The sequence below is a fragment of the Lagenorhynchus albirostris genome, chromosome 7 (genome assembly GCF_949774975.1).
Source record: "Lagenorhynchus albirostris chromosome 7, mLagAlb1.1, whole genome shotgun sequence".
NCBI classification, from domain to species: domain Eukaryota; kingdom Metazoa; phylum Chordata; class Mammalia; order Artiodactyla; family Delphinidae; genus Lagenorhynchus; species Lagenorhynchus albirostris.
The window spans coordinates 28715164-28787252 of record NC_083101.1 but is presented as its reverse complement, the minus strand read 5'-3'; the positions used below and the strand labels follow the sequence as shown (position 1 = coordinate 28787252).

The window sequence follows — 72089 nt, the reverse complement described above, 5'->3', positions numbered from 1 at the left end:
TACCATTCTTCCAAAATGACTCCCTTTAGTTGCTGTAGTTTCTCCTCTGAGATTTTATTGGCATTTGCAAAACTGGGTTTTGTAATGTTTTCCTAGAAATAATACTGTGTAAATATGGACTTTAGTCTCAATATTATACAGGTCCTCTGCATTCAGTATTCTACCCCCTGTCGAGTCTTACAGCCACAGAATTTCAAAGCAGGAAAGGATCTTCAAAAAGTTGGCTCAACACTATCAATTTCCAGATAAGACAAAGGTGAAAAATTAAATATAAAGAGGTTATTCGCCCAGTGTCATACTGCTAGCAAGTGGCACTACCACTATCATACTAACTTCTTCTAATTGTAACTGTAAAGGACAAAATAAAACTTAGCTACAAAATCCTATTAAACAGAGATAACTACTATTAAAATATCTTTGTTTCTCCAATCTTAGTACCCATCAGAAAAATTTATAAAAGAGAAATAAAGGGATGCCTTCTCCCCTGTATGAATTGTTTATATCTGAACCATAATACATTTTTAATTGAAGACAAAGACAAATCTTTGGGTGTCCAACTTAGGCTGACTTACATTACGGTATGTCACAAGTTAGGCCACGCCTCTGTGTTTTTACTTATCTGTGTTTTTGCTCCCACTGCCTGTATCCCCTTTTCTCCTTTCACCTCCAATACTCATCATCACCCTGAAGGAAAAAAACCTAACCATATTGCCAGACACAATTTGATTCTCCTCCTGAATTAAGATTTTATTAATTACTCAATAATAATTGACCTCTCCTATCTTTGTAACCCATTGTAGCTTGAACTTATACTTGTCATAAAATGAAGCAATTTTTTTTCATCTTTCCAAGTATATGTCTGTACCTTGGGATTACAGACTAATTCATCTTTCTTTCCTCAGTACTTAGCAGGATAGGTGTTCTGTGAATATTTGTTAAGGAAGGAGAAAAAGAGAGAAGGAAGGAAAGAAGGATGGACTCTGATAAACTGGAGCCAGACTGTGGTAAGGGACAATAGCCTTTCAGCAAGAGAATTGTTTTTATGAGTAGAAGGAATTGGTCTGAAAAGACATGGGCCCCTTTCAGTGTTTTTATTTGTATCCGTTCTAACCCAGGTAGGATTGTGTATACGTCCAGAGAGAATAAAGAGGGCTGTGTGTCAATTGAAAGGTCTGTTTCACTAGACTCAATAATGACTTGGGACCCAAATAACTCTGCTGTAGAACACTTCTTTTTACAAATGAACATAACATACTTCACAAGTGCAGAAGTACTTGCATATTGGCAGCAGTAATACTGGCTCATGCCATCATAGATCACTGGACATGATGCCATTAAAATAAGGGCAAAACAGTTTCGGAGCAGCTGCTGAGAAATCCCTATTATACTAGCAACCTTGGCTGTGACATTAGCAAATCTTGAGAGTGGCTGGTTTTCCATAAATTGTGGCGGTAAAAATGGTCTGATTCTAAGGCCAGTGAGAGGTATCTCTGCTTAGACCAGAGATGTGTCATCTTGGAGCAGCATTTCTGTAGAATTTTTGAGGCTGGTGGTTGTGGAATCCTGACTCAGTTAACAGAAATGAATTAGCTAATTAATTTCTTCACAAATTCATTCATCATATATTTGCCTAGTGCCTTACCTCTATGTAAGTCATAGTCCTAAGTTTTTGCAAGTGCTGGACACACACTAGGGGACAAAACATCTGAATTTTCTTACCTAGTGGAACTAAAATTCTAGGAGGAGGAGATAGGAAATAAACAAGTAGATGAGTAAATAAGTAATTGAATTTTAGGTATTCATACACAGCATGGGAAAGAAAGGAATCAAGAATGACTTCTAGGTTTTGGAGAATGGTTATGCCATTTACTGAAATGTAGTAATTTTGTGATTTTTTAGTGAGCAAAACCAAGTGTTTGGTTTTGAACATGTAAATTTGAGATGCTGACTTGAGATTAATGGAAATGTTGATTAAGCAGTGGAATATAGGAGTCTGGAGCTTGATGCCCAGCAATGAATCTCCACTGCAACAAGCATGGAATTAGGGATAGGAGCATTGGTAGTGCAGCCTGGAGCAATACATATAGGCTGACAGCAAGCGGCTGCCTGGACTGATTCATAATCCGTATGTCCCCATCTCTTGTGTGTTCCCATATGTGTTTGAGGATGGTTACTCTGAAAGGAAAGGACCTAGAATTGTTGAGGAGTATGTGGAAGCTTGAAGCAAGCAAGATTTGAGTGCTAATGTTGATGTGCTCACATTGATACCTACAAATTAGTAAGGTATGGCATATTCCCATAATAGATGTACATGCAGAGTGCTATGTAATTGTTTAACAGTGTCCCAATGTGATTATTTACTCTCACTATATAATTCACAATTAACATTTATTAATGTCAACAGACTAGTGGTGTTACATCAGTGGAGATGGGTGACAAAATGGGAGGGTACTGGATTTGGAACCAGTGTAAGTAATCTTCCTTCGATGAAGAACTTGTTGCCTCAGCTGCTGGGAGTCCTACTGGCAGACAATCCTCAGCTGTCACCACCTTCAGGGGTTGCTTCAGTTGCAGAGAACCATGTTTCCCCAGTTCACGCCCCTTCCCAGGGTGGCCCACACCCAATGTGGAGAGTCCATGTAGGCAGACCACGGAGAGAGCTATGGCTGAGAAGCCCAAATGGCTCTCACACTGGATGCTAGAGCCTTCCCAGCCCAGGCATCAAACATGTGAGTCAAGCCTTAGAGGTGACCTAGCCCCAGCCATCAGCTGATTGCAACTGCTTGAGAGACCCCAGGTGAGCATTGACTAGCTGATCCTAGTCAACCCTCGGGTGAGCAAAGAAATGAGCGCTATTATTTTAAGCCACTGTTTTAGGGTGGTTTGTTCACAGCTACAGATAACTGCAATTATGATTAAATTATTTTACTTCTTTCAGCCTCAATTCCTCTATCTATGGTATGGGAATAATTTTATTAAAACTTCCTGAACCTAACTCATGAGCATGTTGTGGAAATAACTTTAATAGTAATGTAAACTAGGCATTAGAGGAGCAACTTACTATAATTATCACCGTAAATCATCATTAACTTGGAAGGGACTGTGCAGAATACCAAAAAAGCAGGGCTCTTAATTTCAAGGAGCAATGATATCACCTTTCAGTTCACAATCATTTGTCCTAACCACACAAACATTTGTGGCATTATCTATGGAATTTTTTTTAATATAAATAAAGGATCTGGAATGGGAGGGGTGGAATGGAAATCAAGAAGTGGACTTAAAAACGATAATGTAACATTTACTTTTGTTTAGCCCCTCTGTATAGCTCAGATCAGCAGGCTATTTTCAAGCGTATTTGTAGAAGGCACAATTTTGTCCACTCCAGCTTCAAACCTGGAAACTCGGCACTTAACAGTTAGCCTCTTTTACACTCACTAAACACGGCCTGCCCCGCACCCCGTCTTCTCTTTGTTTTCTTCCCCTATTTAATTTGAATGCCTATATCTCCAACTAGATATGTCTTTAAAGAAACAGATCCAGAGATTTCTTTTTGTAGTTGTGCCCTAAGAGTAACTATCATAGCACTTCGTAAATAGCAGATACCTAACACATGTTTTCAAAATAGATAAATATAAAATCCAACAGTGCAAATATAATTTGAAAGATAATAAAGGATCCGTGAGTACTTACTACTAAGATGCTTTCCATTTAATTGAAAGTTGAAAATTCAACTATCAGTTTAACCTATTTCTTTTCTTTTTTGATTTTCTAGATTCCAAGGTTTTCCCCTAGTTGCTAGTACAGCCTGCCAAATAGTCCAGTTCTCCCCTTCTCCTTGTGCCTTTCCAGGCACATTTTGAGATTGCATTTCCTGAGCCCCTTGTCATAAATAGCTGTGGTGAATTGTGAGTGTAAGTGACGTGTGTCCCTTTGGATGGAGCATTTTAAATTCTGGTTCTAGGCACTTCCAGAGCTCTTGTTCCCTCTAGCAGGTATCTACAAGATTCTAGGTAATGGCTGCTCCATTAGGCTGGCTTCCTTACTGACTATGAAAAGAAGGAATGCCTCCTCCCTCTGCAATGGATATGTAGTATGAACAAGAAATAAGTCGTTGTTTTTAAGCCCTTGGTAATTTTTAGTTTTTTTCCCCTCAGCATAATTTCCTGATAGAGCCATTCTGATAGAGCACCTAACGCTTAGTGACCAGAACTGATTGATGGGTTTGGCAAAGCCTGAGAGCAGAAGAATCACAGCTCAGGTATTTCTTTCCTTTCCAGTTCTTTGTCAGTGGAATATAAATCGGTTTAGTAATTCAGCACTTAACTTGAGATGCCAACTTGTTACCGTAGAGACCACGAGTCAGCGCTTCTAATAACTGAATCATAGGCACACTTTAGGCTTTCCAAACTCTACATTAAATTCTGTTAAAATAGCCTATAGTATCCCAAATTTTATCTGGCATTATCTTAGGTGGATTCCCCAAAGAGTAGACTGAGACAGAGATATGTGTGCAGTAGGTTTATTTGGGAGTGCTGTGCAGAACACCTGTGACCTAGTGCAGAAAGCAGAATTGGCCAGATGGAGAAGCCGCACTGCGATGCAGTCACAAGGCTTCAACTGATGGCATGGGGAGCTCTTCAGATGGTCCTTTATAGTTGTCCTGGTTGAAGCAAAGGGGTTTTTGTGTCCCTGCATCAAGTCATTGGATATGGGCCAACACAGAAGAGGAGGTGTAACTTTCCGCTGGGCAACTTCCTTCTGTGGAGGACAATGCTGGGGAAGAGGCTCAGCTGTAAGCAATCTGCAGCCAACACTCCTGGCAACTGGAGGATCTCATACCTCTACCCGAAGGAGGATTCTGCGTGGTATGGCACAGACCCGCTATAAGAGTGGTATAAATTGCTAGTAAAATTATTGGAAGCCTGTACAGGGTTATCTCCTATCAAAGCCATTACCTCCTTGTATTGTCCCCAAATGATCTGTCCGCTTGGACTGTTGTTTCCCTACCTCTAACTGTCAAAGGCATATTTTTCCTTAAGGATTCAGCTCAAATACCATCTAGGAAAATCCTCTGAGGATGTATCTCTTGATGATGTCCACAGCCATGATTTTTTTCTTCTTTTGGGCTTCCCTGGGACTCTGCACCAATCCTGTGTTACAAGTTTGCCTTATATGAGGAAAAGGTCCTTTAAGTGAATGACTGTAGGGTTGCTTCTCAAGCAAGGCATAGAGAAACTAGGATGGAAGATGGTGGGGTCGGGGGGAATAACAGGAGGGATTCCGATGCGACACTCTAGTGCCATTTGTTTTTCTGGGGTCCCACACAGATGACACTATGCCTGTGAGTCCCAGACTATCTTGTTGACCCATTTTGTGTCTTGTAAGTCAGAGTCTTCTCTCTTTTCACCATATTCTATTGATTGTTTCCCCAATATTATTCTTAAAGTTCTAGTCAAGGATTGTTTAAATGTTCCATTCTTGACTTGGCCTTATTTCAGAGCCTTAAAGGGAGAACAGATCATTTCAATTCCTTCTCAGGCTTTCTGTCCCCACTCCCCACCCGACTCTATCCGCACCCACAGCTGAATCCTGCATGGTGGTTGTGCTACTACTTATTGAGGTATTTGTCGGAGGGAGAGGGAAATGTCAGAGAGTAAAAGTCTGGGCTGTTAGGTCTAACTGTTATTTTACAAGTAAAAATCCTACCTACAGAGTCAACCTCTGATAATCTGTTTTAATTTTTATTTTGCAGGAAAGCAATTTCTTTATACTTTGAATTAAAATCATTCATATACCTATTTTATTTCCTCATTAGACCTTAATTTATTTGAGATAAAGAATAAATTTAAGAAAATCATCAGAAGCCTTAATTTCCCCATTTGCAAAATGAGTGGCTATAATTCTTCCAGGGCCCTTCCCTCTGTAGAAGTTGCTGATTTGATGTGAGTCAGCCTAAAATGATAGGATGTCACAATTCTAGAAGAGTTGAGAATACCTTATTCTCCAGTTTCCATATTAGTTTGCTGGCAGATATGCTGCCTACATCTTTTTGTTACTGTCAAGTAAAATAACTGCTCTGGAATAGAGGGCGAGAATAACACAAAGAAAGTAAAACAAAGAAATTTCACAACAGCCATCATCAGGAATTCAGGGGCAATTTGACTTACAGCAGCTTGAAATTTTAAAAGAAAAACAGAAAATGCAGTCTGTTTTTTCATTTGCTTTCTGTTTCTTCTTTAAACAAGCATACTCTATCTCCCCAAAGATTTTCCCCTAGAAAGAAAACACATTGCACAGCTTGACCTCTAATTTAAATCATAATTAAGCTTCCAGTTAATCCCCCAGTGTTCCGTTAAATCCCCTTATCCTCTTAAACAGCATGACCCCAGTTTTATTTTCCCCAGACATAAAATGCTGAATTATAGCTTATTTATGAGTGTCATGAATAAGACTAATTTGATTGCCGTTTGCAGAGAAATTCTCACCAGGTTATTACATTTCTAGATCCCATTAACTAATAAAAATATACAAAATAAAAATTATTCTAAATTAGTCTTCCAAGCAGAATCGCTGGCAACATTTCTTTCTATACAAAGAAGGCGTGGGGCTTCCCTGGTGGCGCAGTGGTTGAGAATCTGCCTGCCAATGCAGGGGACACGGGTTTGAGCCCTGGTCTGGGAAGATCCCACATGCCATGGAGCAACTGGGCCCGTGAGCCACAATTACTGAGTCTGCGCATCTGGAGCCTGTGCTCCGCAACAAGAGAGGCCGCGATAGTGAGAGGCCCGCGCACCGCGATGAAGAGGGGCCCCCCGCTTGCCGCAACTGGAGAAAGCCCTCGCACAGAAACGAAGACCCAACACAGCCATAAATAATAAATAAGAAGACGCCACCAACCAGCCCAATTAGGAAACTTTCCTCCTGTTGTCCCTGCTCAGCACTACTACCTATGCTAAATCCAACCTATTTTTTATTTTACGGGTCAAAAGAGCAGGACTGAGGAAAGTATATGGCGCTGAGAGCTCCGTGAAACCAAAAGCTGTAATGTTCATATCATGATAGATTCCTCAGCCTTATGAATGTCACAGTGGACGCTGGTGGTATTACACAAAAAGAACACTGCAAGCTGAAAAAAATTTTCAGTGTTAGATCAATGAAATAATCACCACTCTTAACTTGCTGAATCTTATAATATTGACTAGTTTGTGGATTATGTCATATAATTCAATATTTTCCAAGTCTTTATTTTTTAAATCTATTCTTTCCCTTTACCTTGATCAGAAAGCAGCAAATGAATCTCCTAAATTTATTCATATTCAACCAATATTGTCTACTATGTGCTATGTCACAAAGATATGTCACAATAGCAATATAGGTCAGAAGAAAAGTCTGGATAAAGGGTTAAGGGATTACATTAGAGGTTGCAAATAAATCATCCAGAAATGGATAAGATTTGGGGTTAGTATCAGTAGAAATACACATGGGGGTAGATATGGAGAAGGGATAAGCATTTCAAGTTCAGCATGGGCAAAGATTCAAAGAAGATAACAAAGAAGAGAACATCAATATTTCAGGGATGACAAAAAGTTCTTTAAGATGGCACATAGGGGCTTCCCAGGTGGCGCAGTGGTTGAGAGTCCGTCTGCCGATGCGGGGGACACAGGTTCGTGCCCTGCTCCGGGAAGATCCCACATGCCGCGGAGCGGCTGGGCCCATGGGCCATGGCTGCTGAGCCTGTGCGTCCGGAGCCTGTGCTCCGCAACGGGAGAGGCCATAGCAGTGATAGGCCCGCGTACCGCAAAAAAAAAAAAAAAAAAAAAGATGGCACATAAAATGCTCCATAATCTGGCTTCTGTGTATCTCCTACACTAAATCTTGCTACTTCTTGCCTCATACATTATGTTTATCTTCTATGCCCTTGCCTGTGCAATCTATTCTGTTTATAATGCCTTTCAGTCTTCCTCTGGTTAATGTCTTTATACATGTCATCTCTATTCAACTATGGACTCCCTTGAGGACAGGCCCACATCTTATTCATCTTTGTATCCCAGAACATAGTACAATTCTCAGAATAAGGTAGGCATTCTATAAATGCCTATTGAATTCATACATTCATTCACCTATCCATTTAAAAAGTTATCAAACACTTTTTTTTTTGTCATTGGTTGGTGCTTGGTCTACAGTAGTGAACAACAAATGACATGGTAATCTAAGGAAGAAGCTGCAGGAGATGAGTCTAGGAAAGCAGGTTGAGAATAAATTATGAAAGGCCAGGCATGCCACCTTAAAGAGGTTAGAATTAATTCTGTAGGCAATTTTCACCAAGTTTATACAGAGTAAAGAGATATCATATTTCTGATACAGAAACATATATAGCTTGTAGGACATTAGAGAGGGCAGAGACTGGTGGCTAAGTATTGTTGAAGTAGAAATTTAAGTAGGAATTTGAATAATGTAACAGAGAGGAAACGTTGATTACAGAGGGGCAGATCTTGTGGGAAAAAAATCTAAGAGTGAAATCTAGTAAGAATTGAGTTGGTAGTAAAAGGAAACCAATAGAGGAAGGTCAAGCAGATGTTGTGGATTTGAAATAAAAAGTAATAAGGGACCACTGTGAGAGGGAGAACAATGAAATGAGAATGATATTTGAGAAAGGGGAATGAATAATCCTCCCATAATGGAAGGGGTGTGGCAAAGCAGAAAAGCAATGAGATGAGTAGCGTTGGCTATTAACCAGTGTGGAAGTGATAAAAGCCAAGGAGAACTGGAAAACCTGAAAAAATGTGAAATAAGTACATAGACACTGGATTTTATGAGTAGTGCATGAAAATATTTTCTTAAGCGCTAGTACCAGACATCTTTCTCTGTTTTTTAGGAAAAGCTAATTTGAATGTGGAATGTGAGAATCTGAAAGCAAGGTTCAGCAGGAGCAAAACAAAGATCCTTGATGTGCTTCATAAAAGGTCAATGGGAAGACCTCCTCTAGCCTGGCTGACTAAAATTCCCTTTATAAACTCACAGGAATACTGGGTAAAACATAACTATTGGCATGTAAACCATATATCAAGCACGGTAACAAAAAACAAAAAACACTTAGAAAATCCTAAGTGCCAGAGACAATTTGAAGAGCAGGCACTGACAGGCAGCCCTCCAACATTTATTTTACACTTGGCTATAGAGCTCAGAAGCCAGTGGCTGGGCTCTAATGCACAAGCACTGGCCCTTGAGCTTCACTGAGTCAGAGGAGCTGGAACTAGGCCCTTAGGTAAAACCTGGAGCCTTAAAGATCTGCCAGTCATTGGGATTGGAAAAACTCCACCTACTAGCTTGGGTAAGAGGCAAGGAAATTTGTTCTTTGCCTGGAGCTTTGGATAGGGGAATAAAACCAAAGATGACTCCTGAGCAATCAAAACCCCAGACCTGCAACAGATATAAATTTACAATATCTGTATTATTCAGGAACCACAAACTGAGAAACAATCATTTACAAATGTACCCAGATCTTTAAGAGTCAAAGAACCCTGGCAGAAACAAATGTGTAACTGGTCTGAAAGGACGCTTTCACAACTCAGGGCATAAGAGACTCCCATAAACAAAACAACCCCATCCCAGAACAGCACCACAGGAGGAAATAATGAGTAAGAGTCAGCCACTGCTGTAAACAGTAAGAGTTAGGAACTCAAAAGCTGGAAATAGTAGAAGTACCTGAAAGAGAAGATAAAGATATTTAACTTGACTAAGGAGGCAAAATAATAGAAATCATAATGAAAGTACAGGCAGATTTCACAAGGCACCAAACAGAACATGGAGTATTGAAAAGAATATTGTCATTGAAATGAAAATGAATGTGTCCAAGCAGATCCCACAAGTGAATGAATATAATCACCTCCTTTGCTATTCCTCATTTTAAATTATGCTCAGCTGTATTTCTTTCCAAGTTTGTCAGACAGGTTATACTTGGTGTATTCAAAATGTGCTGCTACTCAATACAATTTTGCAATGTGAACTTCAGTTCATCCCCTTGAACCAAAAATTAATCTCTCAACAAAATGAATCAACCCTTCCTTATTTCTGCAATGAAGGTAAAGTTCTTTCAGTTTTTTCCTTCTGTCCTAAATTCCAGGGAAAGAGGATTCACCCAGGTCCACAGAAGAACTACTGTAGGACTCCAAAATTGGAAAAGTGCACCCAGGGAAAGACGGTCCCTGCCAATGCCCTGGAAGAGTAGAAGACCAAGTCTTTTTCCTAGGTCTTGTTTTATGGCTTTTATCAGTGTCCTTGCTGGTGCTGCTGCCTTCTACATAAGGACGAAGACTACACTAGCCAGCCAGTGTTAAAGCTTTCAAAAGCTTTTGATACACGGTGATGAAACAAGAACAGTGCTCTATTTATACTATATCCACCCTACAGTCTATCTTTACTTCCAGCCCTAACCTCTCCACATTAGAGTGGTTTTAGCGGCTTTGTGCCTTGGTGTTCTCCACTTCTCTGTGGTGATCTCAGGGGCCAGTTGTAAGTCAGCCATTAGTGATTTCCTCAAGTCCACCTGTACTAACAGAAATTCCTTCGTGCTTCTGACGTGTTCTAAGACTAAAATTGCTCTAGATCTCTCCTTTTATAAGGAATTTTCCTTTTAATAATTACTTTTAGTAGTAGTTAGATGTGTTTATTTTTATAACTACCCAGAAGTTCTTATCCAGCAAGTGTATTTGCATATATTTTTATCCATTTGACTTAAATAATATCAGCTAGTTATTAACTAATTAAAATAGTGTAAAGGCTAATAATGTCTGTCTTAACACTTACACTTTCACCCCAAAGAACTGCTTATCTCACAACTTGGTAAAATCCACATTAGGGTTTGTTGGCAAATTAAAATTCTTTATTCACAGTGATGAAGACGACAGAGTTGAAAAGAAATGTATATTAAGACCGAATAGAATCAATACAAGTGAAGAGCTGTGGAGTGTAGATGAAGGAATCACAGCACACAAAGATAACTGCTTGACTAAATGATGTTAGGCCTGTAATGATTGACTTATATAAGTGGGTGGGATGAGAGTAAACAAATGAATTCTTTCTTATACAAACAAAAAACTTCATAAAACTTATTCTCTTAAGTAGAGAAAGAACTTCAAAACACTGGCTCATTCTTGGTAATTCTTGGTAGTTCGACTGGTATTAAATATTGCAAAGCCAACCCGGGGCGAAGAAAACAACTTTAAATATACAACCTAAAACAGCATACTGACTGAACCATCTTTTTATACATCACCTAGGAATAGACACCACCATAGTGCACTATGAAGCCAAGCCCTTCCTAACTCATTAGTATCAATATCCTTAACTGTGAGTAAACTGGCCTTTTTTTTTTTTTAAAGAAAAGTACACACTGATAACAGGATCTGTTATTACTAGTACTGGAGTCTATACACGAAGAGAAGTAAATATACTATTTAAGAGTACGTGCTCTGGAGCAAGACTGCGTGGGAACAAATCTCCGCTGCTCCGCTTACTACTTGTAATAAGTTGCTTAACCTGTGACTCAGTTTGCTCATTTATAAAATGAGAGCAATATCACGAATTTCATAGGGTTGCTACGAGGATTTTTAAAAGCCCTTGGAACGCAGCCTGGCACACGAAACGCAATAAATATCAGCTGTTACAAGGTGTTCCTCCTAAAATTCTCTGAAATGTTAGTTCTGCCATTGCTTATCATTCTACAGCTTTTCAGTGAAAGGAGGGGAACTCCTATTCGTCCAGCACCTATTATCGGCCCCACTCAATTTCTCCCCTGGGCGCTGCACAGCTTTGGCTGCGAGCCTATCGTCCCTTCCGGACGCTAAACCCGAGATGTAGCCGGCGAGGGGTGGAGCCAGACCGCGACCCACAGTCCTCACAAGTTCGGTCGGCGCTGCCCCAGTCCCAACAAGGGGCAGCTTCCATTTTGGACGAATCTGCGCCAGCATGGGGAGATTCCGGGGCTTCTGAAGCAGAGCGAGGAGACCGGTAAGAAGCCACCCTGCCTCCCTTGCTCACAGACCACACAGCAGCCGGCACCTGCAAGTACCCCCCCCCGCCCCCGGCCAGAGGGAAGGCAGAGCTTCCCGAACGCAGCTGCCGCAAAACCGGGCCTGAGGCGGGGCGGGGCCGGCGAGCGCGAGGCCCCGAGGCGGAGGTGCGGGGCTGTCCGAGGTGTGCCGGACGCCGAGCTCAACGTATGCCACCAGCTCCTTTAGTCCTCAGGCCCAAGCCGTCGCTTTCCCGGAGGCGCCACCGTCGCGACCTTCTTTTCTATCTCCCTGTCACTTTGGTTGTTTGATGGAAGAGAAAAATGGAAGTCAGGCATCTCTGAGGCACCAGCCAATGAAATAGGCAGAGGAGGTGGGGTCCTTTGCTCGCGCCTAAATTCAAAGGCATAAATAGTTCCTCTCCGCTGCTGAGCGCGGGCTGAGTGTTGTAGTCGCTATGGTGGAATTTGCTTCTTAGCGCCCGAAGCCGGGCAAGGCTGGCCCACTCTCCGCCCTAGTGACTAGGAAGAGCTTTGTGGGTGCCGCAAGCCCAGGCGGCCTGACGCAGCGGTGAGGCAGGTGCGTGCGCGAGGCCGGTTGGGCCTAGCCTGGCATTCCTGGCCGGAGATGGGCGTCGGGGGCTGGGGAGCCGAGGAGCAAGGGACCTCAGACTAAAGTTAGTTCTAAGGGGTTCCTGGCAGAATGGCTAGTTCTTGCCATTGAAGTAGGGCGAGGAAGTGTTGACAGAAAGGCCTGGTGAGGCGAGGAAAGAGCCTGAGTGAAAGCAAAAAGCTTCATCTCTTTATGTGGGGTTTATCTATTTAATAAATATTTACGAACCCCCCCTCGCCCCCATCCCGCGCCCTCGAGTCAGGGACTATTCCGGCATACAGCGGTGGACGTAGGCGAAGATGCTACGGAGATTACATTGTGATAGGTTGGATAGACGAGTAAATAAGTACTGTTTAGTGTCAGCTTTAAGTGCAATGAAGGAAAAAGGAAGCGGAGCGAGGGGGTGGGTAGAGGTGCTCTTTTATATAGGGAAGTCAGGAAGGACCCCAGTTAGGTGACGTTTGAGCAAAGACGTGAGTGTTGGAATGGAGAGTGAGCCATGCCAGTATCCGGGAGAAGGGCATTATGGGCAAAGGGGATGCGGTGTGAAATAATCAGCCTACGTTACCTAAAGTATGATAACGGTGGAAGATAAGCCTGGAGAAGTAAGTGGTTGGCTTCCAGGTTGAATTAATGGTTTAATTAAGTTCTAACTAGAGACTAACGCCTGTATATTTTTAAGTTAAAGAAAGATACCTTTGCATCAGAGGAAGTAGCTTGGCAAGTGGCTGTTTTATTTCTATAGAGCTGTCATTCTTATGTTTCAGTCTTCTACATTTATTATGGTTCCAGTTTTACATTCCACTTATGTGTTGTTATTTGTTTTGTACAGAACTGCTTTGTGGCTTGCTTGATTTCTAGCAGAGATTTGCCTGTCGGAGTCAGTAGTGAAAATGCACATTAAGTCAATCATTCTTGAGGGATTCAAGTCCTATGCTCAGAGGACTGAAGTCAATGGTTTTGACCCCCTCTTCAATGCTATCACTGGTTTAAATGGTAGTGGGAAATCCAACATATTGGACTCCATCTGCTTTTTGCTGGGTATCTCCAACCTGTCTCAGGTAAAGTGTAAACTTTCTCATTTATGTGAATTTAAGTTTGAGGAGCCTCGAGGGAATCCTCATTGCACTTAGAGACTATTGCCAGTATCCTCTTCATTTGCATTTTTATGTGAAATATCTTATACCTCACCACAGTCCTTTAAAGGTCGGTATTATTACTCCATATTTTAGGTGAGAAAATAGAAACTTAGAGGAGTTGCCTAAGGTTCATCTTCTTAAGATGTTTGGAGCAACACTGAAACTCAGGCATTCTCATTGCAGAGTTGTACCCTCACCCCATCCCTGCCCCCGCCCCCCCATTATAATGTCTTTTCAGGACCTTCTAATGGGATTGGATGAATAGTGAAATTCGTAGACACTGTCTTTCCTTAAATCTTTCAAATGAGCTTTTGTTAAGAAATGAGTAGAAAACAGTTCTCTTTAAGGTTGAAAAAGTCCTATGGAGAAAGGTGCCCATTTCAGGTTGTTACCCATTTTCTTTGCTCTTCTTGCTTATGAATGCCACTGCCTATCCTTGGCTGCTTAATGGATACTACATGGGTGATTTTCCGACAGCAAGAAGCACATTTTTAGTGCTATTTTGCGTAGTATGGGGTTTTGTAACTGAAACTTTTCCTTTATTTTAGGTTCGGGCTTCTAATTTACAAGATTTAGTTTACAAAAATGGGCAGGCTGGTATTACCAAAGCCTCCGTGTCAATCACCTTTGATAATTCTGACAAAAAGCAGAGTCCTTTAGGATTTGAGATTCATGATGAAATTACAGTAACAAGGCAGGTGAGTGGCTACTAAATATTTGGTTACCTAGAAACTTGCAGGTCTGATGTGCATTTTGGCAATGTGACTACTGGAGTGAGAAAGTTTATGAGCAAAACTGATGGATCAAATACTGACTAGATTCCTTAAGAATATCTTCCTTATGTTAAATTTTGATCATGCAAATTCCGCCGTGTACCAAGAGGATTGAAAGGGATCTGAAATCCATCAGTCCAAGCACTCAACCATGCTTAAATCTTGAACCACACTTGAGTCTTCTCTCTCTGTGCTGGAACATCTGTAGCTCTTGGGATCTTTCTATGTTCTCAGGTAACCCATTCTGTTTTTGGAAAGGTCTAATTAGAAATGTATTCCTATATATTGAGCCAAAGTGCTGTCTTCAAGTTTTACACATTAATCCTCATTTTCTTGAGAGCATCAAGAGCAAATCTAATTTATTCCGTATTTCAATATTTAAGTGTTCTGTAAGTCTGTTTCCTAAGCTAACTCTCTAGGTCTTTCAATTGATATTTAGTTGTTTATAGGTCTTTCAGTTGAATTGAATACAAATTTGCTCCAGTTTTTTATATCTTTTTTTTTAATGCTTGGCATCTCAAATTACATATACCAGAATTGGTCTAGCTACGACAGGATTAAGCAGAATTGTTGCTTCTTTCATTTTAAGTACTCTACTTCTATTTTTCTCAATATGATGTTGGAGAGTTCATGATACGTTGTGAATTCATATCTGATTTACTAAAAATCACTGTAAATTGTTCATGTGTTATTACTTAGCCACATACTGCCAGTTCTGTATCTAAGCAGGTTTTTGAAACCAAGGGAGGACCTTACATCTGTCCCTTAAAATCTTTTTTTATTATAGTCAATATTTTCAGTTTGTCAAAATTTTATTTTAAAAAATTCTGTTAATTCGCATTTACTCTCCAACTTAGCATTATGTAACTTAGATTTCCCTCGCTATTTTACTTTTTTTTTTTTTTTTTTTTTTTTTTTTTGCGGTACGCCGTCCTCTCACTGTGGCCTCTCCCGTTGCGGAGCACAGGCTCCGGACGCGCAGGCTCAGCGGCCATGGCTCACGGGCCCAGCCGCTCTGCGGCATGTGGGATCTTCCCGGAACGGGGCACGAACCCGTGTCCCCTGCATAGGCAGGCGGACTCTCAACCACTGCGCCACCAGGGAAGCCCTCCCTCTCTATTTTAATGAAAGCCTCTGGTTGAAAAAAAAAGGGCGGGGGATTGACTAGATTGGGACAGAATCCTGTTCTCTGTCATTAAGCATCTATCAAATAATAACCCTTTAAGGATTTTAAGTAAGTCTGCTACTAATCTACCCCAAATTCCTGTCCTCATGCAATCCATATGCCTGTATCTTCACCATAATTTTGTTATAAAGACTGTCTCAAATTACTTATGGGTAAATTAGGACTGTTGTTCAAATATATTAATAAGTGATCTACCACCCTCATAATCCTGTCAGGGAAAAGGAGTGAATTAATATTTATTTAATATTTATTAAATATTAAATAATGCACTGGGAAATACAGATAGAAAGAATGAGAAACATACCTTGTCTTTAAGGACCTCAAAATATGGGTGAGACAATCATACCCAAAAAATGATAATGCAAGTGCTGTAGTAGAGTGTGAACAAGCTGGTATCTAGTATAAGTTGTTCCTATTAAACCCATGCCGAAGTTCCATGGTTACTCTTTTTCTTTCAAGTATTTACCAGTCCTGTCTTTTACTAATCCCTTTTAGCATCTTGACAGGGATTGATATTAAACTATTTGCCTTTCATTTTCAGTATCTGACTTCTTTTCCTTTGGAAATCAAAAGGGAGGAAGAGGGCTTAACCTCTGAGTATGGAAAATTGTAGAAAGAGGGTGATCAGGGATAGAAACTACAATCTACACATACTTGGAACCATGAAGCTAGAAGGGCCCTTAGAGACCTAATCCACTGCAGGGGAGGTTAGGAGGCTTGTGCTTGGTTACGTAACTAGTTAGTAAAAGTCCCTGGATTAGAAGACAATTATCCTGACTCAGTCTCATATTCTTTTTGACCATGTCACACTTTCTTTATTATTTACCCTATATTGATTTTGTTTACCATTAGTTGGACAGAACAAACATGAAAAATAATGTATTTGGGAATTTATCATCATAGCACAAGATGTGTGTGTTCATTTATATCTTTTAAAATTCTTTCCTTTTTAGGTGGTTATTGGTGGCAGAAATAAATATTTAATCAATGGAGTAAATGCAAACAATACCAGAGTACAGGATCTCTTTTGTTCTGTTGGCCTTAATGTTAACAACCCTCACTTTCTCATCATGCAGGTATTTCGTTTGTGGTCTTTATATCTCTTTCATAATAGTTTTGACATCTTTTATTTTTTAACTTATAAGAGAAGTGCTTCTGTTTGGATTTTTCATTTTTTATTTTACTATTAGCCTGCTGTTTGGGCACCTGTTAAGAAATGTGGGTTAGTTTTTTGTACTTACGTGGTCTAGTATATTATATACATTTGAATTTTGAAGAATGTCTGGAAGTAATTTTCTTTGACTTATCTTGGAGGGCCATTGTTCCAAAAAATCAAGAAATGTTCAATAATTATGCTAACATTAATTTATATACTTACCTGTCTTAGAATTGGAAACTTCTACATCATTAATATTAACTGTTTCGGAAATATGGTCGAGTTAACTTTGTATCATTTAATAACATGTAATTTGTATCACTCATGAGAAAGTGGGTAACAAAATTCTAGAGTTATAAGCTACCTTTGGTCTCAACTATAATAAAAGAAACATCTTTTCATGTAGGTGGAAGAAATAACTCCCAAAAGATTGGTGTATTAGGATACAACAGCTTCAGTGCAGATAAACATGTATGTCTTAGGTTATTCTTTCTGTATTTTGTTATTATCATAGTAAGTTTGCCAATTTTATTTTCAGGGCCGAATTACAAAAGTGTTGAATATGAAACCTCCAGAGGTAAGAGTACTCTTTAAGGACAGTAAAAATAGTAATTATAGATATTGTCTTAATCTTCTAGGTAATCAATTTTTTTTAACATAATTTTTTCCATTATTAAAACTCTTGGAAACATTTAAGAATGATAAGTAGAGGAAATAGTTTTGTTTTTTAATATTTAACACTGTGCCCCGTTTTTTTTTTAAGTTATGTAACAAACCTTCTGAGCCTTACTTTCCTCATCCATAAATTGGAGCTAATAATCCTTACCTCAGGGTCTGTTCTGAGGATTAAATGAGAATCCTTAAAAGAAGTAAAAGAAAAGTCTTAGGACCTTATTAAGCAAAATTTTTAAAAAATTATTTTTTTAATTGAGATATAATTCATAAAGTAGTTTCAGGTGTACAACATAATGATTCTATATATATATACATATATTTAATATATGTATATATCACAAAATGATATAAGTCTACTCAACATTTGTCACCACACAGGTAAAATTTTTTTTTAAGATGAGAACTGTTAAGATTTATTCTGTCAGCACTTTTCAAATATGCAGTACAGTATTACTAACTGTAGTCACCATGGCATACATTACATCCTCAGGACTTAGAGTTTGTACCTTTTGACTGCCTGTACTCATTTTGCCCACCACCCTTTCCCCACCTCTGGCAACCGCCAATCTGTTCTCTGTACCTGTGAGTTCACTTTTTTTTTTTTTTAAGAGTTTACATAGAAGTGAGATTATACTGTTTTTGTCTTTCTGTGTCTGACTTAATTTACTTAGCATAATGCCCTCGAGGCCCTACCCATGCTGTCACAAATGGCAGGATTTCCTTTTTGTACGGCTAAATAATACTCTATTTAATTTATTTATATATATAAATATCACATATTCTTTATCCATTCATCCATCAGTGGACACTTAGGTTGTTTCCATGTCTTGACTATTGCAAATAATGTTGCAGTGAACATGGGAGTGCAGATGTCTTTTCAAATTCGTGTCTTTGGTTCCTTGAGATAAATGTCCAGAAGTGGAATTGTTGGATATGGTAGTTCTAGTTTTAATGTTTTGAGGAGACTTCATGCTGTTTCTCATAGTGGCTGCACCAATTTACAATCCCACAAACAGTGCACAAGAGTTCCCTTTTCTCCACGTCCTCACCAGCACTTGTTATTTCTTGTCGTTTTGATAATAGCCATTCTGACAGGTGATATCTCATTGTGGTTTGGATTTACATTTGCCTGATGATTAGTGATGTTGACCATCTTTTCATGTACTTGCTGCCATGTACTTGCTTTCCACAGAAGACATACAAATATGTCTTCTGTGGAAAGATATCTATTCATACCCTCTGCACATTTTTTTCATTTAATTTTTTTCTATTGAGTTGTATGAGTTCTTTGTGTATTTGGTTATTAACCGCTTATATATATGATTTAGAAATATTTTCTCCCATTCAGTAGGTTGCGTTTTCATTTTGTTGATGATTTCCTCTGCTGTGCAGAAGCTTTTTAGTTTGATGTAGTCCCGCTTGTTTACTTTTGGTTTGGGTGCCTTTGCTTCTGGTGTCAAATCCAAAAAAAAATCATTGCCAAGGCTGATGTCTAGGAATTTTATGTGCCCGATACAGTATTAAAAGAAATTTTGCCTCTATAAAGTAGCCTTTCTCAACTGGTGTTCCATGTCAGCCTATAGAAAAAGATTTGAGTGAAATTAATTCATTACATACAATGGATTGCTTAGGACATTAAGACTTAATTTACTCTTAGAGCCCCCTTGAGAAGAGTTGGTACAAAGGAATGAATGTTTTGTATAAGAGCAAAAGCTCTTTTGGTATTTTTTTTCTATGGAGAAGAACTAAGAAGACGACTGATAATTGATAATACTAGTCTGGTTTGACCAGAGGTCATGCTTATTTTCTTTAGATAACATCTTAAGGGAAAACTTCTAATTCAAAACCTGTCAAATACATAGAAATCAAAATGGTTTTCAGAGAAATAATCCTCTTGAGATAGGGATTGATGGTGACTAGAAGCTTCTGAAAAAGGAGTGCTAGCAAAATTGTCCTACTTACAAAATTGTAATTAATATTTGCCTTTTTCAGAGTACTTCTCATGAATTATTTTACTTCATGTTTACTTCTCAGCAATGTTGTGAGATATTATCAGTACTCTGCAGAAGAAGAAACAGAGGCACAGAGAAAATTAAGTTACTTTCCCAAGTTCTTAAAGCATGTGCCACAGTTGGAATGCAGACGTTAGGCCATGCTTCATCCTTGTAGGAACAAAATGGCTGAAGTCTTACTTGGTACAATTTTAAGTAGAAATTTCTAAAATGAAAACTGAATGTTGTTAGCCTTTACTTTTTCTAAGACTCATATTTGAAGGAAAAGCGGAGGAAGGAATTACTGGCTTCAGTTTTAAAGGAAATGCACTCTGGAACCTCAGCGTGGCATAAAGTTTGATTTTAGAATTGGAGTGAAGGCCAGAAATGTTTCTTGAATGTTAGGGTTATTAGCTAATATGCACAATTTTATGTACTTAACTTTTATGATCCATAATTTTGTTAAGATACTTAGGTTAAGGCATTAAATAATATCCTTAATGTAAATTCCAATGAGACTCATTGTCTTGGATTCTTAAAACATGAATACAATCGTCTTTCCAGATTTTGTCCATGATAGAAGAAGCAGCTGGAACCAGGATGTATGAATACAAAAAGATAGCTGCCCAGAAGACTATAGAAAAAAAGGAGGCTAAGCTGAAAGAAATTAAGATGGTAATTAAATTTATATAAAATATTTTGAGAGAAGAGAGTACTTTTGCATTTAGAGTTTCTCTGCTGTAAAAAGGGAAATTCTACCACACCCCCGCTCCGCCCAGCCTTAGTTCAGTTTTCCTTAGTCTTACATCCTACTTCTCCCTTTTAAATTTCTTTAATGGTACTTCACATACTGAAAAATATGATCTTCCTTTATTTTCCAGATACTTGAAGAAGAAATTACTCCAACCATTCAGAAATTAAAAGAGGTATGTACTATATATGTGAGGACAGCCAGCTAGAATGTTTCTCAAAATTGGTGATGTATCGACGATCATACACATGGGGATGAAATGTGTACCACTTCTCAGGAATTATTCTGGCGGATGAGATAAGGCGTTAGAGTTGGTAGTCCATACTTAGCCTTCTGCTTGTAGAGGACAGTGTACTTCATATCTATTAAGTCATAATGGTTTTGTAAATAGATTGCCTGTCTTAATCTCAGAAAATATGCCAGATTTTAATTCTTTGTTGAAGAGAAGTCTAAATTTTCCTGTACCTTTAGAATTGAATGGAATAATATTTCATAAATATTTGGCCCTCTCAGTGACTTTTCTTGGTAGCGTGAATAACTTCTCGGATAAAAGGGGGCTGTCATTATAATTGCTGCTGTCAAGGCAATTGGTAAACGAAAGGTATTGAAACAGATGACTGTTTTCTCTATAATCTTTGCAGCTTCTGACATTGTAATTAGTGTTTCAGTGAAAGAATGTGTTTATAGCACATTGGTTTTAAATTATGTATTTAGGAATTTATTAAATGTTCATTAAAGTTTGATATTTCTCAAGCTCTCTTCTGAATCCATATAGTAGCATAGACATTATTGGAAAAACTGAAAAATTGTGATCTTGAAGGTTCTGCCTTTTGTATGTATGATTTAGTAGAAAACACTAGATCACGAGTTTAAACCTAGATGTCATGTTTGATTTTGACAAGTTCTTTCTAAATCTAAAAATATGGAGTGGTCATTTAATCACCCTGAATTTGTTTCTTCAAGTTAGGAACTTTTTGTTATTTTGTTACTTTGTCCCAGTAGGTCCTAACGGGAATCAAGTTTAGTAATGTGTGAGCAAATACTTATAAATAGTTACATGAATGAATGTTGCGTGGGCATCTTGGTAATACTACTACAAAGTACATCTAATAGTGCATCATTCATGGTTGTGTAGGTTGTATTTATATAGACTTCTTATTACTGCCAGTCTGTGAATCTTATGTCTGCATTTCTTTGTTAATCCCAACTGCCTGATTATATTTGAGAAGAAATAACCACATTCACTAGAGATGGTATTATGCTATCTAACCGTAGTTCTAATGTTATTTAAAGCTTTCTAAAATTTATAATCCATGATCACTCAGTTTAAGACAAAATCCATTATATCATGTAATGGGAAATTGTATACATGTTGCTGTATTTTGATTCTTTCCAAATTTGTTTAAAAATATGAATTTTGAGTTATACTTTACTGGTGATTTCTCTTTCAGGAAAGATCTTCCTACTTGGAGTATCAAAAGCTAATGAGAGAAATAGAACATTTGAGTCGTTTATATATTGCTTATCAGTTTTTGCTGGCTGAAGATACCAAAGAACGCTCAGCTGAGGAGTTAAAAGAAATGCAGGATAAAATTGTGAAGCTTCAAGAAGAATTGTCTGAAAATGATAAAAAAATAAAAGCACTTAGTCATGAAATAGAAGAGTTGGAAAAAAGAAAAGATAAGGTTAGGCATATATGTAAGAATAGAATATACACTCTGAAAAAGATATTAAATTATATATTATACAATAACTATTTAGGATTTACTGGGCATTGTCTTCTGTATCGATTTCTTAAAGTATAATAATGAAATAGCTTATAAAAGTCAATAATTTATGTAGAAATTATACAAGAAAAGGGCATCATGAACAAATTTTTAAGTACATTGATTGAACTGGGTGCATTTGATTATAGGAAATTGGAGGTATACTCCGATCTTTAGAAGATGCTCTTGCAGAAGCTCAGCGAGTTAATACTAAATCTCAGAGTGCCTTTGATTTCAAGAAGAAAAATCTGGCAAGTGAAGAGAATAAACGCAAAGAGCTGGAAAAAAATATGGTAGAGGTAAGCAAACGAGAAGTGTAATTTAATTCTAGTAGTATACATTTATCCATTCTGTTAATATTTATTGAGTGTCTACTATGGATCAAGGGTAATTGTTTGGGGTAGGATGTAGCAATGGACAAAACACCTTGTGGGTCTTTGTTCCAGTGAGGGAAATGATGATAAAGATGATAAATAAGTGAAAAATATCATATGTTATATAGTGATAACTGATGTGGAGAGAAAATAAAGCAGTGGAGAGGGTTGTAGTATAGGGGACGGGGGTGTAGTTTGGGATTTTAAATTGGGTAGCCATCGAAGGTCTCATTGGCAGGGCTGTATTTCATTAAAGACCTGTAGGAGGTCAGAGAACAATGTAGATAAATTGGGAGGCTGTGGGGAAAGATGTTCCAGGCAAAAGAACAGCAATTGCCCCAAGTGCCTAAGGTACTGGAAAAGTAAAGAGATAAGTGTAGCTGGTTATCACTAACTAGTAGAAATGCAGAAAGGTAATGGGGTGTAGGATCACATGTGATTTTGCAAAACATGTGAAGGACTTTGACCTTTATTCTGACTGGCATGGGAAGCTGCTGGAGTTGGCTGAGCAGAAGCATGATGTTTTAATATTTTAATAGGACTATTGCTGTTTTGAGGATAAACTAAAGATAAATGGAAGAAGCAGGGAATCCAGGTAGTAGGTGTCCAGGTGATAGCCCTTGGATAAATGCTATAGAAGTTGGGATATTAGAGAAGTTGTGGGAATTTATGTGTATTTTAAGGTTAGGTCCAGCAGACAGACCCAGTAGATTTTTTTTTTAATTGAAGTATAGTTGATTTACAATGTTGTGTTAATTTCTGCTATACAGCAAAGTGACTCAGTTATATGTATATACTTTTTCATATTCTTTCCCATTATGGTTTATCACAGGACATTGAATATAATTCCTTGTGCCATACAGTAGGACCTTGTTGTTTATCCATCCTATATATAATAGTTTTCATCTGCTAGTCCCAAACTGCCAACCCATCCCTTCCCCACCCACCTCCCCCTTGGCAACGACAAGTCTGTTCTTTATGTCTGTGAGTCTTCCTGTTTCGTAGATGTGTTCATTTGTGTCATGTTTCAGATTCCACGTATAAATGGTATCACATGGTATTTGTCTTTCTCTTTCTGACTTACTTTGCTCAGTATGATAATCTCTAGGTCCATCCATGTTGCTGCAAATGGCATTATTTCATTCTTTTTAATGGCTCAGTAATATTGCATTGTGTGTGGGTGGGTGTGTACATACACACTACATCTTTATCCATTCCTCTGTCCATGGACATTTAAGTTGTTTTCATGTCTTGGCTGTTGTAAGTAGTGCCAGCAGATTGGTTTTTGACTGTGAAAAAGGACTGAAGGATAACTCCAGAGATTTGTCTTTGACAGTGTGCAATATGGTTACCATTTGTTGAGTGGAGGATAATAGGCTTGAGGAGCCAGTTAGACATCTAAGTAGAGATGTTGGTTTGATAGTTGAATATATGAACCTTGAATCCAGGTTGAAAATACAAATCAAAATACATATGCTGGCATGCCCCAGGGCTAGTGCTCAGACTTCTTTTATATACACTCATTTCTTAGGTGATCCCGTCCAGCCCTATAGCCCTAAATACCGTCTATATATTGATGCCTTTCAAATCAATAATTAGCCTTGACTCCTTCTTTGAAGGACTCATTTGTCAAGCTATTTAATTGACATTTTTATATGGATGACTTTAGAAGTCTAAAACTTAACATAACCAAAATAGAACTCTTAAATTTTCCCTACCTACCCAAACCTGCCTGAGTTACTGAATTTTTCTCATGTAAGTAAATGATACCACTATTAACCTAGCTGTTCACTCCAGAACCTGGAGTCCTGAATTTTCCCTTTTCTCTCAAACTCTATGGTATCTAGTTCATCAACAAATTCTGTTGACTCTAAAAGTATATCCAGAATACAGCCACTTTTCACACCTCCTTCACTGCTAACCTGGTTGAACCCATCACCTCCCAGGAGGGATACTTAGTAGTGTCCTTAATAGCTACCTTGCTTTCACTTGCTCGCTGTGCTCCAACCACAGTTCCTCTAACACCCAAGCATATTCCTCAGAGCTTGCCAAGTATGCTGTCCCCCTAGTATTAGCATGATCACTCCTTTTGTTTCATTTAGGTTTCTGCTCAAAATATCATCACAAAACGCCTTCCTTCATCATTCTTAAAACAGTAGTCCCATCATTTCTTGTCCCTTTACCTTGCTTTAGTTATTTGTTTACTATGTCTTCCACCTTAGAAATGTAGGCTCCCTGAGGACCCTATGTCTTTAATGTCTAGAATAATGCCTGGTACATATCTAATAAATATCCAATGAATCATGAATTAAGTGAGCCAAAATTTCTGGTCACTTTCATGTAAATATGACTAGATTTTTTTTTTCTTTTTTTTTTCTTTCAGTGCTGGTATCTTACATAGCATTAGATACTTGGTTACTAGAACTTAAAAGGTGTTAAGTGTTAGTAATGCTGTTCCCATAATTATTTAACACTTAAATTTATGGCCTTTAATAGCTTATATTTTCCTATTCATGCTCTTAATCCTAAAATCTCTACTTTGAAGCTTTGGGTAGGGTGGTTATTATTTCAATTTTATAGGTTTAGAACTTGATTTTTAGTTTTTTCAAGTGGTTTGTTTAAATTTGCAATGATGTTTTAGTTCACTGTCTCCCAGATTTAACTATAACATATGGAATGAAAGTATTATTAGGATAAGAGGTACATTTATCCTAAAAACTGAGAAAGGCTGAATTTCAAAATGGGAATAAAGTATAAAGTTATGATGGTTAAATTACCATGTTCACTTCAAATTGCTGTGAAATTTGATGACATAAAGGTATATGTGTTTAAGAAAATGGATGGTTTTCTAAAATATAATACTTTCCAATCTGAAACTCTTCCTAAAGGATTCTAAAACTTTAGCAGCAAAGGAAAAAGAGGTTAAAAAGATGACAGATGGGCTGAGTGCCCTTCAAGAAGCAAGTAATAAAGATGCTGAAGCTTTGGCTGCTGCACAGCAGCACTTCAATGCTGTTTCCGCTGGCCTGTCCAGTAATGAAGATGGAGCAGAAGCAACTCTTGCTGGTCAAATGATGGCCTGTAAAAATGACATAAGTAAAGTTCAGACAGAAGCCAAACAGGTAAATATAGACAGTAAGCACTACGTGATTGCAGTTTTTTTAAATTTTTTTATTTTCATTTTTTTTTGAGAAGCTCCTTCACATTATGCTTTGGCAGTTGTTATAAAATGTTGAAAATAATCAGATCAATATCAAGGAACTTTTTATTGTTTACTATATTCTGTCACTCTTTAGCACCTAAAACAATGAAATTCAAATATGTTGATTGCTAACTGTTGACAATGTTAGTTTAAGATGTTATAAAACGTAAAATACCTTTATAGATTAATTGAAATTATAAGTGCCATAAATGCTCTGTTCTGCTTTCAGCATTGTATGGAATATTTGAGGTTAGTTTGTTTTCATCTTTTTGCTGTTTTATTGACATAAAATTGAAGTTTTAAGCTTTAACAGGAAAACAAAAATGTCTTCATTTCTATGTCCACCACACTTAGTTCTTTAAAACTTTGTTTCTGAAACTTTGTAGTATCCTCCTTGGAAGTATCTCTACCTCCCATTTACCCCCATTCCAGTCTTTGGTTTCCCTACTCTGATTTCATAATCTTCAATGGCTTTTCGATCTATAAAATGGTTTTCATATTTGTTTAGATAGTTGTGCAGCTTAGAAGTCCTATGAACGCAGGAGTTTTGATGGCAGAAAGAAAAAATGTATATATACACACGCACATTCTTTTATTTGTTTTTTAATGGAGGACTCATCTTTAAAAATATACACAGATGTGTGTGTATTAATCCCATTCAAGGTTTTCTATTATATATTTGCAACTTTTTCATTCGAAGATTATGGTCACAAAAAAGGTGATGGTCAGTTTTTTTTTGTTAACTTATTTTATATTGGGAAAAGTCCACCATTCAGTTTTAAAGGAAGTATACAGTCATTTAGATCTTAGAATACTAGTTCATGGTTTTAAGGAATAGTGCTCAACTATATAAACTAGCATTTAAATATCAGACTTATAGCTTTTAAATTTTTCTGTCAGTTTAGCTTCCTTTTCCTGTATAATTTTATTTCTCATTGTTCAGTACAGTTGTACAGTTAATTATACAACACAAATATACATAAATACAAACATGCATATCTAAGTGGAAAAGGAGGGAAGAAAGTGATAGAAATAGCTTTCTATTTTGTTTTTAATTTAACCAGCTAATGATAGTTATTCTTTGATATAATTTTTGAGCTCATTGATATCAGTTTTATAAATATTAAAAATATGGACTTAAATTGCAAATTATTTAATGATTGGAGCTTTTATTCATTTATATTCTGAGTAGTGTTTTGAGGTGAAAACATTGGGAAATGATCTATTGAGATATTGATCCAAGTGACCAAACAGTTACATTTTTAAGGCTGATGTCTCTTAAAGCAATCTGAATCTGTGGCCATTTTATCACTAGCACTGTTTGCCTCATATAGTCTGTTACATTTTTCTGTTATAGGCTCAGATGAAGTTGAAACATGCCCAACAAGAATTAAAGACTAAACAAACAGAAATTAAGAAGATGGATGGTGGCTATAGGAAGGATCAAGAAGCTTTAGAAGCTGTGAAGAAACTTAGAGAAAAACTTGAAGCCGAAATGAAAAAGCTAAATTATGAAGGTTGGCCTTTAAAGATGTTAAATCATTAGGAAGTAGTGATTATTGATAGAAACTTCCTTAAATAAAGGAAATAGCAAGTAGGAAATATTTTATCCCATTAATATTAGTGGGTATTAGTATAGGAATTATTTATAAATATAGTCACAAAAAATAAGTATAAATCAACCCTTTGAATTTTTGAAAGCTCAATACTGAGAATTTCCTGCTTTAGTCACTCTAAAGTGCCACTTGAAAACTCAAAAATGTTATTTATATATTTCTACATTAGTAGGTATCCAATTCATATGTTGTTTCTTGGCATGAAAATGGTGTTATGTGTTGGAAATATGTCTACTTGACACTTGATAGAAATTTGAATGTCAAGCATGCTTTTTTTTAATACTTACCAGAAGTTTGTATTTTGCTTTTAGAAATGCTTTGGAAATAGAGGTTACTAATATTTTCCTTAAAGCAGTAGAATATTTGAGTTTTTAAAACTTGGTTTCAATTTACTTATGACTTATTGTTCAGAAAACAAGGAGGAATGCCTTCTGGAAAGGCACAGGCAGCTATCTCGTGATATCAGTAGATTGAAAGAAACATATGAAGCTCTCTTGGCCAGATTTCCCAATCTTCGATTTGCCTACAGGTAAGAGAGCTAAACATTGAATTCTAACATCATGGTAATAACCAGGATATATTTTTGTATGAAAATTATTGTAAGCTGCTTTTCCTTAATTGATACATTTTCCTTAAATGTGTTTATTGAATGTTTCAGATTTGTAGGCAGGGGAAATTCTTGTGAAATTTAAGGCTACTAATGCCACTAATCTTAAAACCAAAATGAGGGGAATTTAATCTCAGTTGGAAAGTTCCTTTAAAGTTATTATATCATTAATATCAAATAACTGTAAACATTAACATTTTACAGTTTGTTTTACTCTATGGTTCTTTTTTTATGAATACTTAATATATGTATTACAAAGATTAGAACATCAAAGTTATTTTTGTTACATTGAAAAAATATATACTGAAAGATCTTTCAATTGATTTTAAAACAATAGTCAAGTGTATAGTAGCATACTGTGTAAAGAAACCAATGTACATACCTTAATTAAAAAAGGCTTTATTACTATAAAATACTATCAGCTGATAGTGCAGGCTTGCCATAAACCTTCAATTTGTAAAAAGCAAAACAAAACAAAAAACAGCAGTATTTGTGAAACACAATAAAAGGTATGCCTGTAGCTGGCTAGTCATCTGAGACATTTGAAAATTTTTGTTCCATTAAAACTATATGATTCTTGTGCTATTACTTTATTGTCAGAAAGAGCTCTTGACTACTAAAGTACAACTTTTTCTATTTTCTTATCTAAGATTAATTTTTGTCCACTTTTCTGTTTTAGGGATCCAGAGAAGAACTGGAATAGAAATTGTGTGAAAGGACTTGTAGCTTCACTGTTTAGTGTGAAAGATACTTCTGCAACCACAGCTTTAGAATTGGTGGCTGGGGACCGACTCTACAATGTTGTAGTAGACACAGAGGTAAATTGATTTTCATGAAAGAAAAGCTATAATTGCTGTTTGGCTTGAAAAATCATGTGTTCCTAGTAGAACTGGGTACTTTCTTGATGTTTTAAGCTTCTCCTAAGGCTGGATGCTTATCTTTACAGGGTAAAACTATAGAGTTAATGACTTTTTAATTATGTTATTGATTATATTTGATTAACTGTATTCCGTTCTTTATTATGGCTGAGTAATGCTAACTCAGGAGCCCAGAATGCATATTATCGATCTTAGAATTTTGATCGTTCAGGATAGTAGGCATTCAGCATTTATTTGATTATGGATTCCTAAACTTGCACTCATTCCATTTAAATGTTCTCTGTCATTAATATTTTTTTCATTTCTAATGCACAACGTTTTAGGTTACTGGAAAAAAGCTACTAGAAAAGGGGGAATTGAAGCGCAGATACACTATAATTCCACTCAATAAAATTTCAGCCAGACGTATTGCTCCAGAAACTCTGAGGGTTGCTCAGAATCTTGTAAGTCTTTTTTATATGCTTTATCTGCATCTCACTTTTTTTTTTTTAATTACAGGACATTAGCTTTGTCCTTTGAAGTAAATTCGGATTTAAATCATATATCAAAGCACAAAATTTTATTGTGATACCATGCTTAAAAAAGTTAAGATACCAAAGAGAATAAGTTGGCGTTTGTGAAATTAGATGGAGAGAGAATAGAAATGTTGGAAGACTAAAATACCCCTTGATATTTTAAAGTTGTAGTATTAAATGTCCTTATTTTATTTTTTAAATTTTTATTGGAGTATAGTTGATTTACAATGTTGTGTTAGTTTTAGGTGTACATCTACGTGATTCAGTTATATATATATATATATATATATATATATATATATATCCATTATTTTTCAGATTATTTTCCCATATAGGTTATTATGGAATATTGAGTAGAGTTCCCTGTGCTATACAGTAGATCCTTGTTAGTTATGTTTTATTTATAGTAGTGTGTATATGTTAATCCCAATCTCCTAATTTATCACTTTCCCTCACATTTCCCCTTTGGTAACCATAAGTTTGATTTTGAAATCTATGAGTGTTTCTGTTGCTGGTCTCTTAACTTCAAATGCATTTCCCATTTCTTGGCATTTGCACTCTTCTCTTCTCACAGTTGCTGGTTTTGATACTGTATTTGTGTCTGGATGATTTCCAACTTTTACTTTATGTTTATCTTTCTTGGTGAGCTTTCTCATTTGTGATTTTCTTGCTTCTAGTTGTGGACTCCTTTTTGGCTTTTTTTCCTGCCTAGAGAAGTTCCTTTTGAATTCGTTGTAAAGCTGGTTTGGTGCTGTTAAATTCTCTTAGCTTTTGCTTGTCTGTAAAGCTTTTTTTGTTGTTTTTTTTTTTTACATCTTTATTGGAGTATAATTGCTTTACAATGGTGTGTTAGTTTCTGCTTATACATACATATGTTTCAGTTATACATATATACATATGTTTCAGTTATACATATACATATGTTCCCATATCTCTTCCCTCTTACGTCTCCCTCCCTCCCACCCTCCCTATCCCACCCCTCTAGGTGGTCACAAAGCACCGAGCTGATCTCCCTGTGCTATGCGGCTGCTTCCCACTAGCTATCTATTCTACGTTTGGTAGTGTATATATGTCCATGCCACACTCTCACTTTGTCACAGCTTACCCTTCCCCCTCCCCATATCCTCAAGTCCATTCTCTAGTAGGTCTGTGTCTTTATTCCTGTCTTACCCCTAGGTTCTTCACGACATTTTTTTTTTCTTAGATTCCATATATATGTGTTAGCATATGGTATTTGTCTTTCTCTTTCTGACTTACTTCACTCTGTATGACAAACTCTAGGTCCATCCATCTCACTACAAATAACTCAATTTTGTTTCTTTTTATGGCTGAGTAATATTCCATTGTATATATGTGCCTCATCTTCTTTATCCATTCATCCGATGATGGACACTTAGTTTGCTTCCATCTCCTGGCTATTGTAAATAGAGCTGCAATGAACATTTTGGTACATGACTCTTTTTGAATTATGGTTTTCTCAGGGTATATGCCCAGTAGTGGGATTGCTGGGTCATATGGTAGTTCTATTTGTAGTTTTTTAAGGACCTCCATACTGTTCTCCATAGTGGCTGTACCAATTCACATTCCCACCAGCAGTGCAAGAGTGTTCCCTTTTCTCCACACCCTCTCCAGCATTTATTGTTTATAGATTTTTTGATGATGGCCATTCTGACTGGTGTGAGATGATATCTCATTGTAGTTTTGATTTGCCTTTCTCTAATGATTAATGATGTTGAGCATTCATTCATGTGTTTGTTGGCAATCTGTATATCTTCTTTGGAGAAATGACTATTTAGGTCTTCTGCCCATTTTTGGATTGGGTTGTTTGTTTTTTTGTTATTGAGCTGTATGAGCTGCTTGTAAATTTTGGAGATTAATCCTTTGTCAGTTGCTTCATTTGCAAATATTTTCTCCCATTCTGAGGGTTGTCTTTTGGTCTTGTTTATGGTTTCCTTTTTTTTTTTTTTTGCCGTACGCGGGCCTCTCACTGTTGTGGCCTCTCCCGTTGCGGAGCACAGGCCCCGGGCACGCAGGCTCAGCGGCCATGGCTCATGGGCCCACCAGCTCCGCGGCATGTGGGATCTTCCCAGACCGGGGCACGAACCCGTGTCCCCTGCATCGGCAGGCGGACTCTCAACCACTGTGCCACCAGGGAAGCCCTATGGTTTCCTTTGCTGTGCAAAAGCTTTGAAGTTTCATTAGGTCCCATTTTTTAATTTTTGTTTTTATTTCCATTTCTCTAGGAGGTGGGTCAAAAAGGATCTTGCTGTGATTTATGTCATAGAGTGTTCTACCTATGTTTTCCTCTAAGAGTTTGATAGTTTCTGGCCTTACATTTAGGTCTTTAATCCATTTTGAGCTTATTTTTGTTTATGGTGTTAGGGAGTGTTCTAATCTCATACTTTTACATGTACCTGTCCAGTTTTCCCAGCACCATTTATTGAAGAGGCTTTCCTTTCTCCACTGTACATTCCTGCCTCCTTTATCAAAGATAAGGTCACCATATGTGCATGGGTTTATCTCTGGGCTTTCTATCCTGTTCCATTGATCTATATTTCTGTTTTTGTGCCAGTACCGTACTGTCTTGATTACTGTAGCTTTGTAGTATAGTCTGAAGTCAGGGAGCCTGATTCCTCCAGCTCCTTTTTTCGTTCTCAAGATTGCTTTGGCTATTCGGGGTCTTTTGTATTTCCATACAAATTGTGAAATCTTTTGTTCTAGTTCTGTGAAAAATGCCATTGGTAGTTTGATAGGGATTGCATTGAATCTGTAGATTGCTTTGGGTAGTAGAGTCATTTTCACAATGTTGATTCTTCCAATCCAAGAACATGGTATATCTCTCCATCTATTTGTATCATCTTTAATTTCTTTCATCAGTGTCTTATAATTTTCTGCCTACAGGTCTTTTGTCTCCTTAGGTAGGTTTACTCCTAGATATTTTATTCTTTTTGTTGCAGTGGTAAATGGGAGTGTTTTCTTAATTTCACTTTTGGATTTTTCATCATTTATGTATAGGAATGCAAGAGATTTCTGTGCATTAATTTTGTATCCTGCTCCTTTACCAAATTCATTGATTAGCTCTAGTAGTTTTCTGGTAACATCTTTAGGATTCTCTATGTATAGTATCATGTCATCTGCAAACAGTGACAGCTTTACTTCTTCTTTTCTGATTTGGATTCCTTTTATTTCCTTTTCTTCTCTGATTGCTGTGGCTAAAACTTCCAAAACTATGTTGAATAAGAGTGGTGAGAGTGGGCAACCTTGTCTTGTTCCTGATCTTATTGGAAATGGTTTCAGTTTTTCACCAGTGAGGATGATGTTGGCTGTGGGTTTGTCATATATGGCCTTTATTATGTTGAGGAAAGTTCCCTGTATGCCTGCGAGGCCACTATCACCCTGATACCAAAACCAGACAAGGATGTCACAAAGAAAACTACAGGCCAATATCACTGATGAACATAGATGCAAAAATCCTCAACAAAATACTAACAAACAGAATCCAACAGCACATTAAAAGGATCATACACCATAATCAAGTAGGTTTTATTCCAGGAATGCAAGGATTCTTCAATATACGCAAATCAATCAACGTGATACACCATATTAACAAATTGAGGGAGAAAAACCATATGATCATCTCAATAGATGCAGAGAAAACTTTGACAAAATTCAGCACCCATTTATGATAAAAACCCTGCAGAAAGTCTATAAAGCTTTTGATCTCTGTTGAATCTGAATGAGAGGCCTGCTGGGTAGAGTATTCTTGGTTGTAGGTTTTTCCCTCTCATCACTTTGAATATATCATGCCACTCCCTGTGGCCTGCAGAATTTCTGCAAAAAATCAGCTGATAACTTTATGGGGGTTCCCGTCTATGTTATTTGTTGCTTTTCCCTTTTTACTTTTAATGTTTATCTTTGTATTTAGTTTTTGTCAGTTTGGTTAACATGTGTCTTGGTGTGTTCCTTCTTTGGTTCATCCTGTATTTGATTCTCCTTGCTTCCTGTAGTTGAGTGAGTGTTTCCTTTCTCATTTTAGGGAAGTTTTCGGCTACATCTCTCTAAATGTTTTCTCAGACCCTTTCTCTCTTTTCTCCTTCTGGGACCCCTATAATGTGAATGCTGTTGCAGTTAATGTTGTCCCAGAGGTCTCTGAGACTGTCCTCATTTTTTCTCATTCTTTTTTCTTCATTCGGTGGCAGTGGCCAGTGTTGTGGTGACCAGAGCCTGCACTAGATATTGAGCAGGGCCTCCACTTTCCTCTGTGGTTGTCACTGCCGTCAGGGGCAGGGTCTCCTTCCTAGTTGCTGGAGTAGAAGCCCCCAGATCTGTTTCTGAGCTGTGTTTCTGATCTGCGGTGTGAGGTAGGCAGGATTTCCCTCCCACTGGGAGAGAAACCACTGAGTATTCCTCCTCTGGAGTTGTTCACCTGTGATTGTGCTCTATTGTGTCACCACCCATTGTGCTGGCTCACAAAGTACACTGTTGTTGGCCCTGCTCTCGTCCCCTTAACTGTGGGTATGCTGGCAGTTGGCCCTGGTGTCTCTAAAGCATTGTTTTCACCAGGCCACCAATGCACATCCACTGAAGTCAGGTGCCAGGACTGCAGCAGTCATGCACATGGAGTTGCTGTGGGACCTATGGAGGCAGCTCAGACCCTGGCCTGGTTCAACCCACACAAAGCCCACAGCTGCTAAAGGCAGACCTGTCTCAGCTGCAGGAGCACTCGTTGTCTGTTTGGATATTCTGTAGGTGGTAAATTTACAAAGCCGGCAGCAGAGGTGTAAATCCATGGTTGACAAAGCTGCGAGGAGAGACGTCAGCTCTTCTTCCTTAGTCACACGGCCCCTGGGGCTCAGACGTACCAGCCTCTGCTCCTGAGGCTGCCCCTGAGCACATGAGCCTGCCCAGGCAGGAGGGGGCCAGAGTGGTGACTGGTGCTTGTGAGGCCACTCAGGCAAGAGGGGGCCAGGGCGGCGGTCAAGGTGCTCGGGTCCGCCCAGGTGGGAGGGGGCCAGGGCAGTGGTCAGGATGTGGGGGCTGCCCAGGCGGGAGCCCCTCGTAGTGCCTGCAGCGGGGGGAAAGAGGCTGCAGTGGCGGCTGTGTCCTTCGCACACCGCTCAACAACAGCGCTTTGCTTCTGTGGTAGCTGGGGCTTCTTCCACGAACATTCCTGGTTGCTCCTATCCCTTCAGGCTGACTCCGTGCAGACAAAAGTGGTCCTCTCCCCAGGTCAGCTCTCCAAACCCCACATTCCAGCGCCTAGCCCCTGTCCGTACCACCACACGTGTCTCAGGCTGGGGCGCGCACGACTGTGGCACGGACCGTCCCTGTAGGTCTCACTCTGTCCTGCCTGTCACAGACTGGTTGCTGTACTTCCCTCTGAGCCCTCGAAGCTCCCCTCCTGTCCCATCTGATCTCCCCACTGGTGAGGATATCTCCCCAGGTGTGGGAACCTCTCCTCTCCTTCACCTCCCCTCCAAGGGGTACATGTCCCATCCCACTTCCTCTTTTCTTTTTTATTTCTTTCATCCTACCTGGTTACATGGGGATCTTTCTTGTCCTTTCAGGTGTCTGAGGTCCTCTGCTAGTATTCAGAAGGTGCTCTGTGAGAATTGTTCCATTTGTAGATGTATTCTTGATATATTTGTGGGGAGGTGTGTTCCACGTCACCCTACTCTGCCATCTTCTAGAATGTCTTTAAACCTAAGTCACATGACTATCAGGTGGCATTAAATGTTAAAAGTTTTGATTTCCAAATTGAATTATAGAGCTTATAGATAAATACAAGAATTCTTCAGGTTTTTTCATGCCAGGCACACTTAAACTGACTACAGTGACAACCGTTATGGAAGGTATCCATCCATCTTGCAGAGATGCTTCTCTATTAGAGCTTTTCTAGATTTCTTACCAACCTATGAACATACAAAGCAGGTAACCAGTATATGCAGTCAGCTGCTGAGATAGATCTAAAGTGGTGTGGTTACTAGTAAACAGATGAGTACAAGGAAATACATTTAAAAGGCTGTTGTGGTTGCATAATATTTGGTAAAAACATGAAGCCAATCATAACATTCAGCAGTGATATCAGTTATTGAGCAGGCATTCCAAGTGCATGAGTTGAAAAGAAAATTCTATGAAACCTGAAAATGCATGTATAATTAAGATACTAAATGGATAGTATATTTCTTGAAATTGAGACGCCTTCAATGAAAATTGTTTACTATCAGAAGAAGAAAGATGAGTACAGAGTAATTGAAAGGTGGTATTTTTGGTTAGTATTTACATCCTTTACTTAGAAAAATCACCTTAGAGTCTAGAAGGTTTTGGAAGTTATTTTAGTCCTATGTCAAGTTCCAGTGTTAGAAGTCAATTGGGGTTTTAAGTAACAACAAAAGCACTTCTACCCAGATCCCTCAGCCAGACCCATTTAATGGTAACTGCTATGTCAGAGGACACTGCTGAACATATGTTACATAGAGCTGCCTTCATTATGATTTCTGCTACTACTAAGCTCCATAAAGTATGCTAAGTTCTAAAAATGTGGGCAGAGGTAGACATTATAAACAAAGGTTGAAAAGACAGTTGGATCAAAATAAAAGATTGAAGGATTTTAAAAGATTTTTTTTACTCAATTGTTTTTATTTCTGTAACTGGCAGGTGGTTGCCTTAGCATGTTTTATTTGAATGAAAAAGTATTCACTTTGGAACAACCAAGTTAATAATTGAAGCAAAACATTTTATGTAATTGTGTTGATCCAGAAATTGATGTACTTTAATTAAGAAAGGATGTTCAATAGAGGGGTGGGATAGGGAGGGTGGGAGAGAGGGAGACACAAGAGGGAAGAGATATGGGGACATATGTATATGTATAACTGATTCACTTTGTTATAAAGCAGAAACTAACACCATTGTAAAGCAATTATACTCCAATAAAGATGTTTAAAAAAAAAGTTTGTTCAAATAATCCACTTTGAATTTAGAAACTTGGTAGTGGCTTCTGCTTGATCGAAACTCTCATAATGACTGGTATTCTAGCTAAATGTTTTACTTAGATTTTTCAGTGTTTAAACTTGGAATTGTTTTTTTCTAAAAGTGTTGTTTTCTATAGCATTTTAGAAAATTCAAAAGGAGTTGTAGTGCTGGATAGGTATTCAGTTTCTGTTGTGGCAGTTCTTACTATTTTATAAAATAATATTTGAAAGGAAAGGAGTAATATGTATCACGACATAACTGTTTTCCCCCAGGTTGGCCCTAATAATGTTCATGTGGCTCTTTCCCTGGTTGAATACAAACCAGAACTTCAGAAAGCAATGGAATTTGTCTTTGGAACAACATTTGTTTGTGACAATATGGATAATGCAAAAAAGGTAGCTTTCGATAAAAGGATAATGACTAGAACCGTAACTCTAGGAGGTGATGTATTTGATCCTCACGGGACGTTGAGTGGAGGTAGGTTTTATATCATTTTGTCCTCACAATTCTGCGTGGTAGATAGGATGGGTTTTTTTTTTTTTTTAAACAGGAAATATTGGGCTTGGAATGAGTTAATCCAGTGTTTTATTCCTAATCAAAGGATTGAGTTTTCTTTTGAATACCTACTTTGTGACAGGTGCTTAATATTAATTGAGAAATTCTACACTGTCATTGTCCTGAAGGAACTCATAGGCCAGTAATCAGTCCTATAGCTTTTCTTATTCATCTTAAGTCTATTCCCATTTATTTTCTCTTGCTTTTTGTCTTATTAAGATATTCTTGTCACTAGGATATGAAGTCTTTTTAGTCAGTACATTTGTAGCTTAACTAACCCACTTCTCCTTTAGGAAACATGTTAACTTCTAATTTGTGTATATGTTACTGCTCCTGTCAAAAGTAAAACAAAAAATTAAATCTGCCTGAACGCCTTAAGTAAGGAATTCTGAGATAATGACCATATATTTCTTGTTCTAATATTTGCAACACTGAGTTTCCAGATCTGTGTCAAGTGACCATGTAATAAATAACAAACACTAAATAGTACTTATTGTGTACTGGGCAGTGTTGTAAGACTGTACTGTCCAAAACAGTAGCTACTAGCCACATGTGGCTCTTTACACCAAAATAATTAAAATTAAATAAAATTAAAATAATTTCCTTAATTGCACTAGTCGTATTTCAAGGGCTCAGTAACCACAAGTGGTTAGTGGGTAATTGGACAGTGCAAATATGGAACATTTCTATCATTCTATAAAGCCCTATTCTAAGGACTTTAAATGATTAGCTTATTTAATCCTTATAGCAACCATAAGGTAGACATTACTATCATCTCCATTATACAGTTGTAGAAACTAAGGTATAGACTGATTAAGTAACTTGCTGGTAAGTGGCAGAGCTCAGAATTTGAACTCAGGTGATCTGATTACAGAGTTTGTGCTTTTAACCAAACCAAGAGACTTGGATGCCTCTTGAGATATCAAGTGTCTTAATTTCTTTCTAGGCCAAGAAAACAGCCAATATAATGAATTCCATGATATAGTATCAAGTTCCCCAGTGTACAAGATGACTAGCATCTGCAATTGGAAGATAGAGACCAAATATTTTTAAATATCTAAAATAGAAGAAACATTTTAGATTTCATTGAATTGGAGGTTCTTACAATTCCTGCTTAAGAGATGGCAAATATGTAACCCCATATCATATAAACAAAGTGCTCACAGTAGCACTGCTAATTGACCTTTGCATCCTCCCATCATACCTAGAGTTTTCTTGCCAACCTGACACCTCAGCCTGTTACTGCCAGACAGTTATAGTGCACGTCAGGTGAAACCAGTTTACGCTGCTACATCGAGTTTAGACCACATTATGATGTGGTAATAAACAGCTCCCAAATCTCAGTAGCTTACAAGTTTATTCCGTAATTATGCTACATTAACTGTGGGTCACTTGTCTCTGCTCCATGTTATTCTCATTATGGGACCCAGGCTGATCGAGAAGTAAGTCCCTTTTGTGAACATACTTTTCTCATGGGAAGGGAAGGGGAAAACATGGTAAATTATGTGCTGCCTCTTAAAGCTTCCTTTCAGAAGAGGTACGTTTCCCACTGGTTGGCTAGAGCAAAGCACATGGCTAAGCCTGATGACAGTAGAGAGGGAAATGGACCTGGGAGGGATGGGCCCAGTAGGCAAGGGCAATGATTATTTTGAATAAGTAATCCACCACATCTACTTAGAAGTATTTGTTATCAAGTATGTATGCCCTAAGATTCAAATGATGAAGTGAATTCTGTAGCTTCATAAACTTACTAAAGATTGGCTGTTGAATTATTTCAAGTATAATTCTCTCAGAAAAGTTTTTATTGCTTACTAAATACATGGTAACTTGGTGTCAAAGGCCTGTTTCAATTTGCCTCTGTCAGGTGCTCGATCCCAGGCAGCTTCTATTTTAACCAAGTTTCAAGAACTCAAAGATGTTCAAGATGAGCTGAGAATCAAGGAGAATGAGCTACAGGCTCTAGAAGAGGAATTAGCAGGCCTTAAAAACACTGCTGAAAAGTAAGACTTTGGTTGGATTAAGCTGTATTTAAAAATTTTCTTGGTCAAAGATTTGGATGGTAGAAGATGAAAGAAAATTTTATTTAAAGAAATACTTCTGGGCTTCCCTGGTGGCACAGTGGTTGAGAGTCCGCCTGCCGATGCAGGGGACACGGGTTCGTGCCCCGGTCCACGAAGATCCCACATGCCGCAGAGCGGCTGGGCCCGTGAGCCATGGCCACTGAGCCTGCGCGTCTGGAGCCTGTGCTCCGCAACGGGAGAGGCCACAACAGTGAGAGGCCCGCATACCGCAAAAACAAAAACAAAACAAAACAAAAAAGAAATACTTCTGACTTTTTTAATAATAACCTTGGTATTATTGAATAAGTTGTGAGTTGATAACATCAGTTTTTTTTAATATAAATAGTGTCTTTGTTTAATATAGTGTCTTTGTCAGCCAAATATTCCCCTTTTTCTGCTGAGATACACTCTGTTAACATTCTGCTGGGATTAGTGAGGAAATCCATAGATACTCTAGAGGTTGATGCCAGAGGATACTTGAGTCCTTGGTTTGAAATGATGTAATATAGCATCGATTGGGTGTCTGCACTAAGTTTTGCAGCATTATGGCTGTCCTGTAGATGTTGAAGATCGCTAAGTTTCCTATGGAGAAGTTAAACAAGTTCATGTCAAAAGTCACTGCTAGAATTAAAGTGTTTACTTACAGTGTATTTTCTGTGTGGGTGTGGATATAGGTATGTATGCGTACTTGTGTATGTTCTGCTTGTGTATGATAGTTCTGCTTGTGTATGATACATATTTTGTGTATGACACAATATGTGTATGCCATTTTTTTTTCAAAATTGGTACTATGCTATTTAATGTAACCTTTTTTTGTCACTTAACGTTATTTACTGTTGTGTGCCTCATGCCAAGTACTCTTCGAGGAGCTGGGAATATAGCAGGGAGTCAAACAGATAAACCTCTTCATCTTGTTTTGATATGTGTAGCTGGGCAACAGACGATATAAAAAGGTAAACTGGTAAAATGTATGTTAGATAATGCTAAGTTCTAAGAAGAAAAAAGTAAAATAGTAAAGGAGTTATGAACTATCCAGGGCAAAGAAAGAGGTGTTGAAATTTTATATGGGGTGGGCAGGGAAAGCCTTACTGAGAAGACTGTTGAATAAATACCGGAATGATGTGAGTGAACTCGCCGTGTGGTTATCCAGGAGAACAGTCCTTACTTGCTGTAAAAGCTTCAGGAGTATAAATGCCACAAACTTACTAAGTACGGTATTTGAGAGCTTAATTGTAATTTTTTTCTAGTCACTCTGAAGATGGCAAATGGGAACTGAGATAAAATTAAAATCAGGGCTTCCCTGGTAGTGCAGTGGTTGAGAGTCCGCCTGCCGATGCAGGGGACGCGGGTTCGTGCCCCTGTCTGGGAAGATCCCATATGCCGCAGAGCGGCTGGGCCCGTGAGCCATGGCCTCTGAGCCTGCACGTCCGGAGCCTGTGCTCCGCAACAGGAGAGGCCACAACAGTGAGAGGCCCATGTACCGCACAAAAAAAAAAATCAAACATTTTATTTAGAATTCACAATACTGAATAAAGCTTTAAAAGAGAGAGAGAGAGAGAGATAAAAACCTTGAAATGAGAGACTTTCCTGGTTCGAGCCCTGGTCTGGGAAGATCCCGCGTGCCACAGAGCAACTAAGCCAGTGCGCCACAACTACGAGCCTGTGCTTTAGAGCCCCGGAGCCACAACTGCTGAAGCCTACGCACCTAGAGCCCATGCTCCGTAACAAGAGAAGCCACCGCAATGAGAAGCCCATGCACTGCAATGAGGAGTAGCCCCCGCTTGTCTCAACTAGAGAAAACCCATGTGCAGCAATGAAGACCCAACGCAGCCAAAAATAAATAAATAAATTTTAAAAAACTTGAAGTGATTTTTTTTGGGGGGTTAACTTTTGGCATTCATCTTCTGAAATCATCAAAACTTAGAATGGTACCAAGACTTCTTTGGGACACAGTATTATATGGAAAAGATTGCTACAGTAAGTCAAAGTGGCCATTTGAAGATGTAAATTGTATCAAAATGCCCACTTTCAAACACTATATACATGTAAAGCTTGCCTTTTACCTTCATTAACATACATTAACCATAAAGTGAATGAACTTTTTCTGTGAGAAAGATACAAGAAGATTTCTCTGATATATGGAAGCTCTGTCAAGGCAATGAGTTTGTGGTCACATTTGGCTTGGAACTGTTAACTTTGTTGAGCAATACTGGATCATTATTCTGCAGAGATGTCTTGTAGACTAATTGTGGCCCAGAGGTTAAGGAAGAGAAATAGATTTTGAAAAATGAGAGTGGAAGGGTCAACTAAAGCCATTCTTTCATATATCTTATCAGGAAAATAGCTTATATCTTTTTGTACATTTCTACACTTTACATTTTTAAATGAGTTGGAAAATGACTCAAGTTAAAATTATGCTGTCAAGCAGTCTCAGACAAGAATACTCAAGGGAGTATTTATGTTTTATAAGTTGCTTCCTTACTTTTTCCTCAAACCTCATGAATTTCTAGTGACAAGCAACCTTTGAATTTACTGTAATTTAAAATTTCACTGCAGCTGAATTAGCGAAATACCTTCCAAAGAAATAACTTGAAGCATCCAGAACTGGGGGAGAATTATAGGGTTTGCAAAAAAAGTGTTTTGCAAATGTTTAAGTTCAGTACTGTGCCATTTTAAACTACCAGTCTCCTTACAAAATGTAGGGAACATTATTTTTTTAACATTTGAAACTAGGGATTAATAGATTACAAAAGTTTTGAAATTTTATATAATTGTTATGTATTCTATTTTTGTGATGGGGAGCTGTTATGGAGTTTTTCTTTTTGATAAGGATCAGTGGGAGGAGTTATTTTTAAGGAAACCTATTCAAAGATTATTGGTATTTTCTAAAATTAAGAATATTTCTCTGGATAGTTACTATTGGTCTTGGTCATTTAGGGTTGTTTACCTTCAGTAACCAAGTCAAACTTGAGTTTAATTGATGCCTCAGAAATGCGGAAGTTATCAAAACGAGTCTTGTAACCAGTGGCATCTTATATTATGTTGTATGAGTTTGTTTTGGGTAAGAGCCTGTTATTTAAAAGCATGTCTCTAACATCAGAAAAACTGTTGTCATTTATTATAAACTTCTCTTTCTTAAGGTATCGCCAACTAAAACAGCAGTGGGAGATGAAAACTGAGGAGGCAGATTTATTACAAACCAAGCTTCAGCAAAGCTCATATCACAAGCAACAGGAAGAATTAGACGCTCTTAAAAAAATCATTGGTAAGACAAAAACATTCGGTGCTAATCTGTTTCTACTGATAACCTTACTTTAGGTATTTAGCAGCTTTTGTGTTTATTATATATTTATCTGCATTAATTACTTTAAATATTTTAATTTAAAAACATTTTTCAATTTAAATACTTTAATAATTTTCTATTAATTTGCCCTTTTTTTTTTTTGCGGTACGCGGGCCTCTCACTGTTGTGGCCTCTCCCGTTGCGGAGCACAGGCTCCGGACGCACAGGCTCAGCAGCCATGGCTCACGGGCCAAGCCGCTCCGCGGCATGTGGGATCTTCCCAGACCTGGGCACAAACCCGTGTCCCCTGCATCGGCAGGTGGACTCTCAACCACTCCGCCACCAGGGAAGCCCTTCTTGTCTTTTTGATAATAGCCATTCTAATGGTCAAAGTGATTTCTCATTGTGGTTTTGATTAGCATTTCCCTGGTGATTAGTGTTGAACATCTTTTCATGTACCTGTTGACCGTCTGTATGTCTTCTGTGGAAAATGTGTATTCAGGTCCTCTGCCTATTTTTGGATTTGGTTGTTTTTTTCTATTGAGTTGTATGAGTTAATATATTTTAGATATTAACCCATTATCAGATATATAATTTACAAATATTTTCTCCTATTCGGTAGTTTGCCTTTTAATTTGTTGATGGTTTCCTTTGCTGTGCAGAGGCTTTTTAGTTTGATATGTAGTCCCACTTGTTCATTTTTGCTTTTGGTGTCAAATCCAAAAAAATCATCAAAACCTATGTCAAGGAGCTTACCACCTGTGTTTTCTTCTAGGATTTTCATGGTTTCAGGTCTTATGTTCAAGTCTTTAATCCATTTTGAGTTAATTTTTATGTATGGTCTTAGTGGTCCAGTTTCATTCTTTTGCAAGTCCAGTTTCCTTCCACCATTTATAAAAGAGACTGTCTTTTCCCCATTGTATATTCTTGACTCCTCTGTCATAAATTAATCGACCATGTATGTGTTGGTTTATTTTTGGGTTCTCTATTCAGTAGTTCCATTGATCTGTCTGTTTTTAATATCAATACTATACTGTTTTGATTACTCTAGCTTTGTAATAAAGTTTGAAAACAGGGAGTATGATTCCTCCAGCTTTGTTCTTCTTTTTCAAGATTGCTTTGGCTGTTTAGGGTCTTTTGTGGTTCCATACAAATTTTAGGATTGTTTATTCTATTTCTGTGGAAAATGCCATTGAAATTTTGACAGGAATTGACTTGAATCTGTAGATTGCTTTGGGTAGTATGGACATTTTAACAATATTCTTCTAATCCGTGAGCACAGAATATCTTTCCATTTATTTCTGTCTTCAACTTCTTTCATCAGTGTTTCCTAGTTTTCAGTGTACATGTCCTTCACCTCCTTAGTTAAATTTATTTTTAGGTATTTTCTGTTTGATGCAGTTGTAAATGGGATTGTATAGAAACACAACAGATTTTTTATACTACAACTTTGCTGAATTTGCTTATTATTTCTAACAGTTTTTTGATGGAGTCTTTAGGGTTTTCTATTTATAATACGTCATCTGCAAATAGTGACAGTTTTACTTCTTCCTTTCCAGTTTAGATGCATTTTTTTTCTTTCCCAATTGCTATAGGACTTCCAACACTATGTCAAATGAAAGTGGAGAGTAGGCAAGGATCCTTATCTTCTTCCTGATCTTAGAGGAAAAGCCTTCAGCTTTTTACCATTGAGTGTGATGTTAGCTGTGAGCTTGTCATGTATAGCCTTTATCATGTTAAGGTATGTTCTCTCTGTACTCACTTTATTGTGAGTTTTTATCATAAATAGATGTTGAATTTTCTCAGATGCTTTTTCTACTCTTCAGATGACCATGACTTTATCCTTCATTTGTTAATATTATGTATCACATTGACTGATTTGCAGATGTTGAACCATACTTGTATCCCTGGAATAAATCCTACTTGGTCATGGTGTATGATCCTTTTAATGTATTGTTGAATTCAGTTTGCTAAGGTTGTTGAGAATTTTTGCATTTGTGTTCATCAGGAATAATAGCCTGTAATTTCCTTTTCTTGTGGCGTCCTTGTCTGTTGTGTTTTTTTTTTTGTGGTATGCGGGCCTCTCACTGTTGCAGCCTCTCCCATTGCGGAGCACAGGCTCCGGACCCACAGGCTCAGTGGCCATGGCTCACGGGCCCAGCCGCTCTGCAGCATGTGGGATCTTCCCGGACCGGGGCACAAACCCGTGTCCCCTGCATCAGCAGGCGGACTCCCAACCACTGCACCACCAGGGAAGCCCCCTTGTCTGGTTTTGATATCAGGATGATGTTGGCCTCACAAAATGAGTTTGGAACAATTTCTTCCTTGTCTACTTTTTGGAAGAATTTGAGAAGGAAGGATTGGTATTAATTCTTCTTTGAATGTTTGTTAGAATTCACCAGTAAAGCCGTCTAGTCCTGGACTTTTGTTTGTTGGGAGGTTTTTGATTACTTACTAAATCTCCTAATAATCTCTTTTCAGATTTTGTTTCATCATGATTCAATCTTGATAGGTTGTATTTTCTAGTAATTTATTTTTTCTAGGTTGTCTGGTTTGTTGGTGTAAAATTGTTAATAGTAACCTTTTATGATTCTTTATATTTCTGTGGTATCAGTTGTAACATCTCATCTTTTATTTCTGACTTTGAGTCTCTTTTTTTCCTTAGGGCTAGCTAAAAGTTTGGCAGTTTTAAAGAACCAGCTCTTAGTTTCATTAATTTTTTTTTCTATTTCTTTTTAGTCTCAATTTCATTTATTTCCACACTGATCTTTGTTATTTTCTTCCTTCTACTAACTTTAGGCTTTGTTTGTTCTTCTTTTTGATGCAGTTGTAAATGGGATTATTTAGTATATAGAAATACAACAGATTTTTGGTATAAAGCTGTTTGAGATTTTTCTTGTTTCTTGAGGTAGGCATTTATTGCTATGAACTTTGCTATGAACTTCACTCATAGCTAGAACTGATTTTGCTACATATGATGTAAGTTTTGGTATGTTGTATTTCCATTTTCATTTGTGACAAAGTATTTTTTTATTTCTCTTTTGATTTCTTGGAATGACATTTCTACAATGAAAAGTAGTATAGGAAATTGTCTAATCATGGCTTTTAGGGTTATATTTGTACCTAGGTCCTAACGCTTAACAGTATATGTCAGTTGTGACCATCACATGCTCATTCTATCTTACTTTTTTATTTTTAAATTTATAAATTTAGAGGTAATATGTTTCCTATGCTTCATCCTAGACATGTTCTCACAGTGCTTCTCTACTTTAATAAAAGATTCCTTGAATAAAAATAAAGGAGCAAGGAACACTAAGTAAGCTTGCTTATAAGTAAATTGTAAGCTTTCTTATAACTAAAATAAAAAGAAAACACCATAGTTACACACTCAGTTCTGATGTTAGGAAGTATACAGTCATATAAAAAGAAGATGGTCTAAAAGATGGTCTGTGATATATATATATATTTTTAGATGTTGGGGGTAGGAGTTTATTAATTTATTTTATTTATTTTTGCTGTGTTGGGTCTTCATTTCTGTTCAAGGGCTTTCTCTACTTGTGGCAAGCTGGGGCCACTCTTCATCACGGTGCGCAGGCCTCTCACTATCGCGGCCTCTCTTGTTGTGGAGCACAGGCTCCAGACGCGCAGGCTCAATAGTTGTGTCTCACAGGCCCAGTTGCTCCACGGCATGTGGGATCTTCCCAGACCAGGCCTCGAACCTGTGTCCCCTGCATTAGCCGGCAGATTCCTGCATTAGCAGGCAGATTCCCAACCACTGCGCCACCAGGGAAGCCCAAAAAAGATGGTCTGTGATCTTTTTATAAGTTAAGTTGTAGGTAAAGTTTATGTTACTCAATTTCATGTGATTGGAAATAATTTCTTTACAGATCATTAGATAATTCAAGTATGGCTCTTAGGCATGATCTGTGTTTCAATATACCATTTCTAGAATAAGGTTAGAACAGTTGATTTTTTTTAAACTCTTGGCTCCAACTTTCCATACCTTTTCTTCTATTAAAAGTTGAATTTGTAAGCCATTAATATCTATACCTATTAATAGTTGTTGGAAGACCTCACATAGGCATATTTACCTGCTTTATGATGCAGAGGAAAGTGAGGAGACCTTAAAAAAAACCAAAGAAATTCAAAAAAAAGCAGAAGAAAAATACGAAGTATTGGAGAATAAAATGAAAAACGCAGAAGCTGAGAGAGAGAGAGAACTGAAGGATGCACAGAAAAAACTAGATTGTGCCAAAACTAAAGCAGATGCTTCTACCAAGAAAATGAAAGAAAAACAACAGGTAATAACTTTGTTTTGAAATGGAACTAATCTTTGAACATCAGAATAGAACTGAAGGTGGTAGAGCACCATTGGTTGGCCTTGGCCTATTCATCAGTATTTATCACAAAATCCAAAAGTGAGATGTACTTCTTTAGGAGACACATTGCACATCTTATGAGTCAAATTAAAATATGCTTTACTCTGAAACCCTGGAATTAAGTGTTATGTAATTTTGAGTAGGGGTTGCATTGGCTTGCTAATTTTGGAGAAAGAGCAAAGTTGCCTTTTGGTAAATGTTTCTTTCAAGAGTGGACCAAAGCTCATATCATGTACGCAGAGCTGTGTCGTATCAGAGATTCACTGTTGACATTTCTGTTTGATCATTTTCGTGAACATACATAAACTGTGAAAGAATGATGTAAGACCAGGCATGTTATATTTACAAAGTGCTATTCGATCATAGACTGGTGATATCTGATTATATCTTTTGGATAGTGCCAAGGCTGGAATTTGACCTGCGTTTTTCTGTCTGCAGAGGCTGTGCTCAATCACTATTCTGTACAATTTCACTTAAGTCTAACTTTTGTTCATAGTTTTTTTTGTTTGTTTTTTTTAACCCACCTTATGATTCTTTCATAGCTTGCACAGTATTTTCTAAAGAACTAAAGGCTATAATGGGAAAGAAGAAAATTAAGAAACTCATTTTTTTGTCACTGAATAATTGTTTAAAAAGGCTTTACCTCTGTTAATTTATCTGCTGTGTAGAACTGTATATCGTTTATCCCTATAGGAATAAAAGGATATAGTTTATACAAAGTTCTTTGAACCCTTAAAAATTGTATGTACATTTGTCTTTTTTTTTTTAATATAGAAAAATAAATTTCCTTTCCCCTTTCTTCTTTAGAAGTAGCTTACATGTTTTGGTAGTTGAGTAACTAAGCTATGGGTCTTACTTGCTTGAGAATCTTACTAATTTTGTTGACATGCATGTATTTATTTTTCAGTAGTTAATAACCTGTTGAATGCCCAGATGCTGTGTTTCTTATAGGAAGTTGAAGCTATCACCCTGGAGCTAGAAGAGCTCAAGAGAGAGCATGCATCCAATGAACAACAGCTTGAAGCTGTAAATGAAGCTATCAAATCCTATGAAGGTCAGATTGCAGTAATGGCAGCTGAGGTGGCTAAAAATAAGGTAAGATTTACTAACCATATTAGAGAAATTACAAATGTTAATCTAATTCTGAAATGGTGGCTTGAAGATGTTTGACTTTAGAGGTCTTTAGAGACTTTATGGTCTCTTCACTCCTGTCATGATGAGTTAAAATTATGAGTACCAATCCAGAAAGAGACCTGAAATAATATTACTAACTGTTTTGGTCCAGGTCTATTCAGAAGACAAAAACTACACAGTAATTTCACCAGGCAAAGTTTAAATAAAAATTATTAACTATAACAGGAGTTTGTAATGATGCAGCATTGATTGCTAAGAGATAAAGAAAACTCTAAAGACTATACGAACAGCAGATACAGGGAACAGCGTTACCTATAAGGCTGAGGCAGTGCACCCTTGGAAGAAACAAATCTGGAAAGGAGCCCCATTTTACCTGCAGGGCTGAGAACCACATCTACTTGTAGAAGATAACTGTGGCCCACTGGTGGTGGAGTTTGGTGGAGTACTAGGGGAAATCATGCATAGGAAAGTGCTACACAGGGGCACTTGCTGGGAAATAGCTTTCCAGGGTGCCATGGAGAGGTGCCCAGCCTGCGGACTTGCTGGGATGCCAGGGGAAGCCATGAAAGCTGCTAGCCCGTGCACATGACAAGCTTGCCTTTGAGAAAAGCACATTGGACCAAAGAAGTAAAGCCCCTTCCTTCTACAGTGACCCTATAGCATCCTTTACTGATGAGGCTTCATACTGTTGCACCTGGCAAGGGAGAAATGTCCCCATCTCAGAAGCAGGAAGTAAAGGGTGGATTTGGGACTGAGGGGCTTTCAAATGTTATGAAGACATTTCTATTATCTACAAATATTAGAAATGGTCCCTCATGAATATTGGATACCCTCTTAACCCTGTTTTTAAATTCTGAACTTGAATGCTGTTTTATTTCGTATTATTTCTACTCCTACTTTTTAAAACTGAGATATAATTAGCATAACATTTATATTAGTTTCCTGTGTACAACGTAATGATTCAATTTGCATACATTGTGAAACTATCACCACAATAAGTCTAGTAACCATACATAATTACAGAATTTTTTTTCTTGTGATGAGAACTTCAAGATGTACTCTTAGCAACTTTCAAATATACAGTAGTGTTATTAAATATTGTCACTATGCTTTACAAAGTGTACCCACTTTTGTTTTTTCAATATAACTTTCATTTTTAAGTTTTCTGCTGTGTGGCTATATAGATACTCTTTTTGTAAGTAATATATCATTGATCTTCATGTTAACTAAAATATAACAGCTTTTAACAGGGGAGTTCCATCCATTTTACGTACATTATAGTAAAGTGTGCTTTTGCCTTTTGTCATCAGCTTTTACATTTTCTGTTGTTTTTCCCTTGAGATGATTGTTTTAATTGTTGTAGCATGCAGTGTTTTAGAAAGTAGTTCCTTCCTCTTCATTCTGTTTGTGGTTAAATTCAAGTTTTTTTTTTAACACATTATTTATCAAACCAATAGCAGAATAACAATTCTTTATTCTTTTTGAAGATAAGGGATAGAAATGCTTTTCAGCTTTGTGTTTCTGATTACATTTTCTACAGTTTCTTTTCTGCCTTCTGACTTGTCTTTTAATCTCATTTTTCATCTCATTCCTCCATATTTTCTACCATCTTTCATGGACATCATGTGGAATTTTAAAAAATTAGATGTCATGTTTCTAAAGAGAAATGTGGAAGTAAAATAAGCCACTTCTTCCTTAATCTAAATAAAGATAAAATCAAAACGTACATATTTCTATAAAGAGGGCATCCATTTCTCTTTATGGAAAACTATAAAGTGGATCACTTAGTTTGTAAAGGTTGTTTTTTCAGGCTTTACATTCTAAATTGTTTCCATTTGCTGATAATAGTAACTAAGGACACTCTCAGGGAGCTAAGAAGAGAAATTGCCTACTAACTAATTAGGTTCAAACAAAAGTAAAATTTTATTTTTGCTCAATCTTAAGTGATAGATTTCCTTGTTTTTTTCTTACCATTGTAAAGATTGAAACAGTCATACCTGCGATTCAATCTTCAACCTCTAGGCATGAGGAAATCTTCATAAACACGATTTTGTCATGGGTTTTTGTTATGGGTTTTTTAGCTGAATGCTGTGATTTATCTTCCTCCTGCAAAGGACCTTAAGTGAGACAAATTAAACATTATAAAACATTATAAGGAAATTAAAGCATTTATGGCACATTCATAACCTAACCATAATGTCAAGTATTGTTTACTGCTCAAAATGATCTTGTTTTCTAATGAGCATGCCTAAAAAATTCCTAAATTTTTACTGGTGCTTTTCATCACTTACAGAGATCTATTCTTCCTCAGTCTTTTAGCAGGTTGTTCTACTTATCTGTTTTCCCTCTACCTAAATCTGAGTTGAGCTAGGTTTTTTTGTTTTCAGACATTTGTGTAAGTCTGTGACCATATCTTTTTACCAGAAGGACTTTTAAGATCTAGCAAAGAGGTTTGAGGGGGAGGAGGTGAGAGTTGATAGACTAAATCCCAGCTGTAATTATCACTTTGGAGGTTGAATAACTTCAATCTCGGGAGGTAGGGGATAGTAAAAGTCAAAGCAAGAAGTTTTTCTTTGTGCCACAGATCCATTTCTTCAAAAAAGTTTCTCTTCCTCTTCCATATCTCCGTTTTGATCCCTCTGCTAGAACCAAACACTGACTTTCTACTGCCACTGGTAAAGTCCCTATGGCTTACCTCTATAGAAGGGAAAGGAACAAATGCCAGCTTACCTGCTTCCACCCCTGTTCTTTGCCCCTCCTAATAAATGTCATTTGGGAGTCTGTCATATTATCTTGTAAACTCCCCAAAATGCCACTTTTTTGAGAGACCTCACAGGTCAGATTCCAGTAGTCCCTCCTCCCCAAGGTGATCCCAGTTACACTGTATCTTGCAGAAACATTGTTGCTTTCAGCATGAACAGTACATCCCATCCTTTTTTTTTTTTCTAGTGGTAATACAAGTTTTCACTTATCTGTAAATTCATTAGTCATTTTAATGGGGATATAAAATGTAGAGGGTTAGATGACTACCTGTCTGTAATCACATTGCCATCTTGCCCAGAAGTCTGTTAGATGATCTTTCAGTAAACTAAAAATGTCTCCATCTTACCTTGCTATATGTTGTCTTCTAATGATCTGTTTCAGGAGTTAGTAAATAAAGCTCAAGAAGAGGTGACCAAGCAAAAAGAAGTGATAACAGCCCAAGACAGCATAGTTAAAGCTAAATATGCAGAAGTAGCAAAACATAAGGAGCAAAACAATGAATCTCAGCTTAAAATTAAGGAACTGGACCACAACATCAGCAAACATAAACGGGAAGCTGAAGATGCTGCTGCAAAGGCACGTTTGTGTTGTTCGTTTTTACCCTTGATCAAATTTTTGCTTCTGTGTTGAAATATTCTGGTAAACTGCTCAATGAAGACCTTACTATAAATGGCAGAACTACTGTGTAACATAACTTTGAGGCTTACAACTATGTTAACTGCTCCTCAGCAATCACCAAGAGGCAAAAATGTTTTATTTTTAAATTTAATTTCAGGAGTTTATTCCATCTCCAAGATGTTTTTAACCAAATATTGAGTGGTCTCCTATGGAAATGACTGGTTTTTATCCCCAGTTGCTCATAGAACTAGTTATTAATGTGTTAGTAGTAATAATATGTATTCTTTACCTTATTGCAAATTGAATTTAGGGAGCTCACAGAGAAATATACACAGGCAACTTCTAAAATAACGTCTTAAATGGTTTCTGGATGTCCTTATGAGGATCGGTTATAGTCAGTTTTAGCAGCTGCATTTGAAATCTGATGTTTTGCCAAGCAGTTATCTTTTTGAAGTTATCCCACAGTTTTTTGGTTACTCTTGAAGTTTCTTTCTTTCATGTGTCACAGTGCCTTAAGTACTTTAGAGAAAATACATGGTTTTGTAGAAATTCGTTGTTTAGTTAAGAGATTGCATTTATGTGGTCTTAGTAATTCACTCAGCATGTTTTCTTACTGGTGTGTAACAGTTTGGTGCCTTTTAAATCTTTTTAACATCATAAAAATACAAGAGATTTAACATACAAAACAGTTTTCCACCCTTTCTGAAAGAGCCATGAGTATCTGTTCAGGTTCATTACTTGGTTTAAAAAACATTTTTTTATGGCCACGTCATAATATCCTAGTATTTTATTAGTATTGCTTTCCTAGTAGCCTCCTATTAGTGGATTCACTGAATTATTACCAATGCTAATATTACTGTTAATGGCTTTTTTATAATTGAAAATGCTAGTATTGGTGATTGCTAGGGGATTTTATTTACAGTTAGGGAAGGGGGTAGAAAGAAGGACTTGTAAGTGGAACCGCTAAAAAGTCAAGGATTCTTTGAAATACATAGTTTGTCAAATATTTATTGCATACTATGCCAGGCACTAAAGATATAAGAATGAACACAGAATGTGTTCATAGAGCTTACAGATCAGCAGGAAAGAAATGATTATTTTACTTTGGATTCTAGTGGTGAGACTGTACCTATGGAACTAATAAGGATGATTGAAGAGGATTAGATTCTACCAGTCAGAACCAACCTTGAACAATTCTAGTAGAAGAAAGTCTTCCTTAAGCACTATAATTAAAAAACTTTAATTGGTTATATTATATGAAGAAGTATTTTACTGTGCCTTGTCAAAAGAGGGTGGCAAGGGGATAGAGTCAATATTCAGGACAGTTTTTTACTTAGATTATAATTTCCAGAAGAATTATTAGATATCACTCAGGATTAGGCTTCCATGATTTTACCAACTCTGTGACTTAAGTATTCTTATAAGACTTTTAACTTTCACAAGCTGTTTTTTTGAAGCAATTGATTGAATTTGGTAAAATCTGGAGCCTCATCTGACTTGTATTTCATTATAATGGAGATGTTCTATATATGTGTGTGCATACACACACACACACACACACACACACACACACACACTTTGTAACTGTTTCTCTTGAGTTGGCTCTTACTCTCATGCTTGAGTAATAGGAAAATCTTTGTCTATATAGTCTCAAGTTTCTTACCTATCCTCCAGGTAAAAATATTCTTACTTATTATAGGTCCACTGTCAACAGTGAATCTCATTTTTTCCAAATGTGTCATTGTGGGATTTTTTTCCCAAAATGTGTGGTTTAAAATTAGTAAATATTTAAGAAACTAATTTTTAAATAAAGGTTTGTAAGCAATGATATCATTCTATTATCATTATCACATGTGGCTAGGTGTCCAAAATGTTGAAAGATTATGACTGGATTAATGCAGAGAAACACCTCTTTGGGCAACCCAATAGCACCTATGATTTCAAAACTAACAACCCAAAAGAAGCTGGTCAGAGACTTCAGAAGTTGCAAGAAATGAAGGAGAAACTAGGAAGAAATGTCAATATGAGAGCTATGAATGTACTGACAGAAGCTGAAGAGCGGGTAAGTCACTTTGCTATGACTATTTGGCCACTTCAGAATATGAGTAGCATTGATGGCTTCATATGACCCCTGAGGCGATTATTAGAGTCAATCTTTTACTTGATGCTTTTGATAACTTGTTTTCTTTGCATTTTCCCTTTCTCCCTTTCCAGTTATTTCTTTTCTTATTTCATTCTTTTTGCATCATCAGTTATATATTCTGTTTTACCTTGAATGACTTTTCCAACTCCTTTCTTATTTTTGGTGTAAATAAAAACAACATTTTTGATCATGTTAGCTCTTCACATTTCTATCATTTCTTTCACTTGCCTTTTTGAAAGATTTTGAAAAATAGAGTACAGGTTTCCCCCACTGTCCAAAAGTAGCGCCAATCCTGTGAAACTATTCCTGTGAAAGGGTATAAAGCAAAGAAGCAATTACCTTAGGGCACATCTTGCTAACAGATGCATAAAATAAACTGAGGTAAAGCACAGATGCTCATCGACACAGTTCAAAGCTCTGGCGGCTTAATGCTGAGATGCTTAGTGTTGTTCCCTGTGAGGAGCTTGATGGTGCCACTCTCCCTGCTCGGGGTGTGTGCTGCTTCTCTAAGGGCTCACTGCAAAACACATGTTGAACACTATTTGTGCTTTTTACCTTTTCTTGTAAAAGTAGTGGTGTAAAGCAAACTTCCGAAAAGTGGGGGACACCCGTGTCCTGCTGTCTGCCTCCTCACGGTCAGCCACTCCAAAACTCCTGTCTTCCTTTGACTCCAGTATATGCTGGAGCCATCACATAAGTAAATGGCTAAGATTGTTATATACATAAACACTGTTTTAATCTGTAAATGCAGCAGTGTCTTCTCTGTTTTAATGCTCTCAGTTACTTGATAATGTTATCCATCTCCCCTACCTTTTATAGTCTGCATGTCCCTAGAAAAACCCAAAGGAGAAAGCAGTTCCTATTGATGGCTCCATAGGAAATAGCAATCTGAGTAATTTTATATTATACCTTCTTTAATTCTGTAAAATTCTGTTTGAATTTGTATAGCAGAGTTAATGAGAGCTCTGTAAAAATGGAAATACTTATGAGCTCAATCACTTCTAACAAATTTTTTGGTAACAGGTTTTTGTAAACCGTTATTGACATTAGTGTCTACAGAGAATCTATGTTAGATGCTGAACAGTCTAATAATGCACCTGCTATGATCTCTATAAAACGTTCCTGCTGGTTTACATTTCTCCATTAAACCTTTGCAATATATGGCATCTTTTTGGAAAGGAAATATTTTGTCTGAATTTGAGCTGCTTAACATCATGAAACTTGTTTACTTCTACTTGTTTGCTTCATTAGATAATGATAACTGGGGCTAATGTTTTTTTAAAAGAATTTACCAACTCCCATCTCCTTACCAGAGAGGAAGGCTCTATTGTTGATCAGCAGCTGGCCTTTTGTTGTTATATTTTGTGTCACCACATATAAGAAACTACATGGAATTAGCAAGGAATAGGATAAAAATATGGCCAAGCTCCTAAAACCTCCTCTCCACAAAGGAGAGGGATGGCAAGGAAACTAGCAAGACTGGCTGGAGTTTTTCAGGGAGAATTTGAAGCTCCTTGAAATGTGAGGCTTTGAGGAGAAATAAGTTAAAAGGATTTTTAGAAAGTTCTGCTGCTGCTCATGGTTTATTCTCCCTCTGTTGCCTCCCTCAAAATTTTTTTCAGTAAATTTCTACATTAACCAGGGAAGGCTACTTTGAAGATGTGATGTTTGAGTGGAAACTTGAGGCACCTGTTATGTCAGAAATAGAGGAAGAACAATGCAGGGTCCATAAGGCTACAGTGAGCTTATTATGTTCACGAAACTGAAAAAAAGTGACCATATGGCTGAAGCCTGGGGAGGAGTGTGATGCCAGAAATTCAGAGATAAATAAGATCCAATTTATGTAGGACTTTATACACCATGGTGAAGAATTAAAATTTTATTTGTGTCACTGCTAAGACTGACCTTGCTTCTTAAGCATGCAGGGCTACTTTTGAGTTTACATATGACAAATTTTCCTTTTTGCCTTGGCTGCTAGGAAGATAAGGGAATCCTAGTGGAGTCAAAATATTTCAACAGCTTGTCCTATAAATTCTCAGTTATAGTAATTGAATTTTACATATAGATGATATATTTACTTTCCTTAATTTGGCTTACATTATAATTCAATGTAGTATATCTTTTTGGTAAATAGGAGTTGTATATATTGCATATAAGAATAATGAAATCTCTTTATTCTTGACTGAATTCTAGAATATAAAGAAAATTTTGTGTTTTCCCAATTAAGTATGCCTTTTATCTTACTAGTATAATGACTTGATGAAGAAGAAGAGAATTGTAGAAAATGACAAATCCAAAATCCTTGCAACTATAGAAGACCTTGACCAGAAGAAAAACCAAGCCCTAAATATTGCTTGGCAAAAGGTATTTGAACCAAAAATTGTATAATTTATTCTGTATGAGGAAAGGATGAAAGATAAAGTTAATAGGGTTGTACTCTAAGATGAATTTGAAATAGCTAATTTTCGTTTGAGGCACAGCTCAGACCTTAATTAAAACCTTGTAGGCTTTTTAAAGCATTTTGTCCTTTTGGACTTTACTACTGATTTGCACAGATAAGTTGTGTCATTCCATCATGCTCTCATAGTCTACTTCTCTGATTCCTAAGCTATATTAAATTTCTAATTTTCTAGATTTCTACATGTTTCCTTCTTACATCGTTTGCCGGGTCTGGGTTACTGTTTACCCTCTTTCCTTCTTATGAGATCATAGGTTCTAATATTGGACAGTATCTAAGGCTTCTTCCAAATATCTGCTATAGTCCCACTCATCCTCTGCTTAAAACTGGAAGCATTATCTGTTTCACATTGGGGAAGCTCTCTCTAACTGTTGGAAAACCTCTCCAAAGGACTCCTTGAGTTCTTAGCTCTTCAGTTTCTCTTGCCCAGACTCACAGAGGTCAAATATTAGTTCTAAAAATGTTTCTATAGCAAGATTGTATATTCCTTACCACTTATAAATTAATTGCATTTCAGAATTCATAAGTATTAGGCATTCTTAGATTTTTAGCAAAGGATTTTTATACATGTTAGATTAATAATTACATAATTATAAAGTAATACTAATTTTATATAATTATATTATAGTTAAGAGCAGTTCTGTCATTTTACATGAATCATCTTAATTCCATAACTTTGATAATTATTATCTCTATTTTACAAATGAGGAAACAAGCTTAGAAAGGTGAAATAGCCTAATATAACAGTCAAAAGGTAGAAAAAGTGGAATTCTCTTTTCCTAATTAGAACTAAAGTTAAAATTGCCTTTTGTTGCTTTTTAAGAAGTAGAACTGGGTAATAAACAAGGAAGTTCAGTATTCATTTCCAGGATTCATATGCAACAGAATCCCAATTACCATTTTTGTTTCGTTTTATGACAGCTTTGGCAGATTTCAAGGTTCTTTACTATTATTTCTACTTCCCTGGCTGCATAGATTTATCTCCTTTAGGATAATTCCTTAGCCTCTTCTGTGAAGGTTTCCTATACCTACCATAGAAAAAGACTCCTCCTCAAAAGATTCCATAGTTACTATGCTGTTTGGTACTTTAGCAGGCCTGGGCCTCGGGGATTTAGCTGGCACCTTACCTCTTTTTCTCTTTTTAATTCTTCAGGAACTTTATTTTTGGTAATGGCAGAACAATTGTGTCTTTCAATTGCATTGTTTTTCCTGCTCTACAACTTATTTTCAGTGTTCAGTCTCCCTGTAGTATTTGTCTTTTTAAAAATGCTTGCAAAAAGTTGGCCCCATTATTCTTGCACAATATGTGGATTTAACACTAGATCTGAGAGATTCTGTCTTTTGTTTTCCCCATGGTTCCTGGATTTAGTGTGAGTACAAATTTATCTTTTAAACTGATTTTTCCCCAGTCTCTAAAGTTCTCCCAAAGCAAGTAAATTTATTGAGTGCTTATGATATATGTCAGGCACTATTCTCCTATTAATTTTCCCACTTAATTCTCAAAGTAACCTAATGAAGTAGGTACTATTATTATCGCATTACATTATTTCCTTATGGCTTCAAGTATAGTTGATTGACAAAGCCAGAGTATTTTAGGCACTGGTTGTGTTTTTTGCTTTTTTGTTTCCTTCTAGCCTTATTGGAATTTCAAAATTCAGTTTATTTCCTATCTATATTCTTCTCTACCCATTAACTGAAAGTTTGTCTTTTCCCTTGTGGAGGAATTTCCACATGGGATCCAGGATCCATGGTCATCTTTGGAATTTAGTAGCATTTAGTAGTCTTAGTTTTGAGCTGCCTCTCTCCTGCCTGGTCAAAAAATTTTTTTTAAAAGAAAAGGTGTTTATAAATACAATGCTATCTTCTGTCATTCTCCTAGAAAAGACAGCAGTCCTCTCCTCATTGTGATGAACCTTGCCTAGCTCTGGAAATCTATCCCAGATAAAACTAGAATCTACTTTTTCTGTGTAGGATATTAGCATGTGTACAGTTGTTCTTAAGATATGTGTTCCTTAGTAAATTTATATTTAGGAGACTGTTTATGTCTAGGAGATTTCCTTATTACTACAAATATTCATAAAAAGTGTATTTGCACTTGAATTTTATACTTGAAGGTGGAGATTTCCCTAGAGAACATGGATGTCAAATCCTCGTGTGTGTGTGCACATGTGTGCGTGCATGTATACATTCTCAATTTTGTCTGCTGAACTCTCTAAGATTATTAGTCATGTCTTTGAAGACAGATGTCTGAATTCTCAAGGCATTGATCAAGTGTGTATGCACAAAAATTACTCAGTTACAGTCTAGAATATTGGTCCTAAATCTCTGTGTAATCTTTTGCTGAGCCTTTATGGGAATAGGCCAAATAGCTTCTTTAGCCTTTTTCTTTTGGGGCTCAATCCTGTTCCTGTCCCTTGATACCTTAACTTCTTTGGCTTTGAGAAGAAGCATAGAAAAGAACCACTGAACACCTTTAACAGATCTGGTTTGATTTCATGCCCCTTTTTCTCCTAGACTTCACCCTGATCTTAGGCTTCTTAAAGTTAGCTGATAACCATAGGCCTTACCATACCAGTCAACGGAAAACAAATTTTTTAAGAGAACATTTTATGCCAAAAAGAGTTTATGCCAAAAAGAGTTTTTGTTTTTCTTCTCCAGCTGAAAGTTCAATCTCCTATATTATCCAGTTGTGTGTCTCTGAGGATTCCGGCAACCATGGCCTTTTGTTGTATCAAAACTTCATGGTAGAGTTAGAGGTATAGCCTCTAGTTTCCCCTGGAAGTTAGAGCAAAGCTCAGTAAACTCTTTCTGTAAAGGGACAGATAAGTATTTCAGAGCCATGTAGTCTGTGTTGCAACCACTAGACTATATTGCTGGCAGCCATAGACAATACATAAGTGAATGGGCATGGCCAGATTTGTCACATGGACCATAACTTGCCAACCTCAGAGCTAGGGTAACAGACAACAAAATGCTCCTGCTGGTTTGCATATATACACATCATTTGATTCTTCTTGGAAAACCTTCTCTGATATTTTATCTTTTTTTAATCCAGGTGAACAAGGACTTTGGATCTATTTTTTCCACTCTTTTGCCCGGTGCTAATGCTATGCTTGCACCACCAGAAGGGCAAAATGTATTGGATGGTCTGGAGTTTAAGGTTGCCTTAGGAAATACTTGGAAAGAAAACCTAACTGAACTTAGTGGTGGTCAGAGGTGAGTGAGTAATCCCTTTGCAATAATCCTCTTACTTTATTATAGTCCAACATCTCATTGCCTCCCAATTTTATTTCAGATTTGCTTTGCTATCTTTGCATGTAGAATTTAAGGAGCCTAATATGTGAGACTACAAATTTTAGTTAGGACATTTGATTAACATAGTAGGCAACAAAGTAGAAATAAGGATTAGCAACTAGAAAACTAGACAAAATACATGAGAAACAATTACTTTCAGACATTGGAAAATGGATAACCCAGGAGATACCTGAGAGAAATGAAACAAAAATGCTGAGTCCACTGTTTACCCTAGCTTTCGCCCTAGGATCAATTTTTTGACTGCAGATGCAGGGAGGGAAACCCACACAAAGTCCAGTAGTCTTACTAAAAAATGAAGGAAACAGATTAGAATTTGGGGAAGCCCCAGAGAGCTACACATTAGCATTACATTTGCACTACCCCTAAAGTGAAGGCTATTTTAGACACCCCTTAGCAAAGGTTCATTGCAGGCCCAACATGCTTTAAAGACAGACAACAACGTTGAGACTGTAAACAACATAATCACAGTGTTCAGCATCTAATAAAAATTACTAGACAGAAATCGAGAAAATATGATTCTAGACAGAAATCGAGAAAATATGATTCATAACCTAGAGGAAAAACAGACCCAGAAATGACAGGTGATGAAACTAGAAGACAAGGAGGTTAAAGAGTTACATTAACTATTTACAAGAAAAAAAGAATGTGATGAGAGACATGGAAGCTATCAACGAAGAATCCAGTGGAACTTCTAGAGATAAAAAATATACCTGAAAGGAAAAGTTTACTGCATAAGAGTAACAACGGATTCGACAGAGTAAAAGAAAGATGATTCAATTTGAAGACATATCAATAGAATCTATTCAAGTCAAGCTTAGAAACACGAAACTGTAAAAACAAAAAGAGCGTCAGTGACCTGTGGGACAATATTGAGAGATCTAACATACATGTAAATGGAGTTTCAAAGGGAGAGGAAAACAGAAAAAAACAAAAAAAATAATGGACCCAGATTTTCCAGATTTGATGACTTCTGTAAACCCACATACTTGATTTCTGTGAACCCCAGGTAAGATAAACGCATACACTCGCTTCCTACACATACAGTAACACAGCAAGGCATGTCATATAAAGTTGCTGAAAACCAGTGATTAGGAGAAAAATCTTAAAAGCAGTCAGAGGTAAAAAGGCATATTAAGTGCCAAGGAACAAAGAAGAATGACTTTAGCCTTCTTGTTAAAAACTATGCAAGCCATTATAAAGCAGAAACTAACACACCATTGTAGAGCAATTATACTCCAATAAAGATGTTAAAAAAAAACAAAACAAAAAACTATGCAAGCCAGAAGTCTGGAACAACATCTATAAAGTGCTAAAAGAAAAATGTGTCAACCTAGAATTCTGTATCTAGTAGAAATATTCTTCATATTGAAGGCAATATATTTTTTCAGAAAAACAAAAGGTGGAAGAATTTGATTCCAGCAGAACTGTACAAGTTAAAGGAAGTTCTCTGGTGAAAGGAAAATGATACCAAATGGAAACTTGGATCTACATAAATGAAAGAAGAGTACTGGAAATAGCATGTTCTGGGCTTCAGGGAAGTTTCTCCCAGCCTTGTGTTATGCAGTGATTCAGACAATCAGTATATCGAGAGAAACTTAGAAGGTCATTTGGCCTAACTTCTTAACTGCAGAGAGCCAAATAATTAAAACCTTCTGAGAGAAAATTGTGAATATCAATATAATTGAAGATGTTTATTAATTTTGTATTTTTTCCCCTGCAGGATGTACAGTCCACAGTTCTTGAATTGTTCTCATGTGCTCTATGCCATCATGTAACGCTTCTCTTATGGATGTAGAAAATACTAAGACCTGTTAATTTCTCTTATGAAATCTTTTGTCATTTTTGTGAATAGAAGTCCACTCTTTATTTTTCATTACTGATAAAATTCCAAAATATTTTAAGTCAAAAAAGACAGCTTCTGCTGCCTGTCAATCAAAGTTGAATTCCACAGTTTAGATCACAGCATCTTTAATTGTTTTTGCCAAAGTCCTAGAAAATTTTTTGAGGAAAATAGAGAATGTATGCTTATTTTCTTACTGGAACCTAAAAATTATTTCCATAATTAAGATGATATAAACTTATTTTCAGATTATTATGGATTATACCATAATCCAGCATAGTAGTTTAAGTGTTGATGAGTTGTTTTTAAGCTCAGTGCCTTAAATATTTGGTACAGAGAAAGACACTGAAAAGTAATTTTAGGTTTCTTGAGTGACCTCAGCTACCCTCGCTACCCTCTATAGCAGTAAAGATCAATTTGTTTGGTTTTTATTGTACTGTTTCATTCATTTCCTTTGCTAGAAATTTTGGTTTCACCTTCCTAGACCCCCTCTACTTATACACACAATTTTTTTTCCCCACTTACATGTTTCTTAATAAATACCCTATTGGAATACAGTAAGCATTAGACTATTTACTCCAGTGCTGCATGTCAGGAGATATTTGAAGTTACAGAATTAAGTGTGCTACAGATGTTACTGTAATTTTAATACTATTTTTAAATAATTCTAAACATTTGTATTACAATAAACAAGGCTTTTTAATGAAATATTTAAGAAAAATATAAGAATTGTTATATTTCTTCATTCCAGACTAGAACAAAAACAGCTGTAGTTAAAGGGGATATAGAAAAGAACTGAAAAAGAGTTTTAGGGAGAGAAAGAGAAAACTATTAACACTAATATGATCTTTTCTTAAGCTTAGGTGCCAAATATAACATCCTAATTATCTGACAGGAAAGAAGAACATATACCTGTTTTATTCAAAATAAAACTTGTTGAAGAGAGGGAAAAATGGAAAGCTAAAGTAGAAAACATTTTAATGAAACAAAAGTTTTCAAGTTTGAAACTTAAGATTCTTTTTTCTATAACTATCTTTCAGCTAAATTGGCACTATTCATAATAGTAACAGGACAGCAGATTTGCTTCAGTGCTTTGGTAAAAAGTGGTAAAATCAAGTTCTGACAGCTTTTCTTTCGGCCTTCTTTTCTTAGGTCTTTAGTGGCTTTGTCATTAATACTGTCCATGCTCCTCTTCAAACCTGCCCCAATTTACATCCTGGATGAGGTAGATGCAGCCTTGGATCTTTCTCATACTCAGAATATTGGACAGATGCTACGTACTCATTTCACACATTCTCAGGTAAGAACCAAAAAAAGTCTCAGAATAGTTCTAGTTTGTTTTCTAAAACTACTTTTTAGTAATGGTCAGTATAAATAAGATATTCAGGATTGAGGAATCCTAAGGTGTTATGTATCTCTTTAAATATATTTCTATTCAAATGGGTATAGAAGAAAAGAGGGTTTTGTCTCTTATTAAAGAGCCTGGAATTATAAATTATAGGTTGTAACATGAGGGAGAATCTAATTTTTTTGTAATTTGGAATTTTTTAGGGTAATTATTTTCTCTAGCTAGCTGCCAGAAGATACACAATCAAAACAAGACTGTTTCAAGGATACACCTGAAAAATATATCAGAAAATCATGTGGCACTTGATGGGGTACTCTTCATTCCTCCTAGAAAGTGATTTAAAAAACGCTTGAAGCTAAAAACAGTTTGTTTTTATTGAACTGTTGCTGCAGGAACTAAGGCTACTAAATATGATTATATAGATAATGCATTGAACAATTCTGGGGGGCTTCACTTACCATAGTTATCATAGACTGTGTATTTATTGTGGCAGTTTTTTTAGCAGCTAACAGTGGCATTTAGAGCTAGCAACAAGACAGTGATACTAACTGGAGAAGATAGCAACAAGCAGTCAACCAGCAGAAGATAGTAACTTGGGTAATGAAGCATTCAGAGTAAAATTAAGAGACTCCTAAAACTGCATACGGAAAGAATTCATTGAGGTGCCTAATAATAACTATTTGTCACTTGCATTTGAGGATGTGCATATGCATGGAGCCAAGCATTTAAAGCAATAACAAAGTATCTCCAAATGATTCTTAACCTCAGTATAAAAAGAGTGAACTTCTTCAAGGATACTGCAAAAAGTACTTTATGCTGTTTTTCTTTCTCCCTTAAGTTCATTGTGGTGTCCCTAAAGGAAGGTATGTTCAACAATGCAAACGTCCTTTTCAAAACCAAGTTTGTGGATGGTGTTTCTACAGTAGCCAGATTTACTCAGTGTCAAAATGGAAAAGTTCCAAAGGAAACCAAATCCAAGGCAAAAGGACCCAAATGATCACATACGGAAGTTAAAAGTACAAATTTATTCTTTCACCTTGACTTGTTTTTTAAACATAAACTTTTTAAGAACTTGGGATTCTTGTAATTTTTTCATATAAAAAATTTAATCATTTTGTTACCTAACCCATTTTCTCTTCCTTTATATAATCACTTATAAATGAGCATAAATTCCTCTGTTCTGAATTAGTGTAAACTGTGGTCCAATTACTGTGATTGTGATTTTATGTATGTCATCAAATGTTTTTTCTTACACAAGTCTTTTATATATTAGGAAGCCAGAGATACATATTTGGTGGTATGTTTTGTATGTAAAAGCAAAACTACAAAGAAACAGATGAAATTAAATTATAGGATAAATATAGCTGATAATCAGCTTTTAATAATTAGCTAATTCCTACGGTAATATTTGTGTGTTTTCTATTGCTAATAATGTCATTCAGGTAAGGAAGAATTATAAAGCAAGTAGCTGGACCAACAAAGGGAACACAAAGAAAGCTATTAGGCATGCACTGAGTTATTTGTGGTTAGTTCCTTGAGGACAATGCCAGATCCTTGATTTAGACTCAGATGGGAAGCAGATCTTAAAAGATTTCTGTCATTTTAATGACGTTTGAATATCATGTTTCTGTATGCTTAGTAATTGGTCTGTGCAGTCTTGTCTTTTTAAAAATCTTTATGAGTATTTTAATAAAAGCTTGGGAGAAAGGTATGTTGCATGCTGCTCTCTGTTGCAAGTTTATCTGAAGTCTCCTAATATTTTCAATATTTCCTAATATTTTCAATAATCCAATCAATAACAATCTTGGTGAGTGAGAATATAGGAGCCAATATATATAAATAAATAGATCCATCTGTTCTACCAAAAGGACTCAAAATTTGATGATTATTATATTTCTTAGTGTCCACTGCTTTCCAGCTTAAAACCATGAATTTCCTTTAAGATTTCAAAAGATGGCGCTAATAAACACTGTAAGAATACTATATATGGTTCTTAGTATCTCTTAATATGTCCCTAGAACCATGTGTTCTGAACTCCAAATCTTGAAAGTTCTGACACGATCTAATCTGATCTTGGGTATGTTATTTTGGCCCCACATTTCTTAATACTTGAGTCTCAGTTCCTTTGTGGTATCCTTTTCCTAATGTACGCTCATACTTCCTGGCCTGGGTTTAATACTTCTCATCCTTCATCCTCATATCATATCTGAGCATGTCAGATAACACCCAGGTAACTGATACTGTGGGGCACATTGGAAAGACTGAATATGGAATTAGTTCTGTCCACTGTGGGAGGAGAAGGAGACAAAGCTGAAAATGCTGAGTTACAGGAAGTCCAGTGTCACATGCAACAGACGTAAGTATATTTCTTTTCAAATGTTTTGCAAATCATTTGCCAAAAAGAATTACATCAGTTCACAGTGTCACCAATACAGTATGCCTGTTGACTAAAACCTAGTCAGACCTGGCTGTTAATTTTAATATTTCTAATTTACTAGTTATAAAATATTTAATTGCTATTTGAATTATCATTTTATAAGTAACTTGTGGGATTGAATATTTTGCATATGTACTAATTTTGTTTCCTCTGCTAACAAATTTTCTATTTGTTTGTTTGCTTTCTAATGGAAATCCCCAAACATTAAATTTTTGTAATGTCATTATTCTTTGATTAGAGGGAACACATTAAGGGGAATGGGAACATTTGTTTCAAACATCTGCAATAATATGAGTAACTAATATTTATTGAGCTTTTTCTATACATCAGACACTATTTTCATTTGCACACCTTTTCACACTTAATCCTAGTAATCCTAGTAATAATCCAGTGAGGTAAGTAACTGTTGTCATCAGCACTATATAACTGACGAAATTGAATTGAGCAGAGAAGTTAAGAAACTTGCCCACAGTGTTCATACAGATAGTGAATAGCAGAGCCAAGATACAAATCTTAGTAGTTGGTCTCCAGAACCTATTATACACTACCTCTCTGACAGCTCAAACATCTGCATTTATTGTACATAGTAAATTTAAAAGAGGTCTGGATGACTAGTATGCACAACATGTGAAAATTATCTTTAGGAAGAACCACCAACATTTGAAGAAAGGATTCCTTGTATTTTTGTTTTGGTATTTCACGTATGCTAACAGCAAATGCAAAAGCAAAGACTTGAGAATCCCTCTTCCATATGGTGGAGTAATCTAACAGGCCAATACTCCCACAGTCATGTCATTTGCAAATAAGAGTGATGAGAGCTGGCATATTTGCCTTTTCCCCCAAATTAGGAGCATTCAGTCTTTCACCACTGGATATAATGTTAGCTCTAGGCCTTTGGTAGATACTCTTTATCAAGTTAAAGAAGTTCCCTTCTATTCCAAGTTTGATCATAATTTTGTCATGGATGGGTGTTGAATTTTCTCAAATTCTTTTTCTGCATTGATATGACCAGATGACTTCTTCTTTACACCTGTTAATGTTATAAATTTACATTGCTTAATTTTTGAATATTAAACAAGCCTTGTATCCTTGGAATAAACCCCACTAGGTCATGATGTATATTTCTTTTTAGCTGTTGCTGGATTCTGTTTGCTAATAGTTTGATCATGATTTTTGTGAATATTCATGAGGGGCATTGTTCTGTAGGGTTTTTTTGGGTTTTTTTTCTTCTACTTTTTGGTTTCAGGGTAATACTAGCTTTATAAAATGAATTTGGAAATGTTTCCTCTTTTGTTTTCTGGAGGGTTGTATAGAATTGGTGTGAATTCTTTATTTTGTAGCATTTTCCTGTGAAACCATCTGGGCCTAGAGATTGGGGAGGGGGGTGGTAAAATGAGTACAGTTTCTTTAATAGTTATTGGGCTATTTAAATTATCTATTTCATATTGGGTGACTTGTATTTTTTAGGAATTGTTTCATCTAAACTATCAAATTAGTGTATAGAGGTTATGGCATTTCCTCATTATCCTTCTGATGTCTACAAGTTCTAAATTGATATCCCTTGTTTTATTCCTGATAATGGTAATTTGTGTCTTTTCTCTTTTTATCTTTGTCAGTCTTGCTGGAGATTTGTCAATTATATTGTCTTCAAAGATTTTCTAATTTACATTTTGACTATTGAATTTTTTTTGGAGTGTTTTTCTTAACATCCAAATACTTAGAGATTTTCCAGGGAGCTTTATTTTACTGATTTCTAGTTTAATTTTGTTATGGTCAGGGCTCATACTTTGTATCATTTCAATTTTTAAAAAAATTGTTAGAAAATGATAGATTTAAGAACTTCTATTAGAAAATTTAAAAAGATACAAATTCAGTGGTCTAAAGTTCTCTTAATCTTTTTTCTAGATAAGAATAAACCCAAATTAAATAAATAGAAATAATAAAGTGTAAAAATCAACAATGTATAAGACAGAAGAACAATGGAGAAAATCAATGAAACCAACATCTGTTTCTCAAAAGAGCAACAAAATCAGTAGATCTCTAATTAGACCAATCAGGTAAACCAGAGAAATTACAAATCACAAATACCAGGAATGAAGGAAGAGTTGACACTGTGGATCTTACCTTACTTAAAAGGATGCAAAATTATGACCATTTTTATGCCAGTAAATTTGACAACTTAAGACAAGATAGAACAATTAGGAAAATAAAACTCACCAAAACTGACACAAGAAGAGACAAAACCTGAATAGCCTCACATCTATGAATACAACTGAAATTATTATGAAATATCTTCCCACAAAGAAAACTCCAATCCCATTTAGTTCCTCTTATAAATTTTTCCATTCAACGAAGAAATAACACCAAGCATAATTATACAAAGTTTTTCAGAAAGTAGAGGGGGAGGGAATACTTCCAACTTATTTTATGAGGCCAGTGTTGTCTGATACTAGAACTTGACAAAGACATTACAAAACAAGAAAATAACAGGACAGTGGTCCTCATGAACATAGGAACAAAAATCCTGAAAATATTAGCAAGCCAAATCTAACAACATCTATAAAAGTTAAGCCATTTTCAAGTTTTTCAAAAGATGGTACTGACATATTTATTTGGAAAAAGAAACATACAGGAAGAGTAACTAAAAATGAGTCATAGACCCAAAAGTAGTTAAAACACTTCTAGAAGACCATTTTGGTGGCCTTAGATTAGGCAAAGATTTCCTAGGACAAAAAACAAACCATAAAAAAAAAAAGACAAATGGAACATTAAAATTGAATTGAAAATCTCTTCAAAAGATAACAAAAAGACCACAGACTAGGAAAAATTATTTTCAGTGTACAGAGTTGACAGAATTGAGTACAAGATGTATAAAGAGCTTATAACTAACATTGGATATTTGCATGAATGGTGGTGCAAAAGCAATGGTAGGTAAAACTGCTGTCGCTTGGCATAAATCAAGGCAGTGCCACACACTGTACAAGTAGTACTGATTGCGTTCTTCACTGCCATTTATTTGAATTTTTTAAAAATGGCAGTTTCACTTGAGTATATTTAATGAAGCTGTAAAAGTTACATCTCAACATCTGGAGTACATGTCTTCAATAACGTGAGTGATAAAATGAGAATTATGTATAAAGCACATATCAAAACATGTTTTTTTTCCAGAAATGCAGTTATTTCAGTTGGGGGCTGAAGTAACCCTTTTCATGGAATTCCATTTGTACTTGAACAGATAGACTAAGACAAACTATAGTTATTAGGTCTATGGTATTTGGTAGACATTTGTCAAAAATGAACAAAGAGAGCCTGTCATAAGAACCTGACATTTTTGTTGCAAATAATAAAATTGTAGCTCTCAAATGAAAATTAGAATTTTGGCAACCTTGTATTCCTCACTGTGGACTTGACATCTTCTCAATACTAAAGACTTTTCTGATAACACCGGTAGTAATATTAACACATGGGATTTTTTTTTAGATATTATGAAATGTGTTAACATTTTGAAGATCTGCATAACTCAGTGAATGGTATTTTCCAGTGACCAATGTGTGATGTTACAAAATCGTGGATGGGTAAAATAGCCATTCTAATTATAGGAAAGACCAGTGATTCTAGTGTTAGAAGGTAGGGGAACTTTTTTTTTTTTTTTTTTTGCGCCACGCGGGCCTCTCACTGTTGTGGCCTCTCCCATTGCGGAGCACAGGATCCGGATGCGCAGGCTCAGCGGCCGTGGCTCACGGGCCTAGCCGCTCCGCGGCATGTGGGATCTTCCCGGACCGGGGCACGAACCTGTGTCCTCTGCATCGGCAGGCGGACTCTCAACCACTGCGCCACCAGGGAAGCCTGGTAGGAGAACTTTTGATACAGTTTCAGATTCCACATAGCAACTGGCTTAAGAAGCTGTCACTTGTTGCATTTTGTTGTTAGTATCAAGAAAGAATATCTACATTATCTAATACTCCTCCCCTTCCCAACTATGTATTTATTCTCAACTCTAGACAGGAAACTTGAATAAGTTGTATAAGTAGAAAGGGGTGGAGGCAGGATTTAAACTCAGACTGTCTAGCTGAAGAGCCATACTCCTAGCCATTATGATATAACAAACTGTAAGTTAGGTATACTCCTTGCTTTGTACCTGGAGCTGAGAGAACATTCACATTATTTTGCATAGGTGAGATTCTTATGTCACATGTCATGCATGGGTGGGAGCAAGGAGTGATATATTTAAATCCATTGTAGAGAACAAAGATTGCAGATTAGTCCTAAGGGTTTAGTGAGATAGTATGGCTACTAATCCCTAAAGGTGTGACAGAATGGTAGGCATAAACGGTCCCTTTTCTTGCCACCAGTTAAGGACCAGAGTTTTCTTCAATGGCTTGAGGCTTCACGTATTATCCTTTACCACTTACCCGGGTTATAGGATGAGCTCTGTTACCTGATGGTCATTAAGCATCTAAAGTTCTTTTAAATCTCAAGGCTCACTCTTGCTCCATTCTGCATATTGGTCCTAGTGCACACTGCTGCCCTATTTAGACATTTTGGCATTCTAAGCCCTCTAATCACAGCCTATCTTAAACTGTCTTTATGAAGGAGCCCTACCCCACCCAATCTGCAACAGTTGCCCCTCCTGAACACAGCTTTCTTCTCTATCTCTACGTTTTTGCGCATGCTTTTCTCTCCACATGGAAGTTACTCTGTACCATCCTACCGACAGTGTACCCACAAGATTCTGCTCAAAAGTCGCCACTTCTATGGATACTTCTCTATTCCCATCCCCTTCAAATGGCATCAAAAAATAGTCCAAAGTTGTAGTAACTGAACATGTCTTAGTTCTTCTAGTAGATTATAAACTGCTGAGTGCATCTCTTTAGAGCTCGTAACCTAGTAGTGCCTTGATCTCAAAGATTATTTGCTTAGTAAATGAGTATAAGGAATCAAAAAAGTTAAAGATGGAATAGACCATTACCACACTGTATGGATTATCAAACTAACTAGAATGAGATAGATGAACCCATATTCACTCTGAAAAGTTAGTAGGATTTTGTCACGTAACCGTGCTTGCAAAATGAAGTGTCGCAGTAAAATTTTATAAGCCAGAATTTCATGCTAGAGATTTTTTCCTCCAAAGAATTAAAAGAATTGATGGTATCAGCCCTTCTATATGTTATTATCTGTTATTTCCTATTCTACTGCTATTTTTGTAGGTGTGAAAAGTATATAAATTGTCTAAACTATTGTATTCCAAAGTTGAAAGGTTTTTATTTCACATCAGCTTTAATCAAAGACATAATTTTAAATCCCTTAGTAACTTAGGTATAGAAGTTTGCTTCATTGTTAATTACTTAGGATTAAAAATCCACAGCAGATGTTAATTTGAAGAAAAGAAAAAGAAAAATCTAAAAAATACTTTTATCCTGAGAGTGCTTCCAGCTCAGCATAAGGAGGCAGGTGTTAAACATACCCTGACTACCCCTGCTTTTGGGGACCAGAAAGAGCATGAATAATTTACTTTTATAAATAACTCCAATACATTAGCTTTATCTTCCACTCCCTCTCTCAAGTAATTTCCACCAGGGCTACATGAACCAAAACTGCACTGTGCTGCCAGTCCACGGCCTACGCTCTTCCCTGGTGGGTTGCTGTTGAAAACGTGAGAAGGCAAAATGTAGATTCAGGATAAAGAGAGAAAAGAAAGGAAGAAGACAAGCATACATTGCATGTAGTTTCACCTGTTACCTGACTTTAACAACAAAGTTGCTGTGATCATTCTCGTAGATGAGAAAACAGAGGCTAAGAGAAGTTAATTTACCTCCTCAGTTAAGGTGCAGCAAAATCAGAATTTGAATATGTCTGACGCCAAGGTTCATGATCTTTCAACTACACAACTGTTTCTAAAATATTATTTTAAAATGTAAAAAGTATTTAAAGGAAAAAAAACTTTACACACAAGATTTACTTAAATATGTATAACTTTGAAATGAACCCCTTTTGCCTTCCATTCTCATAAAACTGTAAAATAACAAAAAATACAAAATAAGTACAAACCACCACAAAAACAAAGTTTAGCTCAATAACATCTAATTATGCAGGTAAAGGTGAAACAGTTAATGCTTAGAGCGAGACTCTGAAGAGCAGCATGTTAATGTGAATCTTGTAATGAATCATTTTCCCACCACTTTTCTCACTCTTCACTATAAAACCTTGTATGGCACGCTATAATGTCATTTTCTCATCACCTGCTGGGTGTACAGATTAAGAACACCTCGGTTCTTTTATTTCATAGCCTATTAAAATACCTCTACTTCATGCTAAAGATTGTTTATAGAAGTATAAATGAAATCACCATGCAATGCTTAATATGCAAGCTGTTGAGATGAGCCCCAAATATGTATGTATTTTTAAACTTACCAAAATTAAAAGCACAAAAATTTAACTGAAGGCATTACAGACCTGAAAATGTATCCTGAGATTGCTCCCCAGAGATCCTCAAACTGCAGTTTGAAAAAGATTGCACTATAGTATATCAAAGATATACTTACATAATTTGTATAGAGGATCATTATTCTCTAATAAAGGCAAGGTTCTTTTCACAGCATTTTTACTAGTATTTCACATCTCTGTTCCACTGTACTTTATGTAAGATAAAGCTTCTCCACCTTCCTGAAAGGTGACAGCTTCAGAACACCCTTCCTGCCTGTTATTTTGGGACTAAGGAAAGCTAGCTGGAATAGCTCTCCCATTTTGGGTCTAATTTTTAATTTCACAAAGTCCTGTAAAAATGTCAAATGTAATGCAACCTATTTATTATGCCTCTTTCATAATGTGAAATTGATAATATCAAACTGATAGGATGATAGAAAAATTAAATTAGACAATGGTACATGTTTGCCCTTTCTTGAAACATATAAGGTACAGAAAACATGTTAAACCCTATTCCCACTAGCATATGGAGACAAGGTATGGAAACAACCTAAGTGTCCATTGATGGATGAATGGATAAAGAAAATGTGATACATACACACACACACACACACACACACACACACACACAGGAATATTATTCAACCATGAAAAAGGATATCTTGCCATTTGCAACAACATGGATGGACTCTGAGGACATTATACTAAGTGAAATAAGTGAGACAAAGAAAGACAAATACCATATGATCTCACTTACATGTGGAATCTAAAACAAAACAAAAAAAACCTAAACTCACAGAGAACAGATTGGTGGTTCCCAGGGGTGGGGGATGGGCAAAATGGGTGAAGAGGGTCGAAAGGTAAAAACTTTCGGTTATAAAATAAATAATGGGGATGTAACATACAGCATGGTGGTTATAGTTAATACTATATTGTAAGTTGAAATTTGATAAGAGAGATCTTAAAGGTTCTCATAAAAAATTTTTATAACTATGGCAATGGATGTTAACTAGGCTTACTGTGATCATTTTGCAATATATACAAATATTGACATATTGTATACCTGAAACTAATGTAATGTTATATGTCAGTTTCACCTCAATTTTTAA

General features: G+C 36.7%; 1 protein-coding gene across 1 annotated transcript; it reads left to right on the top strand.

Annotated features, from left to right (window-relative positions):
* The first annotated feature begins 13516 nt into the window (after positions 1–13516).
* SMC2 (structural maintenance of chromosomes 2) lies at positions 13517–63831 on the top strand. Its single transcript, XM_060153365.1, has 24 exons — positions 13517–13684; positions 14311–14460; positions 16675–16797; positions 17416–17454; positions 20108–20218; positions 20425–20469; positions 21746–21979; positions 22210–22359; positions 25323–25556; positions 26994–27153; positions 27664–27781; positions 28539–28677; positions 29061–29180; positions 36497–36701; positions 38644–38779; positions 41980–42104; positions 46230–46423; positions 47453–47596; positions 50780–50974; positions 52878–53078; positions 55407–55523; positions 58673–58833; positions 61925–62072; positions 62959–63831. The coding sequence occupies exons 1-24, from the start codon at positions 13517–13519 to the stop codon at positions 63115–63117; spliced, it is 3576 nt and encodes a 1191-aa protein (XP_060009348.1). The 3' UTR covers positions 63118–63831.
* The last annotated feature ends 8258 nt before the right edge of the window (positions 63832–72089 follow it).

Excerpts from the sequence above, each read along its gene's own strand:
- SMC2 (XM_060153365.1), top strand. The coding sequence starts at position 13,517 with ATGCACATTAAGTCAATCATTCTTGAGGGATTCAAGTCCTATGCTCAG. Across the intron at positions 16,798-17,415 it reads CTCACTTTCTCATCATGCAG|GGCCGAATTACAAAAGTGTT; the intron begins GTATTTCGTTTG and ends TTTTATTTTCAG. Across the intron at positions 22,360-25,322 it reads TGGAAAAAAATATGGTAGAG|GATTCTAAAACTTTAGCAGC; the intron begins GTAAGCAAACGA and ends CTCTTCCTAAAG.